This window comes from Neovison vison, chromosome 2 (assembly GCF_020171115.1).
Source record: "Neovison vison isolate M4711 chromosome 2, ASM_NN_V1, whole genome shotgun sequence".
In the NCBI taxonomy this organism is placed as follows: domain Eukaryota; kingdom Metazoa; phylum Chordata; class Mammalia; order Carnivora; family Mustelidae; genus Neogale; species Neogale vison.
In genome coordinates this window covers 226,255,561-226,326,144 of record NC_058092.1, presented here as the reverse complement: position 1 = coordinate 226,326,144, position 70,584 = coordinate 226,255,561, and the positions used below count along the sequence as shown (strand labels likewise).

The 70,584-nt window shown below is 36.2% G+C and overlaps 1 protein-coding gene and 1 long non-coding RNA gene across 2 annotated transcripts; one reads left to right on the top strand and one right to left on the bottom strand.

Annotated features, from left to right (window-relative positions):
* Positions 1-15,188: 15,188 nt before the first annotated feature.
* On the bottom strand, positions 15,189-70,373 carry CCDC172 (coiled-coil domain containing 172). The gene is made up of 8 exons (XM_044240598.1): positions 69,223-70,373; positions 68,950-69,035; positions 44,514-44,630; positions 43,190-43,355; positions 33,029-33,130; positions 32,579-32,681; positions 16,077-16,164; positions 15,189-15,224 (listed from the first exon to the last, which is right to left on the bottom strand). Exons 1-8 carry the CDS (start codon positions 69,299-69,301, stop codon positions 15,189-15,191), a joined length of 777 nt encoding a protein of 258 aa, XP_044096533.1. The 5' UTR covers positions 69,302-70,373.
* Positions 64,420-68,902, top strand: LOC122901143. Its single transcript, XR_006383370.1, has 3 exons — positions 64,420-64,582; positions 67,298-67,399; positions 68,683-68,902. It is a non-coding gene; the product is annotated as an uncharacterized LOC122901143 (long non-coding RNA).
* Positions 70,374-70,584: the final 211 nt, after the last annotated feature.

Below are 70,584 nucleotides of genomic sequence, written 5' to 3'. Positions count from 1 at the left end.
TTTACATATCAACACTATTCTTTTATGCAAGCCAGAGAGGACTTTTATCCTTTAAAAAGAAAAACAAAAACATGTACTTTGGTTGAAGTCATTAAAGGCTGATTTATATTGTCTTGTATGAGTTGATTATTAAATTTTAGGAACTTTGTGAGCAGCTGTTAAACTATTAGCCACGGCAGAAGACCTTACAACACATCACAAGTCAGGGCTCTTCCCACCCCCGCTAGCACCCCACCGCACTTACGATTGATATTAAAATAAAGATCTACTTTGCATGTCATGTTTAGAATTATGGTCAATAAACAAAACAAACTTTCCAAAAATTATTTGTGTTAATGTGGACTATCAATAGCTCCATGCCTGTTCCCCTTTTCTTCCCATCACGTGTGCTCCCGAGTAATAATTTGAACTCTTTTGGCTGGTTATTTATTTTTTTTTTAAAGATTTTATTTATTTATTTGACAGAGAGAAATCACAAGTAGGACAAGTAGGCAGAGAGGCAGGCAGAGAGGGAGGAAGGAAAGCAGGCCCCTTGCTGAGCAGAGAACCCGTTGTGGGGCTCCATCCCAGGACCCTGAGATCATGACCTGAGCCGAAGGCAGCGGCTTAACCCACTGAGCCACCCAGGTGCCCCTTGGCTGGTTATTTTTTAACGTGCCTTCATGTCACTAACATGCTGCTGTCGCCTATTTTTTCAGTTTTGGCACTATCTACTGAGCTCCCACATGAAAGATATGAATTTAGTCTCCTTTCTCACAAAACATCTGCCATTATCACAAACACACTTCTTCCCACTCCTACCCTTCCAACATTGTGTTACACTGTGTTAGATCAATAGTGTTTACACTAATACGATTATCAAAATACCCACAGCGGAGCTATCTAACATTATAATTAGTATTACTTATCCTTCCTTGCCCAACTTTTTGTTTTCTCTGGAGTTAATGATATTCTTGTGGTTTGCTTTATTTGCTTAGTTTTCTATGACTTATCACTGACTGAAACTCTATCCAAATTGTTTTAAAATTCCTCTCAATATTTCCAACATATCAGGTTTTCGTAGCAATTCCATTTGGGGAATACCTCTCTGGAGGCTATTTTCATTTGGATTGGTTACTCTCCAGGCCTGGTGCACAGCTATGATCCTGACTCCTGATCCCTTAGAGGTGACCTATTTTTCACTTTGCTCCTTCATAGGATCTTATCTTTGTCCTTCATATTCTGAAATTCTGTGATGATGTTAGCTGGACGGCAGGTTTAATGATTCCACGACGCCCCTTAATGTGTTCTTTCAACCTAAAAACTCAGGTCCTTTAATTCTTGAAAAATTTCTGTTTTTTCTGCTCTCTTTCCAAACTCCTATTTTTCAGATACTGAGCAAAATGAACTGATTCTTGACTCTTATCTTTCTTTCCTATTTGTCCTCCTTGTGTGTGTGCGTGTGTGTGTGTGTGTGTGTGTGTGTGTATGCTTTAGTTTCTGGAAGACTTCCTCAACTTTATCTTTTCACTCTTAAAAAGAAAAAAAAAAAACCACACCCAAAACGAAAAAACTGCTGCTAACATTTAAAATTTAATTTATTTTGTATCTTATAATGGGAGATATCTTCTCATATCTCCCCAAGGATATCAGTGACTTTTTTAAAGCTTTCATCTCCCTAAATAATCTCTTCCAAGATGTTTTTTCCCTATGTGGATAGGCCCTCTTCTTCTTAAAAGGAATGTCTTATGGATATTGACTGCTTCTATTTAAGAATGAGGCTGTAAAATGTTTTAAAATTTCTTTGGGGTGTCTGGGTGGCTCAGTCAGTTAAGCATATGAGTCTTGATTTCAGCTTAGGTCATGATCTCAGAGTTGTGAGATCTAGGCTGGCTTTGGGCCTTGTGCTGGTCATGGAGCTTGCTTAGAATCTTTCTCTCCTTCTCCCTCTGTTCCTCCCCCACCCCCACTTGCACCCATGCTCCCTCTCCCAAAAAAAAAAAAATTAAAATTAATTAAATTTCTGGACACATGTGTGGTATTTGTCAACTGTGAGTTTCACTCTAGGTCATCTGGCGGGACTGTTGCATTGACAATTTTTTCCTTAAATCTTTTCTGTTGAACTTGTGAAATTCCTCAGAGAAGGGTATTCCAATCTTTTGTTTGGAGTGGTATGGTTCTCAAACTTGAGTATACATCAGAATCATCTGGACATCTTGTTAAAACACAGATTGCTGGGCTCCACCTATAGAGTTTCTGAGATAGAGCCCTAAAATTTGCCTTTCTAACAAGTTCCTAAATGATATGGATGCTGCTGGTTCTGGGACCACACATCGAGAATAGTGGCTGGCCTAGAGGATATAAATTTCTTTGCCCAAATCAAGGTCTAGTTTAAAGTGTTAGGCTTACAACATTTAGAATGTAAGCTTTTCTTAATCCTTCTGTTTTCAGTAATTATACTCTATCCTCAAGAGTGCCTGGTACCTTCTGTCCAGAGACTTTCTGTTTTATAGTTTCCAGAAAATAAGCCTAAAATCTTCTGCCATAGCTGGGAGGGGGCTGTTCCTAGCCTGAGTGAGGAATAGGACCCGAGGATCTCAGTGTTTCCTAAACACACATCCAACGAAACCTTTTATGTTCAATCCCACCTTCACTTCTGCTTCCCAAAGGTACATAGTACTGCCAGGTTCCAAGTGTTTTGGGAATTCTTTAGAGGCAAGTCAAGATGGTTTTCACCATCTTTCCTTTCTGCCAGTTTGGGATCCACTTTCTCAAGTTGGTTAAGTCATCTCCCGATCACCCATCTACTTCCACCTTCCAAAATCACACTACTATCAGCTCTTCTACATCATTTTCTATTTGTCCTTTAGGCTTTCCAAAAAAAAAAAAAAATCATTTTACTATCATATCGGTACGTTTGGGGGAAGAACCAGAGGTAAAAGTTTGTGTCCAATCTGCCGCCCTCAACTGAAAGTTAGAAAAGTTTTCAGTATCTAACAAATGATATTCCCAGACTAACGATATCTCAGAATATAAAACAACAAAAGCAAATTGAACCATCCCCAAAAGTTCTGCTAGACCGGTCAGTGCAGTTATTTCAGATGGGGCAAAAGATGTCAACTGTGTTTGCATAGGACAATCTGTTTCGCAGCTTCAGACTGCACCTCTCCCACAAGTGTGTCATGGGTCTGGGATACAAGCCACCCATATGAAATTCTGGTGACTCAAAGCAAGAAATCCAAGTCTATGAACCAGAAAGTTCATCTTTGCATATAAAGAACAACACTAAAAAACATTCATACCATGTTAAGGTACATTCTCTGTTCCATCCTGTCTTCTGCCCAACAACAATTAAAATGACAAGGATTCATACGCACCATGCTAGTTCCTTTCATACTCTGTCTCATAGGATCTTTACAACAACCCAACACAATGCACATTATTTTACTCTTTTATTACCGGTTAGGCAACTGAATTCCAAAACAGTTACGTAACTCGCCCAAGGCCAAATAGGAAGGGCAGAGCCAGAATGGGATTCTAAAGCCACCGCATGACCATTTTTGAAATTGGGTGAGTTGAAAGCAAATAAAAATATTTATTTTGAACACAAAACCCAAGCTCATTTTGATTTTATAAGGCAACACAGTGTACTTGAATTTAAGTTGGGTTTTTTGGGTTTTTTTTGTTTTTTAGATTTGGACCACATCTTATTTTGTGTGGGTGTGACACATACAGCACCCACCAGAACAAAACTTTAAGAAACAGTCATTAAATTGAAGATGGTTATAATATATTTAATAGCTCTATGAATAATACACAGAACAAGTCCATTCAAGATTACTATAGACATGTCTGGTAAGTCACTAGACAGATTTCTGCCAAGGGAAATCAACAGGACAGAAAACCCTTCAGAGACACACAGACTTTGTTCCTTATCATTACTTGGCAATATTTTCTGTCTTTTTAAATAAAAGCAGATTCTACACATTTGAACCAATAAAGTGGTTTTCCTGAAGGATACTTTGAGGGTGGATATTTTAGCCTCAGTTGGGTCACTGTAAAGTTTTATGCTCTTCGGGGAGTCTTCCAAATGAAGATTTTTATCAGCAAAGAGAGATTCAGCGAGGGGCCTAATGATCACATTTTAAAATCTAAAAAAGGAGATGGAACTTCTTTTATTATCCATAGTGAAAGGATCCCAGTAAAACAGATAAGTAAGAGAACAGTGGGCAACAAGAGTAGAGGTGGAAAATAAGAGGAAAAAATATAAAAATGTGTTTCGAAGAAACTCAGAAAGGAAAGGCAAAGATATTAACATTTAGGATGAGAAGGAGATGAAGAGAAAACATTTAGAACTGCCCAAGGGACATCTTTGGTATAGGACGAGGGAACTCACTCTGCTGGGATGGGGAGAAATCACTCAAGTACATTATGTTTTCACTTTATTGCAGGCCAGGAGATGGGCTACAGATTCATAAAAAGCAAAATGTCACTAACTAATACTAAATTTTTCGTTCAGTTTAGCCAGGAAAGCAAACACACAGTGTGCTGCACGTCTGAGACGAGAGCTGAGCCTGTCTGAGCACAAAGATTCCTTTGATGTGCTGGGCAGAGTCGTAACCCCTTCCAAAGATCTCCAAAACCTGTGAATATGTAAGTTACGTGGCAAAGAGAAACTAAGGGTGTAGACGGAGTGGTCTGTTAATTAGCTGACCTTGAGATAGGGAGATAAGCATGGACGGTCCAGGGGGGCCTCAAAATTACAAGGTCCTTATACGTTGAAGAGGAGGGTGGAAGAGGGAGACCAGAGAGACTCAGCGTGACAGTGACCTGGCTAGATGGGCAGACTGGAGTAAGATGGAGGAAGGGGCCGCAAGCCGAAGAATGGAAGCAGCCCCCGGAAGCTAGAAAAGGCAAGAATCTCCAGATTCTACCCTAGAGCCTCCGAAAGGGAGGCAGCTCTGACGACATTTTGCTTTCAGTCCAGTGAGACCCACATCCCACTTCTGATCTCCAGAACTGTAAGATAACACATGTGTGTTGTTTTAAGCCACCCAGTGTGTGGTAATTTGTCATCGCAGCAATGGGAAACCAAGACGACTGACCCGCCCCTGTATGTAAACTCCTCGTTCGTCCTATCTTACTCTCTGAAGCCAGCCAGTCAACCTTCATTTAACAGTGTGCTTGGCAATGGGGCACCTGGGTGGTTCAGGGGGTTAAAGCCTCTGCCTTTGGCTCAGGTCATGATCCCAGGGTCCTGGGATCGAGCCCCGCATCGGGCTCTCTGCTCAGCGGGGAGCCTGCTTCCTCATCTCTCTCTGCCTGCCTCTCTGCCTACTTGTGATCTCTCTCTGTCAAATAAATAAATAAAATCTTAAAAAAAAAAAAAAACTTTAAAAACAGTGTGCTTGGCAAAAAGGAAACGGTCGCCTTTTTTTGTTAGAACAAAAACTGACTCCGTTTTTCAGTTTCAAATAAGTGCATTCCCAGTTAAGCTTAATTAATGAGGTTTTATGAAAACAGAAATCGGAACTGAATCAAACATGTATAAGTGGCCTGTTTCGCACATCGTCATCATTGCACCATGCTGTTGCAGTGTGGCCAACTCGGCTGCTCTCTCCACTCGCAGGATAGATATTAGCCAAATGTCCTTCCCTAAGATCTTTCTCCACTGGTTTGTATGTATACATTAATTCTTTAATTCTGATCGTCTATCACCAGCTTTTTTTTTTTTTCTAGATGCTTCCTCCATTCCTTTTAAAACATTCCCATGCTATTGAGTATCTCCAACTTCCCTTTTAACAATATCAAGGTGTGACCATGAATGGCAAACAGTAATTGGTTGTACTGAGAGCAAATTTGAATTTTGAGGTGGGGGGGAATCACCAGAACAAGAATTTGAGAAAGAAATCATTGTTAAGTATCTAGTGCTCAAAAGTTAATATTAGGTTGTTTATTTATTTGTTTCACATTTTTATTTAAATCCCAGTTAGTTAACATATAGTGTAATATTAGTTTCAGGAGAAGTAGGTGGTTTAAATCTTAGCAATCACCTTCCCTCACCAAGATTACTGAAGGTGATTGGGCTCCAGGCCAATCTATAAAACTTAATTAACCCATTAAATGTGTGAAGTGGAAGTTAATCATATACATCAAGTTTTCCACATTTATTGGGTACCTGCAACATGCAAGGCTCTTTGATATGAGTTTGAAATGCAAAGAGAAGTGAAAATTCTTGCCCTCGTATAGTTTTCAATCCAGAGGAGGCTAATAATTGCAACACTGCGGGATAATACTCTAATGCACATCTAGTAAAGGTTCCGTGGGGGCACGGATGGCATCCTCAATTTGCCTGGTGGTCCGAGGAGACACATGGCAGAGAAAGAAACCCGTGTGCAGTATCTGAAAGGAAGGAGTATTCTTATTCCAATTACCTCCAAACTTGCTGGGAAGGAGGGGGCCGTGGCCACTGCTGGAGAAGAGGCAGTTTAAGCATCCCTGGTACCTAGTTAACTGCTCTCTCCATCTATGGAAAAAGAAAAATCTCTTTATTGCATCTCTAAACCCATGCAAATTAGCACCCATGTATTCTGAATTGGGAAAGATGGGATTTACTAAAGAGAACTGAATTTAGGTACTCCTGGGTTCAAATCTGCTGGGAAATGGTCACTGCATTATCTTGGTAGTTTGCTTAGGCTTGCAGCCTCGGGTTTCTTAGATATTAAACAATAACCAATACTCCTGTCTTTTAAGATAGTGGTGAAGATTAGAGCTGGTTTATGTAAAGCACCGAGCACGAGAGATCAAAAATGGGAATTCTGAATTCGGACTCTAATGCCAAACCCACACAAGTCAAGTGTTCATGTATCAGGAAAAACAGTGAACTCCTCGAGAATCACTGCCAAGTTTAATGGCTGCCCCTCAGAAAAATCAGCAAAATGCAACAAAATGAAACCCATCTCCTAGTTCATGGAAGAACCAACCCAGCAGCTCAGAGTCTGAATTGTTTTGTCATTCATCACAACCCCTTAACAATCCTAAGAACGAAGTGTAAATTCTGTAGGCAAAAGGACCACATCTTAGTCACCTTTGGTCCCATATCACAATTATGATTTCTTGTTTAGTAGGTGCTCATTTTTCGCTTTAAAATTTAAGATATAGGGCACCTGGGTGGCTCAGTGGGTTAAGCCACTGCCTTCGGCTCAGGTCATGATCTCAGGGTCCTGGGATCGAGTCCCGCATCGAGTTTTCTGCTCAGCAGGGAGCCTGCTTCCTTCTCTCTCTGCCTGCCTCTCTGCCTACTTGTGATCTCTCTCTGTCAAATAAATAAATAAATAAAATCTTTAAAAAAAAATTTAAGATATATAGTCACTCTGCAATGCATGTAAATGACAAAGATTATACCTACTTAGACACTGTAATTTAGAGTTGACAGAAGTACCAAGAATATATCCCTACTAAATAATTTATAAAATATTTTATTTGAGAAAGAGGAAAATTACTCAAGTAAAGCCATTTACTTAAGAAGTAAGCTTAGGGCGCCTGGGTGGCTCAGTGGGTTAAGCCGCTACCTTCAGCTCAGGTCATGATCTCGGGGTCCTGGGATCGAGTCCCGCATCGGGCTCTCTGCTCAGCAGGGAGCCTGCTTCCTCCTCTCTCTGCCTGCCTCTCTGCCTAATTGTGATCTCTCTCTGTCAAATAAATAAATAAAATCTTAAAAAAAAAAAAAAAGAAGAAGTAAGCTGAGTACCCACCACGTGTCAGGCACTGTCCTATGCACCAGGGAGACAGCAGTGAGAGAGATGATTTCATGAAGCTTATATTCTAGCCTGAAAGGTGGTGAGTGTGACTAAATTTATAAAAAAGAAAAATAATAGGATAAGTGCTCAGAGACAAATCAAGCAGAAAAGAAAGGCGGGAAGTATCAGGGACCCTATGCCAGGGTGTAGCCATGCTGTGAGGACAAGAGTTCAGAAAAACAACAAGATCTGGTGACGGGTTGGACACATGAAACACTGTCAAGTATTCGAGTGTTAGGATATTCTTGGAGTCAACAGAGATTCACCCCAATTTCCCTTCAGCAACAGAATTATGCTGGAAAATATTTCAATCACTTAATTCATGAAACAGCATGAATTCTGTAGATGACACATGATAAAGAGACAGGAATTTTAAAATAAAACTTCAAAGAAAACACATATTTGGTGATAAAGGTGCTTGGCAGGTCATTTATCAAAGATCTTAAGTAGAATGACTTCACTTCATTTGATGGACAAACAATTAATGAGTGAACCTTTGAAAACTAAAGACAAACACTAAATAATCGAGGTTAACAAACTCAGAAATTGTATAATCAACAATTTGATTTTACACCAATTTTTCATGCGGTGTCAGAGCATAAGTCTTATTTATCATTTTTACCTCAAAAATAAAGAAAATGTCTTGAACCAATTAAGTTCTTTCAACACTAGCAAAAGCAGAAGCAGTAATGACCAAAACTTCACTTTTACATCCCTTAAATTTTATATTTTCTCTTGGATACATGTGATACTCATTTGAAAACTGGTATCATATTTGAAAACTATATATGGGACGACTGGAAACTATATATAGACATTTAGGATTTATATCTACATAAATGGGGAAGGAGGGGATAAAGGAAGGAAAGAAAGGAGAAAGGAAGGAAGGCTCACTTGTTTATTTTTTATTGGGATTTGTTTATTTTTTATTTGGAAACTTCCTCCATTTTTATCTGATCTTGTTCAAGGTGGTACCAAAGAAATCCAGCAGATGGCACTCACACATTTTTCTAAATATGGTGCTGACTAAAAACAGGATTGCTTAAACTTTGCATTTCAGACCAGAAAGACGGAATAAATCATAGTCAGAAGCAAATGCATTTCAAAATTTTCTATTACCATGGAGAAATAATGCTTTTAAGTTACTCTAAGCACATTCATAGCTTGTAAGCAACTTACAATTTTCACTTCCTTTTCTAGTAGCTGGTGGAAAGTAAGCGTTCAAAGCCATTACCTGCCAATCAACAGCTTGATAATAGAAAGCTGTAAGTAAACACTGAGAGACCCACAAACTTCTTCCACGGTGGGATACGGGATCATTATTTTCTTCTAGTTTCCTTTTAATGCTTTTATTGGTTGTTCTACAAAGATAGGTTCTGAAATTAGCAAACATTATTACTGCCAATTTTTAGCGAAGTAAACACAGTCTCAGAAAGAGTAAAAGGTGAGGGGATACAGTAATTCAACCAAGAAAGAATCAGCAATAAATGAACTCTGTTTCTTTAACCAGAGAATCAATAATTTATACTTAAATTCTCCATTAATTAATATGGGTTAAATGAACAAGTTAATTCAAGTCATATTTCAACATACATTTATTTAACACTTGCTAAATGCCAACACTGTTCCAGGCTTTGAGGAAAAAAATGGTGCATAAGACAAGCAAAACCCCTGCTCTCATGGAATTTGTGTGTCAGCGGTTAGGAATAGAAAAGGAAACAAATAAGACAAATCAGAAATGACAGGTAGGATGAAGAACATTGAACTCGAGTGCGTGATAATGTGACCAAGTGACTACTTTATTATTTTTTTTAAAGATTTTATTTGGAAAGTTGAGTTGAGTTGAGAGAGAGAGAGAGCACAAGGAAGGAGGAAGGGTAAAGGGAGAGAGAGAAGCAGGCTCCCTGCTGAGCAGGGAACCTGATGTGCCACTAGGTCCCAGGAGCCTGGGATCATGCCTGAGCCCAAGGCAGACACTTAACCGACTAAGCCACCCAGGCGACCTCAAGTGACTACTTCAGATCCATGGCTTAAAGGAGGGCTTCTCTGAGGAGGTGATACTTCAGTTGAAGTTTGAATGACAGAGCAGACAGCTGTACAGAGATCACGAGGAGGAGCAGAAGAAACAGTTCCTGAAATGATCCCAAGTCCAGAGTGAGTCTGGACTATGTGGAAAGCAGAAAAACCAGTGCGGCTGGAGAGGAATTTTCAAGGAGGAGAGTGCCGTGATACGAATTCTGAGAGGTAGCCAGGAGCCAGGATGAAAGGATAGACGGCTGGCTGGCTGGAAGAATGGATGGAGGGAAGGGCATGGAATAGAAGAGGATAGAAAGAAATGAGCAGGAGTACTAATTTCAGGTTAATTGGAGATTCTTTTATATGTTGATCTTTCTGGAAGTTTTCTATTAGTTTACAATCCTGCTTTAGCAAGTACTGAAAAATTAATATAACTCTTATTATTTAATATTTTAAGAGGGTGCCATACCTTAGGTTATCACCTTAAATTATCAATGACCTTCAGGGTAACACTGAAAAAAAAAATACATCTATAGAAAGTGTAATAAAGTGGGATGAATAGGTATTAATTTCAAGAGATACCCGGGAGGTGAATTTTCAATAATACTTGAGTTGAGTCAGTTTTGTATGGATTTGCCCTTTCCTCCTCATGGAGAGTAAAAGATGTTCTTAATGATTTACATGTACTGATTCTGATTAATCAATGTTTTCTGGTACCAAAAGGGTGATTCAGATGATTCTCAAATTTCTCTTATCTTCTAATATTTACCAGATGTGTAAGATTTTATTATAAGAAAATTTTCAAAAGCAATATATTTTTACAGTTGTTGGAACTGAAGCCCAAGCAATTAAACTGTAAATAAAGAGACCCATTGCCCTCTGTGACCTCATACACATCAGATCATCAATCAAAATCTCAGTTCTTCCTGCAAACCCTGGGATCTATGCATTGTCTCCAAATGGAAACTCAAAAAAGAGCTTTGGTTTTATTGGACAAAATTGTTTTTATAAACATAACCTTGATATTTTACAAATTTTAATTGACAACAGATTTTAAAGCTGACATTACACTGACCTTAGGATTACTCCCATGTCACCTATTCCCAACCAGAAGCTTCCTTGTCTGAGGTCCACAAAAATATCAACAACCATCCCCCATTTAATGGTGATTTGAATTTGCAAATACTTTCAGCAATCAGAAAGCCATATCCAGAAATATTCATCAGTAATTGTATTTGCATCTATTAAGTGTAGATTAAGAGGATTTTATTTTAACAAGGTTTTATTTACCAACAAATTAGGATGACAATTTATTACAAGTACGAAAATAATTAACTTAGAATTAATAGAGTAGTATAGCTTTTCTGGTTGTAAGAAAGAAAGTAAGTCATTTCTCTCCCCTCTACGGGCCTTGTTCCGCACAGCTACTTATATCAGTCATTGTTATTAATTTCACATTTTTACTTACTCTTTATTTTCCCAGACATTTGAATTCTGGTGCTGTCAATTTCATAAAGGTCTTTTAAAGATAAATGTGCTATGTATCAAAAGCAGTTGTTTAAATAAGCTTTCAGTTCTGACAGCTTTGCTCTTGATACTTTTCATAGCAACAGCTAGGAGAGCATTTTACCATCAGTCATGGCTTTCTTTGTAATGTTTCCTTTTTTTCCCTCCAATCAAAGTAAATATGTTCTTACAACTAGCATTATCCTGCAAAATGTTTCCTCATGTTTAGTGAATGCGACCATCAGTATAATGAACAGCAAATAAACAAATGAAATCCCCATACTCCCTTACAGAACAGGAAGAATGATTACATTATTTCTTTCATATATTAGTCAGTGCTATCTCAATATTGTCTTTTGGCCAAACGTCAGTAAAATAAATTTAAAAATTAAAGCTTCTTCAGGCATGATGATTAGATCACTAGCAGGCCAAGCAAAAACGTACCTAAGTTGAAAATATAATGTTTAGAAAGTATAAATGCAACTAACTATACATTCCTACCTCTAACATTTTCAAAGATAATTTCACCTTCCCCGTTCTTCCATTAAAAAAAAAAAAAATCTGTTGTCTTAAGATAAAAGGGCCACAAAACTCCAAGACTTAATCCCTGCTTCAGGCTAATGACAAAAAATATTTTTCATTTTTTTTAGTTCACATCCTGAAAAAAATTTTCACTTGACAGAAAATGTTCTGAACTTGACTCTGAAAGGCAAATGTATTTGCTTCTCTTCAGTTTTTCTGGATGACAAAGGAGAGAAGAGTCAAGAAGAAACATCAGAGTTGACCTAAAAAAGATTTGTTTCAAATATTAAAATATTTTTTAGAACACTGAACAACTTCAAATTTCAAATGTTATGCTATTAATAAATATTTGAATGACAGAACACCTTACCCTTGTACACCCAGGATTTAAAAAATCATATCATATTTATTTCTAATCATGTCACTGAACTGCTACCGTTTTCTGGACTGCAAATAAGCAACTTATTCATAATAATGTGACACAGTTATGTGTGATTGATTGGTATGAAATAGAAAGGGGCTTTGTTCAGAGTGTATGCTCTGTCCCGTGCAAGCTATCAGCCGGTCCATTTGCAGCCTGCCGGCTGAATTACCCTTCTGGTGACAGACTCAGTAGATTTGTCACAGCTTAGTTTCCACTCCACGATAAATTACCAATCTCAACTGCCTCTCTTTTAAGACATTTCTAGATTCCAATTCATTATAATTCTATGACTTCGACCTTATCTTAGACTTTTAAAAATCTCATCATGGTTTCTCAGGGTTCAAGGAGAAAAAAGGCAGGCAAAGGACTCCTCCATTTTTGTTTCTTTTACAAGAGAAAACACTACTACTGACCAAACAGTGAGTAGTATGTACACATCTTACTGACTGCATTCACCTTAAAGCTTTTCCTTTTCTTTGATTTTTTTCCCTCCATTTCATAATCAAGGCAGGGAAGGAAGAAAGGAATTTCTAGTCCAGTGGTCACACTCCACATCTTATAATTTTGTTGCTGTTTTCCCCCTAACCAAATAGTGCCCTTAATCAGTGGGGGAAAATATGCAGCAAACTATCTCTACATCCTCCTATTATCCCCAACGGAGAGCTGAGAATTAGAAAGTTGCTTCTGGAAGAACTTCTGTCACAGTGAAGGACTGTAATGCTGTGCCCAGAAGCGTGGAGCACTTACTCCCGGTTAGTTTGAGCCTTGGCTATGACTAAGCATAAGGAAATTTAGTGAATTATTTGCTTAATGAATGAGCATTCATTTAAAAACTGTCTTTCTGAATAGCCAAAGTCCTGCTTCCCAAATAATTATAGTCAGTCTGAGACACATTTTTTACCCAGAAATTTTAGTTATTTTTCCTACTTAAGAGGTTTATGAATACTGTCTTAAGAAAACTAAAAATGGACCAAATCTATTGCTGGTTTATTACACTGACAGTGCAGTTTAGTTTAGTACACTGTGATTTCTTTTTTTTTTTTTTAATTTCTTTTTTATTTATTTTCAGCATAACAGTATTCATTATTTTTTCACCACACCCAGTGCTCTCTATTGATTGTTGTACTTCCTTTGTTCAGTGAACCTGTTCCTTTGATTACATTGATTCTGGTGGTCCTAGTTATTCTGACTTGGTATCACATGGGCAGTGCTTTGTATGACTCCACCACATAGCGCAAAAAAAAAAAAAAATCACACATTTGATTGTTTAAAAACTAGTTTAAGTCTTAAAATAGGAATTTTAAAATAACGAAACTTCCATTTTTTTCCCAAACTCAGTTCATACCATTACTGAATATTTAATCCTGATAGCCTACATGATACACATATGAAAAGATAGTTGTATCAGTAAAGAGTTTATTCTGCATATATGTCGTTGCATGTTAGTAATGCAAATATGCGACAGATCTATAGTTCACATTAATATTTAGTTACAAAACCAATAATGAACAAAAATTATTGGTAAGTGAAAAAAGCTTTATCTGTAAACTCAGCATATTAATAATTTAATACACATATAATAAATAGATATTCATGAGATTAAGAATTTAGATAAATGGAATAAAATAAGACAGAACTAAAGTCATGACTAATCGCAATAACCATTTTCTACTCTATATTTGCATATATAAAATAGAATGTAATACCCTGGTACCATTAACTGTTTTCTTCCTAGGCAAAAGTAATTTACTATCAAATATTTAAGAAATCAAAATAAGAAATCACTTCTGAAAATGAAAATTATTTAAACAGATGGCAATTGCAACACATCTCAAAGGAGAGTTTTAACCTTACCGATTTTTAAAAAATAAGAGTATAAAACAACATATACAGAAAGTTATCCCAAAATAAGCCTTGTTCTGAAACTAGATCACCTTATCATCGGTAGAGAGAAGACGTTTGCAAACATTTCATAGTTGATGTTAAACTCATTCAGCTATAACCACAAAAGAAAAAATGATCTAACATTTTTCACTGAGTACTTTGAAATATATCTCCAGATTTTATCTCCCTCCCCCCACCGACCACAATTTAGGACTTTGTTGGACAGTTTCCATACACTTTTTTAGAAACGAGGGAAAATACACTTTTCTTCCTACACAGGATGGCAAATTACAGAAAGCTACACGACGTTGCAAATTTGGTGGAAATACCAAGTCTGATATAAACATGAGTTTTAGTTGCCATGTTTCAGCAAAAATGAATCCTGAGGCCCCTCAGGAGATTATGTACATCCCCAGGTGGATAACTTATTTCATTCTACCAACACCGGCATCAGGAAGAAAACTGCCAGGCACGAAGCTGGCAAAGGCAGCAGGAGCCCCAAACTTAACTCCACAGACACATCTAGAGAAAAGAGCAGAAAACTGGCTTTTGCACATGAAAGGCCACCAAGGACCTTTGTCAACAAACATTTTAAGATGAGAGAAGGATTAAAATGAAAGTGAACATCTTTGTTGGTGGAAATGGCAGGGACAAAATTGAGTCAATAATCTGATCATTTCTCTCTCCCAGTGTCTGACTGGACCCAAGGTAAACTGCAACAAAAAATGAACAACATCAGAAAGTACATATCATCTTAAGGGTCAAGGGAGATAAGAAGCTGGAGAACACAGTATCCACCTGTTCTTTTTTCCTCCCTTTAGAAACAAAATCAAACCCTATAAAGAGCTTTAAAGTTCCAGCAAGTAACAAGACAAAAAAAATTACATTTTTAAAGTGCTAATATACCAATTCTAGATAGCAACAACTTTGAACATTCTGAACCTCACGTTTTCCACAAAAATCTGTTGTAATGGGTATTGTTCGTGTATCTATCACAAAGATTTGATTTTAAGATGCTTTCATCAAACTTTGGATAGCTTTGGTCAGCTCTCCACAAGTTATTTATTTTCCTGAAGATCCTTCTGTGCCAATGTCTGAAAAGAAAAATACAGAAATTATTTATGAGGAAAATTAAATTCCTAATGATGGAATTCCAAAAGTTCATGTAAATTTAACACAACAATAACTGGGCATTTTTAAATCTTCTTCTTGAAAGTTTTTATAAAAAATATAAATAAATCCTGACATAAGCTATTGGAACATTTTTAAACACGAAATGTTTACAGAAAATAAAGAAACAATATGTAATGTACTAAATTAAAATTACATTTTAGCATATTTTAAAGGTAGCTATATATGTCTTCCATTAAAATGGAGCGTGGCAAATACTGCATTCATTTTATAAACAACCAAAGTAAGAGGTTAAAAGCAATTTAAAGTGCTCCCACACAATCCGAAAATAAGTTTCCAATAATTGAATCCAAAGTTCTTGAGATCATAAAAAATTGTAATAAGAAAGTTTTAGGATCAAATATAATAAAAGTATAATTTATGCCTATCAAAAACAAAAAGCTTTTAAGCATTATGATAGTTAAAACTCCTTCAGTGCATTAATCCTCTAATAACGGTTCCAGTCAAGAGAATGTAGAGAGGTCAGGTTTGGGTTTTTTTTTTTCTAACTTAGTTTGAAATTGTACATATTGTCTTTGAATATAATTTGCTTTATGTATCACCTAACTCTCCAGGAACTCAAAACACTTCAGAGATTTATATCCTGACCTTAGTTTTGCTTCTTGTTGCTGTTTTATTTTTTTGGATCTAGTGAAAATCCATGTGAAGGGCAAAGCACTAGTTCAGTGATATGTATCCCAGCAAACCTACTCTTGCCAGCAGGGAAAAGCATGCAGAAGAGAAGTTAAACAATCAGACAATCAGTGGTGGCTTACCAACTCCAAAACTTCTATTTCTGTTTGGAGAGCTTCCCAAGCACTTTGCATGTCATCTTCCTTATAAAGTTCTAATTCTTTTTTAAGTCTGTTTTAAAGGAAAAATTCACCCTATGAGTTCAGCAATAAACTTTTATAATATTTTTTTTATCCTATGGATAGAGGCAGATTTATAGCTGTAGTCAGAATTTTATCATCATCTGGGACGCCTGGGTGGCTCAGTTGGTTAAGCAGCTGCCTTTGGCTCAGGTCATGATCTCAGCGTCCTGGGATTGAGTCCCACATCGGGCTCCTTGCTCCCCGGGGGAACCTGCTCCTTCCTCTGACTCTGCCTGCCATTCTGTCTGCCTGTGCTTGCTCTCTCCTCCTCTTTCTCTCTGATAAATAAATAAAATCTTAAAAAAAAAAAAAAAGAATTTTATCATCATCATTCTATCATCAGAATTTTAACACTAAAGAATTTGGAAAGAAATTTCAATTCTCTATACTTCTAGAAAGACTGTATAATACTGTGAAGAAGTAAAAAAAAAAAAAAATCCATAAAGAAAATAAGGCAGACTAAACAAATAACAGACAATTTTAGGTTAATTAAAAGAGCAACACATTTTGGTGGGGAAAAATATAGTACTGTCTGAAGAGCTCTGTTTGAGTCCTGGCCACTAACAAGCTGAAAAACCGTGGCTAAATCATTTAGCCTCTCTGAACTTCACCTGCAAAATTTTAATTACAGGAAAAAATGACCTCTGAGATTTCTTCTTGAACTAAAATTAAACATTAACTTTATAGTACACGTATGTAATTAAAATATATTTTAATTTTAGAGCGAGAAAGCAATATCAATATGTCTTTCTTTCAATTATGTCTTTAATCCTTTGAATATTTGGAAATTTAAACAAATATTTTATGTCTATATTTAATGTAAAAAAAATAGTGAAAAAACTGTCCTCTATTTCTAGCATTAGGACTAATATTCCTTCCAAAAAGAAAAACTTAAGGAAAAGCCATGGACTGTGACTGGAGAGGCAGAAAGCCAGGGCAGGGGGCAGATGAGGCTGCCCCCAAGGGAGCAACACTGATCTCACAAACCTACACCGGCTGGGCCAGCCACAAGGTGAGGTGAATAGATAGACTGGAACCTCTGCTGAGCTCCAGCCCTTAAGGAAAGTCTGAAAGGGTTTTAGATAAGTAGCATTCCCTGTGTATTCGCAGAAGCAAAAGAAAATCTCTCTAAAGGAAAGTTTAACATATTTAAACCTACCGGATTCCCAGTGATTAAGAGGAAACCATGAGCTCACAATCAAAGATCGCCAACCACTCAAGAAGGCGAGCCACCATAGGTAAAAGTCAGCAGAGACAATTGATTGTGTCCATAATACATGAAGAACTACAAGTCAATAAGAAAAAGACAACACAGGGGCACCTGGGTGGCTCAGTGGGTTAAAGCCTCTGCCTTTGGCTCAGGTCATGATCTCAGGGTCCTGGGATCGAGCCTCACATCGGGCTCTTTGCTCAGCAGGGAGCCTGCTTCCTCCTCTCTCTCTGCCTGCCTCTCTGCCTACTTCTGATCTCTGTCTGTCAAATAAAAAAGTAAAATCTTTAAAAAAAAAAAAAAGACAATGCAATGGAAAAGGGGCATTCCCCCTCCCCCCGCACAAATCTCTACCAGATTATCATTCACAAAAGATCTACAATGGCTAACAAAAACATGAAAAGGTGCTCAACATTGTTAGTTATCAAGGAAATACAAAAGAAAAAACACAATGAAATGCTATTACACACCCACCAGAAGCGCTAAAATGAAAAACAAGGAATTCCAAGTATTGACAAGGATATGACTATATGCCATAGAGGTTGCTCCTTCACACTTGGTTGCAGAATAAAGATGAGAAGTGTGGCTAATGACCAATGAACATGTGAGCGGAAATAAACACTCATTGTAAATCACTAACATTTAAGAGCTGTTTGCTTCTGAAGCATAATTTAGTCTAGGTTACAGAAAAAAATATAAAAAATAATCAGATAGTCACCAGGAACTGAGCACTGATGGCCACTAACACCTCTGAAAGAAGAGGCACTAGGCCTCCTGATGGAAAAACACCACCACCTATGATACGGCTTTGCCAAAAAAGGAAAAAAAAATTTTTTTCAGCCTAAATTTGATCAAGCTTTTAGATCCAATTACCAATTTACAAAAAAATATATAAGTCAAACAGATTTAATCCTACAATGGGAATATCATCAACTGCATCCAAATCAAGGGAAACTCTATAGAATAAAAAAAATTAATTTCCTCAACCAGTAAATTACAAGTTAAAAAAGAAAAAGGAAGGGGGATCTTCAAGATAAAAGAGATTTAAAAGACTTATCAACTGATTATCATGTGTAGACCTAATTTGAACAAAATTCAGACAAACAAAAAAACCCGACACCTATGAGTTGTATGATATATATGATTTGCTTCAAGTAATAAAGCAGAAAAACAAGTAGAGAGAGATAAAACAAGATTGGCCGTAAAGGGAGAACTGTTAAAGTTGAGTGATGAGTACATACAATTCATTATATTTTTCCCTTTTACCCTGTATGTGTTTTAAATCTTCTGTAATAATTATTTTAAGAAACAGAGTTTAGCAAAGATAGTGGCCATAAAGTCAACATACAAAAACCTGTATATATTTTCATGTACCAGCAATAAACAATTAGAACATACCATTTAAAATAAACACACCATTTACAATAGCATCTTAAACTACAAGGTACCTAAAATTAAAACTTACCAAAGATGTGGAAAGATCAATAAACAGAAAATTATAAAGTTTTATTAAAAGATATTTTAAAAAGACAAATTGATATATCCTAAGTTCACAGACAGGAAGTCTCAGTTTCATAAAGACAGAGAGTCTCTTAAAAGTAACTATAATGATAAGTGCAATTATAAAAAATCCCAACAGATTTTCATGGATATGATAAATTGATTCAGAGATGTATATAAAAAGCAAAGAGCCAAATACAAACAATAAACTCTTGAGAAGACAAAAAAAAAAGACAAAGGGAGGCATCTTACCTTGTATCATGACTCATTATAAAGTAAGAGTAATTAAATATTTAAAATGGAATAGTAAGCATTTAGTAGTAATTAAGGCAGTTCTGAGCAGTAAGGAATGAACTGACCAATGAAACAAAATAGAAGATAGAATAAGAATTATATCCATGATCAATTATTATTTTTATTTTTTAATGACAGTATCTTTCTTTTTTAAAATAATTTATTATTATTATTTTTTTAATACAAGATGTCACATTGTAGATCACTAGAGGAAGAGGAAACCATTCAATAAATGTTGCTGGGACAACTGATTATCCATGTGCAAAAAAATGAAAATGGATCTTGTACATATAAACAAAGTCAATGCCGTATTTTTAAAATGTTTTTTATTGTGTTAGGTTAGTCACCATACAGTACATCATTATATTTTTATACTTTACAACTTACACATAGTCAGGGAAGAAAAACATAATAATTGTAGGGATGGAAGGGGAAATAATACCCTATACATGTGAACTTCATTGTGTTCTGAACTTTTTTTTTTTTTTAAAGATTTTATTTATTTATTTGATAGAGATCACAAGTAGGCAGAGAGGCAGGCAGAGAGAGAGAGAGAGAGAGGAGGAAGCAGGCTCCCCGCTGAGCAGAGAGCCCGATGCGGGGCTCGATCCCAGGACCCTGAGATCATGACCTGAGCCGAAGGCAGAGGTGTAAGCCACTGAGCCACCCAGGTGCCCCAGTGTTATGAACTTTTATGAATTTAGTAGTAAATAGGAATTCCGAAGGAATGCTCAAGTAGGTAAGATAGAACAAGTTATTAATTTTGAGCATTAGATGTTTACATAAGCATAAAAAGCCTTGTAATGAATATTTTTAAAGAGTAAGTGGAAAGTTAAATGGAGAATTACAATGTACTGTGGAGAGCTATACAATGTACTTCAGGCTTCATTTGAATATATTTATCTCTTCAAATCAAATGGTGGCCATCTTTCCTCCACTGTCCCATCCACACTCGCTCCTCCCCCTTTTCAGTTTAAATGAACTGCAGGTTCCGTGAGATGTTTCATGCCCTCAGAGCTGGGCGGTGGACCACTTTCCCTTTCAGTTAGCTAACCGTGAGAATGAGAGACTACTGAAATTAAGGAGGGCATTTAGAGCGAATTATAGGAAGTATTTCACTATTCAGCATATAATCAGGCTGTAGAATTTAGACCTGCACTTAAAGAAAAAATTGCTGTTGCTAGCTTTAAAAGAGGCTGGATAATAATTGTATGAATATTAAAACATTTGCAGCTAGCCAAAGCCATATAATGGTAAGCAGATCTCACGCTTCAGTGCATAGACTGATTGCCTACCGGAGTCAAGAAGGACTTCCTTCACCTGCTGCACAATAACTCAGGGCAGTTTGCATTGGTTATTGTCACCTTTCTCTGAATCATCAAATAATGACGAGGATGGGCCAATACTGCTATAGTTAGTTGTGCAAGACTTATGTTTCGTGTATTTTTATGATTTTTTGCCAATTCCAGTTTTTTTTCAGTTACTGCTAAGTATTCTAGAAAAGGCTTTACTAAAAGAACATTCTTTTTAGCTATAGAACTATACACAAGTACTATTTAAGTAGAATGAAGGGAAAATTTCAGCCAAAGTCCTAGTACATAGGCTCAAATGATAATAAAATTTAGGTATATTTTACTAAAAGAACTTACTAAAAGAATACTCATTTTAGCTACAGAACTGTACACAAGTACTCAGTAGAAAGAAGGAAAAATTTCACCCAAAGTCCTAAAACACGAACTCAAATGATATTGAAATTTAGGTATATGTCATCGTGGTCTTCTGTTTCCATATAATGGTGATTATGTAATTTTATTTCTAGCTTTTTTTTTTTTGCCTAATGTTATCACTTATATTTTTCTCAGTTAATTACACATGCCAATTAATACCATATAAGAGAAATATGTAGTAGTCCAAGTGGCGACACTAGAATTAACTTAATTTTTCATTTATGGTATAGCAATTAAGTTGTTCCTGTTTTTTTCTCTACCATAAATAACATTTCTATGAACACCTTTGTGCATAAAGTTTCCTCTGTACTTAGAATTATTTTCCTTTGGATAGAACTCGTAAGTGTAATTTTAGGTTAAATTAGATAAACATTTTTAATTAATCACTTTCAGTGATTTATGGACACCAAATTGCATTTGGAATATATGCAATGTATACTGTTTCAGCAATGTAAGAATTATCTCTGTACCACACCCTTGCCAACTTCGGTATGGTCACTTAAGAATGTCTTTCAAAATTTGATAGAAAAATGATGTTCAGTGGTTCTAATTTGCATCTCACTTATTTGTCTTCGTATCCCTACTAACTTGTACAGTGTTAGACACAAAGTATGCATTCAATGCATGTTTGTTGGATAAATACATGAATGAAAACTTTTGATTTTAATGTTTTCTGACTGTTTCTTTTTCGCAGTTGATTACTTGGCATGCTGTTATTCTTTGTTGTAACTACTATAAATTTCTCCCAGTTCACCATTCCATGATGCTGAACTTCCTCGACACATGGAATTTTAAATCTTATATGTTAAGTGTCTTGATTTTATCCTTTTTGGTTGCCTTAATCACACCAGATGTTTACTAAGTAGTTCTTTTTACTTTTTGCTAGTGTTTCCATGGCTTGATTTCCCTAATAGTCTTTCTCTGTATTAACTCATATGAAAATATTTTAGTGAAATTTAAACACAAACACACTATTTTTGAAGACATACAGGTCATCCTCTTTCATATACAATTTATTTCTGAAAGTAGGTTTAAAAGTTGAATGTGTGAAACCAGAATTTCAGTGTTCTAATTACGCCTTCCCCCAGTCCAGGCCACCAGCAGACAGGTCACAACCTTCACAGCTGTGTCAGGCCAAACCAGAGAGAACTGCTTAGAAGGAGGAAAATGGGGGATAGGTCCCAACAGCATCTCCATTATTTCAAATCCTGGGTGAACTGAATTAGGCAATCTTTTTTAAACCACATACTTCCTCTTATATTCCTACTCCCATACCAAAAGGGGTAGTTCGTAAAGGTAAACATATGAAAATGGAAAAATTTTGTTTTCTATTAAAGACACGAGTGATTTTTGAAAATGATCACTTTAACATTTATACATGGCTTCTGCAATAAACAAAATTATTTCAAAGTTTAGGAACATTTACAAATAGTCACATTTACATCAGAATATAATGTTTAAAATAATCAATTGATTCTGTCATCAAAATTTCCCTTGTATTTACTTAGAAGCTTTAGTAGCTATAGTATGTGCCAAGAATTCACAAAACAGGAGATCTCTATTAGCTTGAAGGCTACATAATCAATGCTGTAGAGACACTTCTGTTAGTGAATAAATGATGAAGTTTTACTAGAAAAGATGCAGAGTCAACAGAAATAGTCAACAAAATACATAGCTAAGAATAATCCTGGAATTAAATGGGGATTTTCATATTTTATAAATGTTAAAAAAAAGAGAGAAATGGATTGGCTACAGGTATATAATTATTTGACTGGTATTTTCCAGAAACTTTAATGCTGAGATCTTACTACACTTACCAACTTGGAGTTCATTCTTGTTGATATTACAAAGCACTGCAAGGTACCTGTGCATTATTTCCTCCGGGCAGCCAGGATTATAATTCTTATTACTCTACTAAATAATGCTTATTCTAATAATGTTACAGAAACACTCCCACAAGTATTTAAAGATACATGTGTAAAAAGTCTTCAATTATGAAAATGTAGAAACTCTTACATATCTGTCAGTGGTAGAAAGGCTATATCAATATGGCATTTCCGTATACTGGCATTAAAGAAGAATGAAGCTGATCAGCACAAACTAATATGGGAAATATCTATAATATTTTGCTAATAATAGAGCAAATTACAGACCAGTAATTCTGATCCCACTCTATGCTAAATGCACACACGGCACATATGTACACATACACACACACACACATAAACACACACACAGAGATATAAACTGAAACGATACATGTCAAACTTTTAACAATGGTTACACAGGGGATTTCTGGAATAAGGTGATAAGAGAGGAGACTTTGATGTTTTACATTTTCATAGTGTTTGAATTTTGGATTCAGTCTACATAGCCTAGTCTCATAATTTAAAAACACCTATATACATCTGGTAAAATAAAAAAAAATAAATGTGTGTAAATATACATATTTATCTGGGTATCTTTTAGAAAAGTTGGGAGTGTTTGAATACCAGCATGTATTTATGGCTTCTTATAAATTGAAGGACCAATCAATGTGACCTCTACAACCAACTTAACTGGATGACTTTTCACTGAAAAGGCAACAGCACTGATTTACTACTTCATATAAATGCATTTAAAGTTTCTCAGTAGGAGGTAAGTATTAACTTTCGTGCAGTTTCCATTGCAAATATCTCTTCACAAAACCACACTATCTTCAAAAGTTCAGAAGGAAAATCCCATGCTGTTGACTTTGCAGCTTCATTTCTGAAATAAACTTCCCAATGTATTAAACAGGCACAAATGCTGGTTACAGAAAATGTAAAAGCATTCTAGAAAAATGTTTCATGGGTAAGGAAAATGCCTGAAATGTTTCAAGTTGTCTGGTATGTCAGTATTTGGAGCAAATGAAAAGTCATGATCAAGAGCTATATTTTGGTGGCCCTGGTGTTGGGCAATAATAGAAAAATAATAGGTGTTGGGAGTTTGAAAGGGCCCAATACATAACATTCTTCTTTCCTGCCCAACTGAGAAATAAGGAAAGCAGAAAATAATCACATTTACTACAAATGTAGCAAATACTGGAGAATGTGGCTTATATCTACAAGCGAAGGGCTTACTAAATAGTGAACCCCAGAATTAGACTAACCTAATGCACATCTTTACAGACACAATTGGATACAACAAGCTCTCTTATGTACTCCTAGCACTGTAAAATTTAAGGGACAGAGGATCAGAGAGGAACATACACTGTCTGAGGCAGGCCAGCTTCCAAAGAAATAGGGAAAGAAAGGGGCAAGGCTCCAGTTCACCCTTCCAAATTCACCAGCCAGATTGAGTCACTCCTCCCCACCTTCCAAAAAGAAAGGAAGGTGTTGGGGAAAGGCTGGGGGGATTACACCTATATAGCTTTTTCCATATGGAGGAAAAAATCAGGAGTGGAAAAAGAACTCCATCAGGCTATCCCAGTGGTGAGAATTTACCACATCTTTGCAAATAACATTGAAAATATGTGAAGGAATTGTATCTTCTTTGTACTGAAAATAAAATTATATGTAGACTCAATCACTGGAGCAAATATTTATTGAACACTATGTGCCCTTGACTGTGCTAGATGTGAGACTGATAGAAAAAGGAAAAGTAAGTAAAGGGAATTCCCCACTGAGTGAGATAGATTGATACAAATACCTATTATAGAATATGATGAATGATATAACAGAATTATAAGCATGCTCTCTATGAACACAGAGAAATGAACAGTAGAGGAAAGCTTTCACTACTTATTACACTCATTTATTTATTTATTTATTTATTTATTTAATGCCTACTATATGCCAAGCTGTGTACCCATATCTGTACCCATGAATACACAATGGTAAACCAAGTAGACAAGATCTCTTTTCTTGTGGAGCACATGGCAGACACAGATACTAACAAAGTAAAGCATGTAAGTACATAATTACAAAATAGAATCTGTGCTATAAAGGAAAAATATACGGTGTTATTAAAAAAAGTAAAAACAAATTTAGATCATAGGGTAAGGGAGAGCTTCTCTGAGGAAAATTTCAATTGAGATCTAAAGGACAGGGTATGTTCCACATAGGTAGGAGATAGGCAGAGGGGCTAAGAGATAATTTGAAGAGAAGGAAAGGCATAAAAAGAGGTCCTTAAGTGGAAAAAAGTTTGGAGTGCTTGAGGGAGCAGAGTGAAGAGGGGACCACAGCTGAAAATAACATCAAGAGAGAGGTGGTCAGAGGCCACATTGTGATAGGACCATACTAAGGATGTTAGGTTTTATTATGTTTGTTATGAAGCCTTTGACTGATTTCAATGACATGATTCAATTTCAATGGATTGGCTGGTGCAAAAATGGAAGAATGGGGAAAAGAAGAAGATTATTACTGTGATCCAGGTGAGAGAGAGTGGTGGCTAGAACCAGGACATTAGCAATGGGAAGAGCGAACTGGAAGGATTCAGGAAACATTTTGTAGGTAAAAGCAACAAAACTTGATAATGGATTAGGGTGGGGTGAGAATGATGAGAATTAGAAATACATCAAAAATGCCTGATACATTTTAGATTTGAGCAAAACTCATAAAAAAATGACATGTGAGCTGGGCCTTAAGGACTAAGTTAGATTTTAGCTCATGGAGAAGGAAAAAAGATAGAGGTATGAGTTCCTGTGTCATATTCAGAATTCCATAAACAGTATTCTGATGCACTAGTAGTTTAGGGTATGTGATAAAAATGCAGGAAGATAGTGGAAGAACTCAGATTATGAAGACCTTTGAATTCTCCCATCCAAGTACTAACCAGGCCCAACCCTGCTTAGCTTTTGAGATTAGGCAGACTGGGCATGTTCAGGGTGGTTTGCCCAAGATAAGACCTTTGAACCTCTGATAAGACTTTTGTTTTTGCTTATTTAACATCACTTCAGATCTATGTTTATATTAAACTGTTGGGAATTCAGGACTGGAATTTAAGAAAGAGGGATTTAGGAAAAATATTTGGAAATAATCTATCTGTGATAACTAAAATCATTAGAGCATATGAGGTAGCCCATAAAGAATATAAAGAAAGAAGATTCAGTGATTAACCTTTTGGGATCTCATGCATTTAAAAGACAGGTGGAAGGAGTCCAAGATGGTGAAGGAATAAGAGACCTTAGATTTGTCTGGTCCCAGGAATTCAGCTAGATAGCTATCAAATCATTCTGAATACCTACAAAATCAACTAGAGATCTAAGAAAAGAATTGCTGCAATTCTACAAATAGATAAGCAACCACTTTCAGCAAGTCTTTTTTTAATTTTCATTTTTACAGGTACAACCTATCATTTTATTTTATTTTATTTTATCTTTGTACATATGTAAGTTTTTCTTTCTTCACAATTTTGGGATCTAGTTTACTAAAAAAACAGACCTAACTACACACAGGATCCAGTGTATTGCTCTATTCTGTTGACCTGATTATACTTTTTTTTAAAATTTGTTTTTAAGTTTTGAGTCTCTTCTGATTTGTTTAGTGTATATTTCCCTGGGATCAATAGTATTTTTTCCCCCTCATTCATATATTCTTCTCTAGACAGAATAAGAAGAGAGAAAAACTCACCTCATAAAAGAGAACAAGAGGCAGTACTATTGGTCAGGGATCTAATCAGTATGGATATAAGTAAGATGTCAGAACTAGAGTTCAGAATAATGAATATAAAGATACTAGCTGGGTTTGAAAAAAGCATGGAAGACCTAGAGAATCCTTTCTGGAGAAATAAAAGAACTAAAATCGTAATCAAGTTGAAATAAGAAAGGGTATTGATGGGATGCAATAAAAAAAAAAGAAGGCTCTAAATGCTAGGATAAATGAGGCAGAAGAGAGAATTAGTGATATAGAAGATAAAATGATGGAGAATAAAGAAGATGAGAGAGAGAGATAAACAACTACTGGATCACAAGGGGAGAATTTGAGAGATAAGTGGTATCATAAACCAAAACAATATTAAAATAATTGGGATCCAAGAAAAAGAGTGAGGAGTAGGCAGAAGGTATACTGGAGTAAATTATAGCAAAGAACTTCCCTAATCTGGGGAAGGAAACAGGCATTCAATTCCAGGAGGCAAAGAGAACCTCACTCAAAATCAATAAAAATAGGTCAACACCTTGACATATAATAGTGAAATTTGCAAATCTCAAAGACAAAGAGAAAATCCTAAAAGCAGCTTGGGACAAGAGGTCCATAACCTACAAGGGTAGAAACAATAGACTGGCAGAAGACCTGTCCACCGAGGCCTGGCAGGCCGGAAAGGACTCACATGATATATTCAGGGTGTTAAATGAGATAAATATGCAGCCAAGAATATTTTATCCAGCAAGGCTGTCATTCAAAATAGAAGGAGAGATATAAACTTCCAGGACAAACAGAAACAAAGAATTTGTGATCATTAAATCACCCCTGCAATATTAAAGAGAATCCTTTAAGCAAAGTGAGAGCCCAAAAGTAACATAGACCAGAAAGGAACAGAGACAATATAAAGAACCAGTGAATTTAGAGGTAATACAATGTCACTAAGTTTCTATCTTTCAACAGTTACTCTGAATGTAAATGGGCTAAGTGCCCCAATCAAAAGACTCAGGGTATGAGGCTGGATAAAAAAGCAAGACCCATTGATATGCTGTCTGCAAGAGACTCCTTTTAGACCCAAAGACACTTCCAGACTGAAGTGATGGGGGTAGAAAACAATTTATCATGCTCATAGACATTAAAAGAAAGCTGGAATTAGATTTCAAACCAAACACTGAAATAAGAGATGAGAAAGGATACTGTATCATAACTAAAGGGGTTATATCATAATCCAACAAGAAGATCTAAGCACTGTAAATATTTATGTCCCTAACATGGGAGCAGCCAATTACATAAACCAATTAATAACAAAATTAAACAAATACATTGATTATAATACAATAATATTAGGGGACTTTAACATCCCACTCACTGCAATGAACAGATCAGCTAAGCAGAAGATCAACAAGGAAACAAGGTCTTTGAATGACACACCGGACTACAAGGACTTCACAGATATATTCAGAACATTCCATCCTAAGGCAACAGAATACACACTCTTCTCAAGGGTACATGGAACATTCTCTAGATTAGATCACATACTGATCACAAATCAGGTCTCAACTGGTATCAAAAGTTTGGGATAAAAAAAAAACACACACAAAAAGTTTGGGATCATTCCCTGCACATTTTCAGACCACAATGCTTTCAAATTTGAACTCAATCACAAAAGGAAATTTGGAAAGACGTCAAATACATGGAGGTTAAAGAGAATCCTACTAAGAATAAATGGTCAACCAGGAAATTAAAGAAGAATTAAAATAATTCATGGAAACAAAGGAAAATAAAAACACAACGGTACAAAACCTTTCGGATGTAGCAAAGGCACTCCTAAGAGGGAAGTATATAGTAATAAAAGACTTTTTCAAGAAACAAGAAAGGTCTCAAATATACAACCTAAATTTATACCTAAAGGAGCTAGAAAAAGAATACCAAATAAAGCCTAAATCCAGCATGAGAAGAGAATTAATAAAAAGAGCAGAAGTCAATGAAATAGAAACCAAAAGAACAGTAGAAGAGATCAGTGAAACTAGGAGCTCATTCTTTGAAAGAATTAATAAGATCATTAAACCCCTGAACAGACTTATCAAAAAGAAAAGAGAAAGGAACCAGATAAACAAAATTATGAATGAAAGAGGAGAGATCACAACAAACATTGAAGAAAAACAAACAATTTAAAAAACATATTATGCATAACTATAGGCCAGCAAATGGGTCAATCTGGAAGAAATGGATGCATTCCTAGAGACATAGAAATTATCAAAACTGAAACAAGAAGAAATAGTAAACCTGAACAGACCCATAACCAGCAAGGAAATTGAAGCAGCAATAAAAAATCTCCCAATAACCAAGAGTCCATGGCCAGATGGCTTCCCAGAGGAATTCTATCAAACAATAAAGAACAATTAATACATATTCTTCTGAAGTTGTTTCAAAAAAAAAAGAAGGAAAACTTCCAAACTCTTTCTACGAGGTTAGCATTACCTTGAACCCAAAACCAGACAAAGATCCCACCAAAAAGGAGAATTTCAGATCAATATCCCTGATGAACACAAATGCAAAAATTCTCACCAGGATACTAACTAATAGGAACAAACAGTACATTAAAAGAATTATTCACCATGTCCAAGTAGGATTTATTCCAGGGCTGCAAGGGTGGTTCAACATCAGCAAATCACTCAATGTGATATGCCACATTAATAAAAGAAAGGACAAGAACCACGTGATCCTCCTAATTAATGCAAAAAAGCATTTGACAAAGTACACATCCCAATTCTTGATTAAAACTCTTCACAGTGTACGGATAAAGGGGACACACCTCAATATCATAAAAGCTATTGACAAAAAGCCCACAGTATCATTCTTAATGGGGAGAAATTGAGAGAAAAAAAATGAGAAAAAAGCTTGAAAGTAATGAAATCCTCATGGATAATATGAAATAAAAATGTAATTATAAGTAATTATATAATTATAATTGTATCTAATTTTAGAGCATTTACTATGTTCTAAGCACTGTTCTAAGGGTTTTTAAGTCATTTAATTTTTACTATAATCTTGTGAGGTAGGTGCTATAATGAACCTCATTTTATAGATGTGGAGACTGAGGACAGACAAGTTAAATTATTTGTCCAAGGTTACTAACCTAGCAAATAGCAGATCTGGGATTTTAACGGGGTTGTAATCTTAAGCTCTATGCTTACTGCCTCTCTAGAACCAAGGTTTATCTTTTCTATCCTCTCTGAACTATATGAAAGAACTAGATCAGTCATAGTTATACAGTCTTCCAGGAGCTTCTTATGAATTTAACCCAACCTTCGACTTAAGTGTTAATCACAGCAATATTCTACAAGTTAGCTGCCTTAACATATTTAATTAATGATCCCACACTCTTCAGAATAGAATCTTTTAAATAAATAAGCATCTTGGTATTTATAAATGGGAAATGATTACCTAAAGGAGAGACCATGAAACCACTGTGAATTAGAGTACTAGTTCTTTATGCTAAAGGATGGCATCAAGACAGAGTCCGACAAATAATCTGAACATGGCAGATTAATTTAAAAAAATAATCATTATGAAAGAATTCCAATGATATAGACAGTATAAAAGATGTGTAAAATTTTCTAATTACTAAAAGTAGAAACAATAAATGCATATACATAAGCTAATATTAATTTTATAATTGCTTTCTTAACTGGTTAAAGTTTAATAAAAGTAGAAGTACAACTATAATAACCTTAAAATAAAACTGGTTCTCAGCTGGGGACAATTTTTCCCACCCCCCTCTGTCCAGGGGACATTTGGCAATGTCTGGAGACAGTTTTGGTTGTCAAAGCTGAGGGTGGGAGATGCTGTTGGCATCCAGTGGGTCGAGGCCAGAGATGCTGCTAAACGTCTTAAATTGCACAGGGCTGTCCTCTTGCAACCAAGAGTAACCCGGCCCCAAATGTCAACACTGCCAAGTTTGAGAAACCCTGTTATAAAAATGGTGTCTATACCAATAGTAATTAAACCTGAAAATTTGGGCGCCTGGGTGGCTCAGTGGGTTAAGCCGCTGCCTTCGGCTCAGGTCATGATCTCGGGGTCCTGGGATCAAGGCCCGCATTGGGCTCTCTGCTCAGCAGGGAGCCTGCTTCCTCCTCCTTCTCTCTCTACCTGCCTCTCTGCCTACTTGTAATCTCTCTCTGTCAAATAAATAAATAAAATCTTTAAAAAAAAAAAACCTGAAAATTTAAGAAAAAGGCAACAGAATTCAGTATACATTTGAAAACACAGATGGAAAAGAATATTCCAAAATTTAGGGATAAAACCAACTTAATTTTGGCCTTCATGATATTGAATAAATGTCTTGCCATTATTAGCTTCTTGTTTTTGCACTAATTATAAGGTTTATGGCCCTATTTCCTAAAATCTTTATATTCAATACTTTGACTTGTTCTTTTTTTTTTTTTTTAAAGAATTTATGTATTTATTTGACAGAGAGAAATCACAAGTAGATGGAGAGGCAGGCAGAGAGAGAGGGAAGCAGGCTCCCCGCTGAGCAGAGAGCCTGATGCGGGACTCGATCCCAGGACCCCGAGATCATGACCTGAGCCAAAGGCAGTGGCTTAACCCACTGAGCCACCCAGGCGCCCCTGACTTGTTCTTTATACTTGAAATTACTTGTATGGAACATACCAGTAAGCAAACTGAACTACACATATTAAGTAATTTAAAATGGGAACTGGTGAATATTGCCATTTCATTTGATAAGTGCTAAAATGCAAAAAATGGACAATGCATAAAGACTAATGCTTCTTTTTATTCAAATTTCTTCTGTCACCATCTGTGAAGGAAAAAACACTCTCTAACAGACTCTGTGTGTTTAATTTTAACCCAGGGCAAATTTTTATGATTGATAAACCCACAAAACTGGAGTTCATGTCAGAAGCCCTTATAATACTAACTATCATGTCACCAGTGGGCCCTATCATTTTTGAAAATGTAAAAAAATCAATGAGCAGATTGTCATTACAGGAACTCATTCTGCATCACACATATCACCCAAGAGATTGATATTTCATGCTTATAAAACTTAACATAAAATTAAATTGCAAATATTTTCTCACAATCTACTAAAATTATGGCCTAAGGCAATACACAGCTAATATGAAGCATTTGTTCAGCTCTAGTGGACATATTTCTATATGATTTATGTAAAAGAAGGCTTCATTTGCTTCTCATAGATTCAGTAATGAGGTTTCCTTCCTTCTATTTAGCCCAGAAAGTAGATGAACTTCTTTGAAATTAGGCTGGCAAATATAACATTGAATTATTAATAAACAATAGTAAAATTAACAAACTGAAGGTTTTCTCCTTGTGTGTATGACTACGCTGTTTCAAACACCAGCCATTCTTTCATTATCCAAATACATAAAAAGTAGCTCAATATTCCATACAGAAAATATATTTCATTCTTTCACCATAAAACAAATAGTAATAAATTTCAAGTAAAATAGTAGGTTTGATTTTTCCCCCTCAAATTTAAAATGATAAAAAATAATTTCAATCATTTAAAAAAAAATTAAGGGTTGCCTGGGTGGCTCAGTCAGTTAAGTGTCTGTCTTTGGCTCAGGTCATGATCCCAGGGTCCTGAGATCCAGCCCCACATCAGGCTCACTGGTCTGCAGGCAGTCTGCTTCTCCCTCTCCCTTTCCCTCTGTGTGCTCTCTCTTGTTCTCTTTAATCAATCAATCAATCAATCTTCAAAAAAAAAAGTTAGGAATAACAGAAAGGAGAGTTTTGGAACTAATACTTTGTTTTAATCTGCTGGGATGTGAGTAACACTAAGTCCATGAGGTAAAAGAAAAAATTGATTTTAGTATTATCAACCCAATACACTGTGAAACTTACACGTACCACTTTTTAGCCAGTGAAGCCTTTTCTCATTAGCATATTTCACAATACACATAAAAGGAATTAATATCTTTATCTGGAACTTTAAAAAAAGCTTACACATTTAGCTTTATGCTGAAATCTCTTTGACAACTTGAAAAATTACCAGATTTTATATCAAAATGTAATAGGAATTCTTACCTTAAGCACTCAGCATCATTTTGAGGCTTTTCATTGATCTTTGCTTTTTCTGCCTCTAGGTATTTGGTAGTACAAATGGCTTCAATCTTTTTATCTTCAAAAACTAAACAATTAAGAAAACGCTTACAATCTTTAAAAAAATAAACAGAAGAGTTCATTCATAAGAACAATACTCTAATTTTTGGTGCTTTATATAAAACGTATGCACTCATGATTCTTAGTTTTCTACTTTAATATAGCAATTACAGGCATAAAAAAAGATCTTGACAAAATTTATGACATTAAAAATATCAGATCTAACAATTTTTTTAATGTTTTACCTGTTTCATCTTTATACCAATAATAACACTGTAACTCAATAGGTGAGTATATTTGGAAAGAATAATATGACCCATTATGCATATGTAACTATATTCATCCGCAAAATAAACTAGCTCATAAAGATAATACCTTTAAGTTTTCTCTGCACAGTAAGTAATTCTTGTACTACTTCACTCTTTTGTTTTTGAAGTTCACATAACTGGCCACTATCATGGTCCATCGATTTTATTTCTAGAAACAAATAGACAAATAAAAGCCATATTTTAGCCACTTAGGCTTTGCCTTGAATATGTCAACAAGTATTAACTTGTGTGTGTGTGTGTGTGTGTGTGTGTGTGTGTGTGTACTAAAAATTTAAGTAGTATATGGTCAATTTTTAAACTGATAAGAACAGATACTGTATTTGATCTTAGTCAAAAGATCAATTTTAAGCCCCAACAAGCTTTCTTTGGCCGTCTAGAAACTGTTTCTAATGAACTGACCAGAATTAATTAAGCAACAATGAGGTACAAAAGAATTAGTTAATTGAGGGTTAGACTACCTAGAGAAAATTCAAAATAATGTAACAAAGTAAAACAAGCTTCCCGATGAGATAATAAGAAAACTCTATCCTTCATGAGTAAAGCATATTTAAAATGACATTGCATAGTACTCACTATATGGCTACAAAGTTCTACAATACTGCTAATATTGCTTCTTCTACCTAGAATAGCTTTCCTCTTTTTCTCCCACAATAAACTCCAATTCATCCTTTAAGATTCATCTCCTAATTTTTCAAAAGGTAAACAATAAATTAAGACACAGAATTTAAAACATGACACCACACAACTAGCTAACTTCCTTAATTTACAAAGAGCTCATATAAATCAGTAAGAACAAAAATGTAGAAAGATGAAGAGTATGAACAGTTCGTTCACAGGAAAATAAAAAGAAATTTAAGTGACTAATAAATTCAGAGAGCAAAATCATGCAAAATCAAAGAAATGTGAATTAAAGCAACAATAAAAATAATATTTTTGCTTGTCAGATTGGCAAAGATTAAAGTCAGTGATAATGCCCACATTGGTAATGGTATAGGATAATAATACAAGAAAACAGGCATTCTCCTAAACAGTTGGTGGGAAAATTAATTAATTTGGTGATTTAAGGAATCTGATTTGACATTAAGTCTCTTAATATTTTTCTCTGACCTAGCGGTTCCATTAGTAGATTCTACGACACAAATTTAGTGACAAAAGTATAAGGAGATATATACTCAGATAATTAGAGGCCCTTACTGATGGTCATGTAGGTTGTTTACTGATTTTGTTTTTATTTTGTTTTCTTCTAAAATCGCCACCAATCCCTCCACCTGTGCACCATTTCCTATCTTCTCTGGGAACTTTACTTCTCTCTTGAATTTTCAACTCTACTTCTCCATGGGCTCTGATCCATCATCATTTAATATGTTCAAATACCTCCTGTCTCAAACAACAGAAATGAAAAATGGACAACACATAACCCACTAGAAGCCCTTCCCTGACCTCATAACCCCCTGGGTTACTGGACTCTCTCGTCCAGAGAAACTTTGCTTCAAGGGCTTGTGGGCGCTTATGACCACCATCTCCTCTGTTCTCACTGCTCAACCCATTACAACTTGGCCTCTACCCTTCCTCTCTTCCTACCCCCATCTGTTGCTTTCCCTAAAGATTACAAGGGCCCTTCCATGGCTGCTTCTTAGTCTTCATGGTTGACAATTTGGCAATATTTAACATGGGCGGATCGCTCCCTCACACACTCTCTCTCCCTGAGGTGATCTCCCATTTCACACAGTAACGTGTCCTGCCTACCTTTCACACTCATCACTGGCCTTTTTCTTCTTGCTTTGAAAATCCTGGTGTTCCTCAGTTTTCTATTACTTACTTTCAACACATTTTTCCTGGATGACTCCTGAATTAATTATTAATTAATTTTTATGTTATGTTATCTTAGTCACCATAAGAACATCATTAGTTTTTTGCTCTAGCATCCCATGATTCATTGTTTGCATATAACAGTTTCAGCTCAAATCTCCCTCGGAGCTCTTGACTTACATATCCAACTTTCTGATATTGACTCAGATCTGCCATTTGGCTAATTCCTATCACCCTTCAGACCTCAGTCTGAAGGTCACTTGCTCCGGGAGATCTTCCTTCACTCCTAGTCCAGGGTAACTTCCCTTACTATACATTCACACCTCATTTTATACTTCTTTTGAAAAAGTTATCAATTCATAATTATCTCTTTCATACTATTAGAGACAGAGCATTAAACAAAGTCCTGCCATTACAGAGTTTAAAGTTTCATATAAAAATGTTAAAATATACATAGAGACGGATGTGTTTTGTGCAAGTACAAAGACCAACAGTACCAGGTACTATGGAAGCAAATCTATTAAAATAAACCCATGCTTCTGGAAGAAAGGACACAAAAGAGAGGGCTCCCACAGTATTTGTGGTATCAAGGACTTTTTTCTTTATCAATTTTTGGAGGAATAATTAACATGAGGTATATCCACCTAACAGCATAAATTCTCTGAGTTTTGGCTCTCACATACACTCGTGCAAACACCACCACAATCAAGAAATTGTGTTTCTATCAATCCCAAAATCTTCCTCTGCCCTTTTGCAATTTATTCATTCTGACACTGGCAACCACTGATCAGCTTGTTGTCCCACACAGTTTGCCTCGTATTTAGTATGTATTCTTCTGTGCCCAGCTTCCTTCCGTCACCATATCCTTTTGAGAGCCATCCGTGTTGTCTGTGAGCAGATCTGTTCTTATCTCTGAGTATTCCACGGCATGGGTACAGCAATTTTGTTTATCCATTTACCTCTTAATGGACATTTAACTTATGTTCAGTTTTTGGCTACAGTGAATAAATCTACTAAAAACTTAGTGTGGACCTAAGTTTTACTTCTCTGGTGTATCTAGTTGTAGAATGGCGGGGTCATATGGCAAATGTTTGTTTAATGGTTTAAGAAACGTTTATCCATTTTGAGTTTATCTTTGTGTACGGTGTAAGAGAATGGTCGAGTTTCGTTCTTCTACATATAGCTGTCCAGTTTTCCCAGCACCATTTATTGAAGAGACTGTCTTTTTTCCACTGTATATTTTTTCCTGTTTTGTCGAAGATTATTTGGCCATAGAGTTGAGGGTCCATATCTGGGCTCTCTACTCTGTTCCACTGGTCTATGTGTCTGTTTTTATGCCAGTACCATGCTGTCTTGGTGATCACAGCTTTGTAGTAAAGCTTGAAATCAGGTAACGTGATGCTCCCAGTTTTATTTTTGTTTTTCAACATTTCCTTAGCAATTCGGGGTCTCTTCTGATTCCATACAAATTTTAGGATTATTTGCTCCAGCTCTTTGAAGAATACCGGTGGAATTTTGATCAGAATAGCATTAGAAGTATAGATTCCTCTAGGCAATATAGACATTTTAACAATGTTTATTCTTCCAATTCAAGAGCATGGAATGGTCTTCCATCTTTTTGTGTCTTCTTCAATTTCTTTCATTAGTGTTCTGTAGTTCCTTGAGTACAGATCCTTTACCTCTTTGGTTAGGTTTATTTCCAGGTATCTTACGGTTCTTGGTGCTATAGTAAATGGAATCGATTCTCTAATTTCCCTTTCTGTATTTTCATTGTTAGTGTATAAGAAAACCACTGATTTCTGTACATTGACTTTGTATCCTGCCATGTTGCTGAATTGTTGTATGAGTTCTAGTAGTTTGGGGGTGGAGTCTTTTGGGTTTTCCATATAAAGAATCATGTCATCTGCAAAGAGAGAGAGTTTGACTTCTTCATTACCAATTTGGATACCTTTTATTTTCCTTTGTTGTCTGATTGCTGCTGCTAGGACTTCTAATACTATGTTGAACAAGAGTGGTGAGAGTGGGCATCCTCGTCGTGTTCCTCATCTCAACGGGAAGGACGCAAGCTTTTTCCATTGAGGATGATATTTGCTGGGGGTCTTTCATAGACAGATTTGATAAGAAACTGAAAAACAATTTCCAAAGTGGTTGTACCATTTATTTTGCATTCTCATCAGTACCATATGAATTTCAGATGCTCCCCATACTTGCCAACACTTGATATGACCAGCCTTTCGAATTTTAACTAAATGTAGGTACAGTGATATACACTGTGGTTTTAATTTGTATTTTCCTGATAGCTAAAGATATTGAGTATCTTTTCATGTGTTCATTGGTCATCCGTATATGCCCTTTTGTGAAGTTCAATCCTTTTCCCCTTTTAGAATCAGTTTTGTTGCCTTCTTATTATTAAGTTGTAAGAGTTCATTATATTCTAGGTAACAGTACACAAGCAGATATATGTATTGCAAATATTTTCTTCAAGTTTTTGGTTTGTCTTTTTCTTAATAGTATTTTTTTTAATTTATTTGAAATCCAGTGTATTTTTTTTCATGTTTCTGTGTCCCATCTAAGAATTCTTCTAGGAGTTTCATGATGTTAGCTTTTATGTTTAGATGTATGGTTCATTCTGAGTTAATGTTTAATATGGTATGAAGTAAAATTTAAGAATCATTGTTTTGCAATTGATGTCCAATTGTTCCAGCACCATTTACTGAAAAGATTTTCCTTTCCCCCACTGAACTGCCTTGCTGCTTTTGTTGACAATCAATTGACCCTATCTGCATTAGGCTATTTCTCTTTCCTTCCGTGGTACCAATATGCCTATTTTTAAGGCAGTGACACATTATCTTGATTACTATAGCTTTTTAGCAAAACTTGAAATCAGGGAGTATAAATCCTCAAATTTTGTTCTTTTAAAAAATTTTGGCTGTTCTAAGTGATTTACATTTAGAATTAGCTTGTCAAGGCTTACTAAAACTTAATGGGATTTTTACCGAAATTCTGTTGAACCTATGATCAATTGGAAGAGAATGGACCTATTAACAAAATTGAATTTTCTAATCCATGAACATGATAAATCTATCTACTTAGGTCTTCCTTAACTTCTCTCAGCAATGCTCTGTCGTTTATAGTATAGAAGTCCCTCATATCTCTTGTTAAATTTGTTTCTATTTTGTTTTTAGATGCTGTTTAAATGGTATTTTTATTCCATTTTCTATTGTTTGCTGTTAGTATATAAGAATTCAACTGATTTTTTTTTTTTTTCTTTAGAGAAAGAGAGAGTGGTGGAGGGAGGGAAATAGGGAGAGGGAAAGAGAGAATCTTAAGCAAGCTCCATGCTGGGCAGACCTGAGATCATGACCTGATCCCAAATCAAGAGTCTGACACTTAAAAACTAGACCACTCAGGTGCCCCTCAACTGATTTTTAAATATATACCTAATATCCTATAACCTTACCATATTGACTTATTAATTTTAGTAATTGTTTTATAAATTCCTTATAATTTTCTATGTAAACAATCATGTAATCTATAAATAGAGACAACTTTGTCTCATTGAAATGGTTAAAATGGCTAGGACATCCACAGCCATATTGAGTGGAAGTGATAAGAATGGACATTCTTGCCTTATTGTCAATCTTTGTGGGGAAAGTATTTAATATGTCACCATTTCAAATGATATTGGTATTTGCTATTTCATCATTAAGTGTAATATTAGTTGTAGGCTTTTCAAAGAGGTTCTTTATCTGGTTGAGGAAGTTTCCTTCTATTCCTGGTTTTCTGGGAGTTATGTAGGGCTATATAGATCCCTTTACCAGTTCTCTTTTCCAGTCCTTTATGAGATAGCTGTCATAGATGCATATGGTATGCATGTATACAATCTGCCTCTGCATACATAATAAATTCCATAAGACAATATATTATTTGCTTTAAACAATCATATGTATCTTTTCAAGTTAAGAGGGAAAAAACTGAGATTTTTAATTGTCCATATATTTGCCATTTCTGTTTATTTTAATTCATTAAACATGATCCAAGTTTCTCTCTGGTATTATTTTTGCTTCTACTTGGAAGCCTTCCTTTAGCATTAGAGTTATTGTTCCCTGTTTTCAAGATTTTTTCTTTCTCTTTGACTTGTTAACAGTTTGACTATTATTAAATGGCGAGGCATGGATTTCTTTGAGTTTATCATATTTGGATTTGCTGAACTTCTTGAATCTGCAAATTAATGTCTTTTAGAAAATTTAGGAAATTTCCTGCTGTGATCTCTTCAAATATATTTTCTGCCAATTCTCTTTCCTTTCCTTCAGAGACTTCAATTACTTGAATGTTAGACCTTTTAAAATTGTCCTACATGTCCCTAAATTTCTAATTTTTTTGTTTCATTTTATTTTGTTTTAATTTTTCCCCTCTTTTTCAGATTGGACAATTTCTATTGATCTATCTTCATGTTCACTGGCTCTTCTATGAGTTCCATTCTGTTATTAAACTTATTCAGTGACATTATTATTTCAGATAATGTATTTTTCAGTTCTAATTTTTTTTCACATTTTCTATTTCTCCACTGAGTTACCTATCATATATTACAAGTGCAACTTCCTTAACTCACTGAGCATAGCTCAATAATAAATGCTATAAAGTATTTCATAATTCCAGTACCTAGATCACTGTGGGTTTGGCATCTTAGGGTTTTCTTTTGATACTAGGTCACATTTCACTGATTCTTCAGAGGTCAAGTAATTTTGGATTGCATCCTAAACATTGTGAGTATCATGCTGTGTAAACTTTGGACTTTTTTCATAATAGCCACTCTAATGGGTATGAAGTCGGGTCTCTTTGTGGTTTTGATTTACATTTCTCTAAAGGCTAGTGATGTACAGCAGCTTTTTGTGTGCTTATTGGTCATATCTTTGGAGAAATGTTTATTCAAATCCTTTACCCATTTTTTAAATTGAGTTGCTTATTTTTTTGATGTTGAATTATAGTTCTTCTATATTCTGGCCATTAGAAGCACTTGACTGTCTGAGTCAGTAGAGCATATGACTCTTGACTTTGGGGCTGTGAGTTCAAGCCCTAAACTGGGTGCAGAAACTACTTAAAAACTATCCTGGATATTAATCCCTTATCAAAGAAATGATTTGCAAATATTTTCTTCCATAAAAAAACACAACTCATTCTTTCTGAGAGTTCCGCTTTTACTCTCTTGATAGTGTCCTCTGACATACAAAAGATCTTAATCTTAATGAAATACAATTTATCTATTTTTTCTTTTGTTGCCTGTTTTTGATATCCAAGAAATCATCTCTAAATCCAATATGATGAAGTGCGAAGTGTTTCCTATATGATTTCTTCTAATAGCTTTCTTGTTTTACTTCTTAAGTTTAAGACTTTTATCCATTTTTAGCTAATTTTTGTATATTGTGTAAGGTAAGGGTGGTATCCAGTTTTCCCAGATCCATTTTTTCAAAAGACTATCCTTTCCCATTGAATAGTCTTGGCACTGTTATAAAAAATCATTTGACCACATACATGAGAGTTTATATTTCAGCTCTCTATTATATCCTGATTTTCTATATGTCTATCCTTATTCTAGTACCACACAGTTTTGATTACTGTGGCATTTTAGTAAGTTTTGGAATCAGAAGTATGAGTCTTCCAACTTTTTCTTTTTTTCCAGAATAGTTTTGGCTCTCTGGGATCTTTTGGGATTTTATATGAATTTTAGGATGGTTTTTCAATTCATGAAAAAAACACTGTTGGGGGCACCTGGGTGGCTCGGTGGGTTAAAGCCTCTGCCTTCGGCTCAGGTCATGATCCCAAGGTCCTGGGATCGAGGCCCACATCGGGCTCTCTGCTCAGTGGGGAGCCTGCTTCTCCCTCTCTCTGCCTGCCTCTCTGCCTGCTTGTGATCTCTGTCAAATAAATAAATAAAATCTTAAAAAAAAAAACACTGTTGGGATTTTGATAGAGATTACTTTGAATCTATACATCATTTTGGGTAATAATGTCATCTTAACAACACTAAGTTTTCCAATCCATGAACATGGGATGTCTTTCCACTTATTTGGGTCTTCTTTAATTTCTTTAAGCAATATTTTATATAGTTTTCCATGTACAAGTCTTTTACCACCTTGGTTAAATTTATTTTAAAGTATTTTATTCTTTTTGACACTATTATAAATGGAATTTAAATTTTTGTTCCTTTTTAGGTCACTTATTGCTCATACACAGAAATGCAACTTACTTTTGTGTGTTGATTTTGTATATTGCAACTTTGCTGTATTTATTTATTAGTTCCAGCAGATTTTTGTTTTTTTGTTTTTTGTGGTATCCTTAGGTGTTTTATATGTAAGAGCATTATCATTTGGGCACAGAGACTACTTTTTCCTTTCCAATGTAGATGTGTTTTATTTCTTTTTCTTGCCTGATTGATTTGGCTAAAATTTCTAACATATGTTCGAAAGAAATGGTGATACCCATGACTTTTTGTGGAAAGTTAGTTTTAAAGTATGCATCTATAGACTTTTGTATTCTGACTTGTTATTGAAAATACACATCAATATCACCTCACGGATTTAAAAAATGTTATGTTCCCTATCCTTTCCCACAGATTCTGATTCAATAGGTCTTGAATGAGACTCAAGCATTTAATATTTTTTAAAGCTTTCCAGATGTGTGCCTCTGTCCTACACTCTCTACCCAAAATAATTTCTCTCTCAGAATTATATTTCCTTCATCTATAAAATCAGATTAAAAAGTATAATCCTCACATTTTTTTGCGGGTTTAATTATGTGGCAGGCAGAATCCTATGTGTTTCAGTATAATTTCATTGCATTCTCACAACAACCTTTGTTAAGGTCATGACTACTAACCCCCATCTTTACAAATGGGGAAACCGAACCAAAGAGAAGTTTGGCATCTTGCCCCAAATCACACAGCTATCAAATGGTAAAATTAAGATTTAAATGAAATCAACATGATATTAGCATTTATAGTCTTTAGGATGGCGGTTGCTTTATAGTATAAGCTTGATGAATATTACTTAAAATAGTAGTTGTCATATGTAAAGCAAATCAATACATTATTCATACTGAGAGCTCCAAGTCAGTAAAAGAGTTAAATGTGTTTATTATTCTCCATTTACTAAAGGCGTCAAAGCAACAACATATTTTAGAAAGGCTTCCATTAAAAACTAATTTTGCACTTAATATCATTTATATTTTCATCCTCTATTTCCTCAACTCCCATTGACTCCAATCTATTTCCACCAGTCTTTTTCTACTGCTCTACTTTGTGCCACTGCACTTGACATCTTCTGATTGTCAAATTAATATCCTATTTTGTTTTCCACTAATTTGAGAAATACATACCTTGCTTTTAGCTTCTAAAATATTACTCTCTGCTGGGTCTCCTCTTGCCGTCTTTGACTACTCTGTCCCATTCTTTTTCTTTCTTTCCATAAATGTAATCCTTTCCCAGTTTCTGGCTTCAGTCTTCACTCCTCATCTATGTTCCCTCTATATGTTTTCTCTGAATGATGTCACCAACTCCTCTGGATTCAGTCCCAAACCTAATGGTCTACCTCTAATCTTTATTACCAGCTTCACAACCAAATTTTCCCCTGCCACCTGGGAATCTTCCCCGGTATATTCCATATACATCTCTAACTAAAAAGACCTGAAACAAAACTCAGTCATTTTGTCCAGAATAGGCTATAGTTCCAACATGCTTCTCTACCTCTGTTCTTCCTCCTGGTACCCTATTCTACCCAATCTCTGACATATGAAAACTATAATTCATCCCTGTCTATTTTTGTTCACCTCAATCAGTGATAAAGTCCTATCATTATGCCTATATATCTCTTTAATTTACCCTCTCTTCTCTGTGGCAATGTCTTTAGTTCAGGAGCTTATCACAGATTGCAATAACCTACATGCTAGGGTTTCTGAAATGAAATTCTCCCCATGCCACTGTGTAACCTTGTTTCCTAATTTAAATTGTACTGATGGTAAAATGAGGATCATCATATCAGTCCTATCCCTATTATAGCTTCTATAACATTGTACTATAAATATCTGCTTCATATTTGATTCTTCCACATTTTAGTTTTATATCACCATAACCCACAACAATGCCCATCACATAACAGAGAGTAATAGATAATTGCTTATTGAGTGAATGACTAAAAGCTCATGTCACATCTACTTCTAAAGAACTTGAGACCACTCACAATGTAAGATACATTTCCATTAGGATAAATAAGATAAAGATAAAAGAATAGCTATGCAATAACCAATTTACTTATGAAAAAGTTAATTTCTGGAAAATTCACTGGCTCAAAATAAGTTATTTTCATTAATGACAGATAAAAGAGGTGGCACTATATACTCATACCCCTCTTCAAAATGTTTGCCTGGTTTTCTAAGGCAGATATTTCAATCTTGACATTTTCTTTCATCAAAAGCTTTCTTTTCTTTGTTACTTCATACTCATTATTGAAGTCTGCAATTTCCTTAATAAATTTTTCTTCTTCCTCGGTCACTTTTTTCTTTGTAGCCCCCTGAAAAACAGAAACAAAAGATCAACTATAGATGTTAATTGTAATACTATTTTTCTATAGTGATTTAAAATGCAATCATTTGGAATTACTAACAACAAAAATATAAGATTATACTTCCTGGTGTTATCAGAAAAATGCTTTATTCCTCAAGCAATATTAATAAAAAAGTGAAGCTACTGCATACTAATAACCAACAATTTCCACATGAAAGTTTTATCCTTAATGTTTTGGGAGTATTACTGAGATAGAAATCCTATAACTTGTCATTATATCTGTGTTTATGTATTAAACTTAGCAGCATAGGTGCCATTTTGTCACTGCAATATAAAATTAGGTAAAATAATCAAATGTCCAAACGGGAAAATGAAAATCTACACTCAAAGGAATTGCTGCTATAGAAAAACAACAAATAAGGAAATCCAAGGAAACCTTTTAAGATAGAGACAAAAAAAGTAAAATTATATATTTATTTCCAATTCAGTTCTACAAAGTAGTTTACGCTTTATGAAACATCAACATGAAGAGGAAATAAGAATGTCCAAATACTCTGCGCCATGACAGAATCTAAATATTACTGTATTTTTCTAAGAAATGTCAACCAATTGTGAACTACACTGGGGAACTAGCCATGTTATGCATAAGCTCAAACTCTGTTGGTTCTGACTTCATATAAATATTCTTAGTATTTTTAAATGTATTTTCTTTGAACTGTCAATTAATTGTAAGTCACATTCTTAAACTGGCCCTGTCATTTAAAACTGAGTCTGCTGGTTCTGAGTTAAGATTAAAAAAAAAATAAAGAAAATCTATCTCTTCACCAAGATCCATAAATATGCCTAAAGTGTGAACCTCTCTGCCTTTCAAAAGCATTAAACCCAAGGTCTGAAAGCCTGAGCAATTCAAGTCAGTTTCACTGGGTTTTTCTATGCTTATTACAATTGCAAATAATTTCTATATTGCATATCTGCTAATAGAATTCTTTCAAACTATATTACTCTACCAACTAGTTTTCAGTAGCATTTAATACTTTTCCATATCTGAAGAGGACTATCTGCCAATATGCATACGTATAATTTTCCAAAAGTACACCTAAGTATATTTAAATACTTTTCAATACAGTTAGTGGAAAAAGATATTTCTAAGGAGCTGGAGACTTACAAAGGTTTGGAGAAGCATATTCCTCTGGTTTGTAATTTCACTACACTGTCTTTCTAAGGCATTTTCATGAATTTTCCAAAGCTGTAAGAGGAAGGCTTTTTCAGAAAACTGTTGAACCTTTAAAGTGAAAAAACAGAAATCAGAATGAAATAATTGTTAAACATTTTAGGGTGCCTTAGCTAACAGAATAATCTGCATAGTATAAGGTATTTTCTGTATTAATCTTAAATGCAAAATAAAATTTACATTAAACACCTTATTTTAGGGGTGCCTGGGTGGCTCAGTGGGTTAAAGCCTCTGCCTTCGGCTCAGGTCATGATCCCAGGGTCCTGGGATCGAGCCCCACATTGGGCTGTCTGCTCAGCAGGGAGCCTGCTTCCTCCTCTCTCTGCCTGCCTCTCTGCCTACCTATGATCTCTGTCTGCCAAATAAATAAATAAATAGTCTTAAAAAAAAAAACCACAAAACCTTATTTTATATACACCACCATATATTATTTTATAACGGTTCTATCATTGCAAGTTTTATCATATTTCCTCCCAGTAAGAATATAGGTCCCTCGATGGCAGAAAATGTGTTTCTTTTTTCTTTACAATACCTCACACAATTCTTAGCCTAGATATCAAAAGCTTTTTGACTACACATATTAAACTCTGCTTCAAGACAGCCCACGTTAAAGAACAAATTTCTATTCTCATCACTTATGAGGAAGATATGGATGAATTAAACATGTATACAGTAAGACTAATAAAATGAGATAAAATCTATAAACCATAGGCAAAAACCCAGTCCCACGACTATAGTTATACCAAGAAAAACACAAATCTGCTAAAGTCCTCCATGCTTTTGAGAACTCATTTCTTATTTTAGTACCTCATTTGGGTTCTAGTTAGCAAAAGACATAATAAACATTAATATTGGATATGTAACTATTATTTCATTTGGGCTATAAAGAATAGCATCTCCTGAGACCATGAATATTGAAATGAAAGTCAGGATGCTTTAATATATAAAAGCTAAAATTGATGCCAGACTGGGAATAATCTTTCCTCTATATTCAGCACTGGCCCTCATAAGAAAGCATCACTTTTAGTTTGGGGCTGTTCCCATCTCCACAGTGAAAAGAAAAAGGAAATAAATTCAATTTAAATTGCAGAAAGCAAGATTTATGTTAGCCACCAGAACTTCCTGAAGGTGAGAGACAGGGTGTGAAATCTCTGTCCCAGAAGATACTGAATAGTAAAGAGCTTAAGAATAGTCTAGTCCAGAGGCAAAGGGTTGGCCTGAAAGATATTTTGAAACGATATGGCTAAAAAGTCCAGGAAATACTGGCATTAAAAAAGTAACAGAAAAAAAAGTAATGGAAATAAAACAGAAAATATGGTCTTGCATATATATAATATCCTGACACATCTGCTCACACCTTCAATACTTGTTGCTGTTCTCATCAATTCTATCTTAAGAAAGACATCAATAGAGAACGATTAAAGAGATGCAATTTTCATGACCAAAGAAACTCAGAAAATACCTTTAAAGTTGGCGGAAGGAAGAATGTGGCAGTTAGTTATTTTACTATCTAAGAAGACAGAAATTAGGAAACATATGGCCAGATCTATGAAATGGTTGGGTTCCCCCAATAATGGGTCCGTGATTAAAGGAGCGAGACTGATACAAAGTAAAGGTCAAGCAAAGCTTTCTTTCGCACCAAGCATCAAGAATCAAACCCAACGTTTGAGGCCGCGCCTTTTACAGAGAGGGTGACCCCTCTCTGTTTCACAGACTAGCTTTTATAGAGCAAAGGCCATGTGCTTGGGCCTGGCCATGAACATGTGGCCAATGAAGTTTTAACACACAGAGAAAGCTGCACAGTCATGCTAGGTGACCAATTGAATTACAATTTACCCTAGTAGACATTTAAACCAGCCTATCACTTTGGTCAGAATTGGCGCCCAAAAGGCAGGGCCCATACTCCTTGGTAACTAAGGAGACAGTATGCGGGCCCCCCCACTGATTGGATGTCTCCACCTGGCCTGACCCACCCTTGTATTTGGGCTTTGTTACTTAGGGCTGGTTTCTGGGACTTGTTTTTAAGTAAGTTCCCCGGGCTGGGGGTGGGGGTGGGGCGTGAGCAGAGTCAGTTTAACTTTTACAACAAAATGGCAGTTCAACCAGGGTGGGGCTGCTCTGGCTAAATAGGCCCTTACAAAATCATATAGAAGATGGAAGCAGCAAACAAAAGGAGGATCATGAATTCTATCACATTCTTTTAGAATAAGAAAATACTTCAGAGCTATTTACTATTTACTTATTATATGAGAATAAAATGAGTTTCAAGAATGTGAAATTTCTTAACATAGGTAATATAATTAATTATGGGCAAACCCAGAACTAAAACCCAGCTCTTCTGATTTCCTTTCTCCTAAATTAGGACTAGAACTATTTCAAAGTAATAGAGACACTTCTGCAACTAAGATGGACTTGAGTCTCTGATAAAAGCAGAAGATGAAAGTATGTAAGTTTAAGAAACAGTAAAACCACCAGAACTTAATGAGAGAAGGTTGCTTGTAGTATATACCTAACTCTCAGAGCTGCTATTTTGGACAGTAACCATGAATGTCTGCAAAATTGCTTTGAGACCAGATATTGGGCTGGAAAAATTCTGGTTTAATCCAATAAGGTATGTCATGTATGAATCAAAATTCCGGAATTCTTATTGTTTCCATCACTGATCGGTTGTGAAAGACCTTTGTCGAAACCCAAAAATGAAGAAAATAGTACTTATCAGGCTAAGAAATTTTTAAGTAAGTCATAACCAAATTTATTATTCGGGTTCATAAAAGCCTATGGTAAGAAATAAAAAATTAAGGTGTACCATTCCAGCTATCACCAACTAAGACCTAAAATTACCACTGTCCTCTTTCCTAAAAAAAGAAAATAAATATTAAAGAGAGCTATTAGACAAGTTGTCATTTAATTGGAATATTTTACCATAATCTGAAAAATGAAACCTATATACCCCAAATGAAAAGTAGAGAACTATTCAAAAGCTTTATAAGAAAAGCATATCTATAAATTTCCTCTTCCCCCAAACTTCTATGGGAATTATCATTTTGAGGTCTTTTCAGCTTCTTTGTTGTTTTTTTTATTATTATTGGTCTGCTTCTCCTCATCATTCCCACTTTCCCTCTTATATTCTGTCTTTATCTTTTAATTCTACATTTTCCTCTTTAAATCAACCTAAAAGTTCCAGAGTCAATAAGTACAAAAAAATTATAGTAACACTAATTTTTAAATTCACTTAGCGTCTGTGATGAAAACATTTAATACAAAATGGAATTGGCAAGTAAAGGAAAAAGCGTAATAGAAAAAGAGGCAGGAGTTAGGGAAAGCTCAAGTCAGTAACAGCAGATGCCCACAGTATGATGATTCACATGGTGAAGACAACAGTAAGTTAAGGTTCCAGAAGCTACATGGGTCTATTATTAATAGAGTTCTTTCATATTTTAATGAAACTGAAAGGACAAAGACTCATGGATCTTCCCAGTTCCTCTCTGCCAAGCCTAAACTGTTACTCTTAAAAACAGAAATAGCTTTTCATGGCCACCTATTAGCAGAATGTGTTTCTCATTATCCCTTTTGTTCTTTCTGTTATCATGATCAACTCCTTAAACTATTTTTCACACTCTTGTGTTTGAAAACCAGACCTACTGATATGTAAAATCTAGGTAAACAATTCCAGATATTATCCGGAACACATTGCTATGATCACAAGACAAGGTCATTTCACAGAATAAAGTATCATCAGAAACATCTCTTTTACTGTAAAAATGATGGGTGCAGATGAGAATTGGAAAGATACTAGAAGAAATGTAAAACAGACTTAAAAATAATTTTAACTAAGGTATAATTGATTTACAGCATTATAGTAGTTTTGAGTGTACAACAAAATGATTTGATATTTATATACATTGCCAAATGATCACTACAGCACGTATAGTTACCATTTGTGTCCAAAGGTATAAAATCTTTTTTTTTTCTTTTGAGGACAACTTTTTAAGATTTATTCTCTTAGCAACTTTCAGTATCACTGACTATGGTCACGATGCATTATGACCTTGTATTATGACCTGAGCACTTATTTAATTTATAACTGGAAGATTGTACCCTTTGACCTTCTTCACCTATTTTGCCCCCCGCCCCCACCAAATTCCTCCCCACTGGTAACTACCAATCTATTCTCTGTATCTATTAGTTTGGTTTTCCTTTGTTTGTTAGTATGTTTTGTTTTTTAAGATTCCACATATAAGTGAAATTATATGGTATTTGTCTTTCTCGATCTGATTTATTTCACTTAGCATAATACCCTCAATTCCATTAATGTTGTTGCAAATGGCAAGATTTCATTCTTTTTCTTTATGGCTGAGTGGTATTCCATTATATATTTAGCTACATCTTCTTTATCCATTCATCAATTGATGGATACTTAGGTTGTTTCCATATCTTGGCTATCATAAACAGTGCTGCAGTGAACATAGGGGTACACATATCATTTCCAATTAGTGTTCCTGTTTTCTTTGGGTAACTACCCAGAAGTGGAATTGCTAGATCATACAGTAGTTCTGTTTTTAATTTTTTGAGGAACCTCCATACCATTTTCCATAGTAGTTGTACCATTTATATTCATACCAACAGTGCAAGAGGGTTCCCCTTTCACCACATTCTTGCCAACATTTGTTATTTCTTGTCTTTTTGATTATAACGACCTTAACAGATATGAGGTGATATCTCATTGTGGTATTGATTTGCATTTCCCTGATGATTAGTAATGTTGAGTACATTTCCATGTGCCTGTTGGCCATCTGTATGTCTTCTTTGGAAAAATATTTATGCAGATCCTCTACCCATTTTTATTTTGTGTGTGTGTGTGTGTGCATGTCCACCAGCTTTAATAAGGCAGTGGGAGAATGCAGGGGTGGGGCACATCCACTGGCATTAGCAAGGCAGCTGGAGAGTGCTGTGACTGTGTGCATGCGCCAGCAGTAGCAGGATAAAGGGAGAGGGCAAAATGGTGCTAGCAAATCAGCAAGATGGCACGAGGTGGAGGAAGAGCAGGAAAATGGCGCCCACCTGTGCCTCCATCTTTACAGAGTCCCAGTAGGTCCCTGTCCCTCTGACAGATGCTTTACGATTAGGAAATAAATTTCTCCTTCACATATGTATAGTCTAGGTGCTTTTCAAACTGCTGCTTTTGCTTTTGCAGTTCTGGGACAAATGATTCTACACATGAGCTCTTTAAGAGCAGAACCTTCATTTCCTACACCCTTTGGATCTCCCGGATGTAATAAGCACCACTGATTTTCAAAGCCAGATGTTTTGAGGGTTCATTTCTCCCATCTAAGTCCCAAGCGCTAGTATGCCTGATGCTGATGTGCTTCTCAGGCATAAGCTCCATATTTGTGATTTCCCTCCTGATAACGGGTTGGTGTGCCAAGGTAGAAGAGGGTTCTGGTGAGACCATGTGTCTGCCTCTCCCACCCGTCTCAGTGTGGCCCCATCTATTATCCTTTGTTGCGGAGAAATTTTTCAGCTAGTTTTCAGGTCTTTTTCAAAGGGAATTTTTCCTTACGTAGCTGTAGATTTGGTGTGTATGTGGGAGATGAATTCAGATATACCTGTTCTACCATCTTGAACCACTTCGCAAAATATTTTTGTACATATCTTTCCCAGTGAGGGAAAGATTTGAGTTGAGGCACTATCTTCTATCCATGGTAGCTTGGACATCTTTCATAAATCAGCACCTCAGAGACTACTAACACTATATCCTAAGTTACCCAGGAATGTCAAGGGGTTATAACAACAGAAGAAAAGGGTAGAAGGTTCCTAGTAGCAGTAATACAAATTTCTTTTTCTCATCTCTCTTCTTTCTCTGACTACAAATGAAAAGAAATATTTGCATGCAGCCTTAAAGTTAGATTCTAGAATCAAATAGCCAAGCTTTGTCAGAAAGTATTGCTGTTTTGGAAAATTTTAATTTATAGCAGTGCCAACACTCAGGTTAATTCTGCTTCCCTCAGCAATAAAGGCTTTTTTTCTTTCCCTGTTTTATTCCTCTTGGGATATTTGATTTTTCAACAGAGCTTATAGTTTTCCCAGTAAGCTGACTTATCTGGTCAACTAGGTCAGTTTTCAGCATAGCCATGATTTGTGACTCTTCACTACTCTTGCTGCCTGGGTGCCTTTAGGTATTTTTCTACCAGAAGAACTCGAAAACTGAAAATGACTGAGAATTCTAAATTAATGTTTAGGTTCAAGTAAGCAAAGTACAAAGCTACTCTTTGTGTGGCTGCTGTTGTTTAAAATATTCTCAGACTTTAGGAACTGACATTTTGCTGATTAAATGATCTACCCCACAGTGTAAGGCAACTTTGCCTAAGAGAGTTATGTAGATTTCACATTTGTAAGCTCATAGTAATTGGGGGGAAGAATGTGTTATGACTATAATAAAAGACATTTTAAATGCTAGAGGTACATCAGTGAATATTGTATCAATAACAGATATGAAGGTTTTGTAAAAGAAAAATATCTATTTTTTATAAATCTGTTTTTTAAAATTTAAATTCAATTAGCCAACATATATCATTAGTCTCAAATGTAGTGTTCAACAATTTATCAGTTGCATATAACACCCAGATGCAGTACTTAAAGGAAAACTCACTATGACACAGGAATCCTAATGTAGGAAGTTTCAATATCAGGAAATATTAATCCTTACATGGCTCATAAGACTTTTCATGATCTGCACTCCTTTATTTACTGTCCAACCTTATCGTCTACTACTCTCTTCTTCATTCACTTTCTCCAGCCACACTGGCCTTCTTGTCATTCCTCAGATTTACCAGGTGCACTCCCTCATTATGACCTTTGTACTAACTGTTCTCTGCCTGAAAATCTCCTTTCCAGATTCCTTCTGGTTCATTTCTTTACCTCAGTCAAGACTTCGCTCATCTTTCATCTTTCTATTGGCGGTTATTAGGATGCCAGACAAGACTACTGCTACTTAAGTTTGTTCTGGAAGTTCTCATTAATGCAATATGGCAAGAAAAAGGAATAAGAGATACAATTATCAATAAGCTGGTACACAGCTCTCTTTCATTTGTTTAGGTAAATGTTATTGTTACATACCCAATAAATCTAAATAAATCTATTGAAAACTGTTAGAAATAAAAAAGAATCCAGTAAAAAAGTTAGTAACAAATAAATATAAAAAACAAAGTATCTTTTCTAGTTACCAACAATAAATAGGAAAAAAGCATGGACAAGATTTCATTCATAACAGTAACCACATAAAGAAAACACAAATAAGCTTAAAAAATACGAGACCTATATGGGAAAAAAAAACCCTCTACTCAAGAACATAAAAGATCCAAATAAATAAAAGATAGGCTTTGTCCTTGAATGCAAAGATCCAAAAATGGAAATACACCAATTCTTCCTGAATTATCACATAACTGTAGTAGAGTCTTAATTAAAACCCCATACTTTTGTTAGATTTTGACAAAATGATTTTAATTTTATCTAGAATAACAAAAAACCTGAAAAGAATCAGGAAACTTCTAAATAAGAAACTATCCTTCCAGAGAAACAAAGATACTTAGAAGCAAATGTAATTAAGTAAATATGTTACTGGCACTGAAACAAACAGATTAATAGAAGGGTATAGGCTATCTAAAAACAAATATATATGCATTACTGTATCATAAGGATGGTGCTTTTGGTCAGTGGAGATCATGTGATATTTACCCAGGGAAAAATGGAGGAAGAGTCATTTTTATTTATTAGAGAAAAAAAAAACCTGGAAAAGTACTGGAAAAACATACTGTTTAAAAATCTTGGAGTGGGGTAGGCTTTCCCAAACCTGAGATGGATTTCAGATTTAATCTTTTAATTTAATCTTTTAAAAGATTAAAAATTCTAGCAACACAAACATTCTAAACTTTGACTAGATAAAATATGTCATAAAAAGCCAAGCTACAAATAATAAAATTTGCAATGGATGACAAAGAAAGGGCAATAACTGTAACTTATAAAAAGCTAGATGTCAATAAGAAAAAGACAAGGAAAGGATTTGAATAAGCAAAACACATAGTAAACATTAGCAATCAATGAAAAAATATATAATTAAACAAAAAGTTCAAATTAAAACTATAAAAAGATGCCACTTTTTCTTATATTTGCCAAAACAACTGACAATTTCAATTATACCAGTAGTGAAATTCTGGGAAAATAAACTGGAACAACTTTTTTGGATGACAGTTTGGAAATTCTCAAAAGCCTTAACCGTATATAACTATTGATAGAGCAATTTGATTTCTAGGACTTTATCCTAAAAAAACCAAGTGCACCTAGATGCATGTGCAAGATTGTCATCACAGTGATAGTAATAATAGTAATTTATTATTAATAATAGTATTTATCAGTATGAAAGCAGTTACCTAAAATATGATACAGCCATTGAGTGGAATACTATGCAATCATTAAAAACTGCTTATTTAGATATATATTTACTGAGACACGTGGGATACAGTAAATGGAAAAAAAGCAAATCATTTCAGAAAAAAAATACATGCACTTATAAATAATTCTGAAAGAAGATCTATGAAAATATTAACTATAGAGTGGAACTATGAATAGTTTTCACTCTGTGTTTGACCTATTTATATTTTTGGAATAATTTGCAATAAATACATACTACTTTTATGAAGAATTAAAACAATTAAACTAGTCCAATTCAGAAAACAAAAATGTCTGCTGCGTGTTCATCAAAAATGATAGGAGGTCCTCATATTTCCTGAGACTATAAGCCACTCTTCCAGTAGCAACATAACCAAGTGCTCCTAATAAAGATGGAGACAAAAAGGAGCTCATAATAAAGAAAAAAAGATCATTTTAGAGACCATTTAATCCATTTTTTCTACAGTGGCAATTACATATCTCCCATTCCTTCCTCTTTTCTCTCTTCTCTTGGGAGGAATTAATTAGAATTTTAACCAGGAAAAACTGGACTATATTTAAAGTCATGAAACTAGACTGAATCAAAGAAGCTGAGGTAGGCAACCTTTCAACTTATCTTGAGCTATTAATTCAGGCAATAACAATTCATAAAACCACATAAGTACCAAAGGCTGTATGAGATACTCTTCTCAGCAACATCAAGATCACAGGCACAGCTGCAAGTAGCCAGTTTGCTTTTGACCTCTTTCATTCACCTTTTTTGAACCCGTCTAGTGTTACAAAATCCATAGCCAACCCAAATCTAACCTTCTCAAAATAACCCCCATACCCAAAATTACTCTTTCCCTTCTCCTCAAATAAAACTCCCATTTCCAAAGAACTGCTGATACAGCTAGATACTAATATGATTAGGGAAAGAGCAGTAATGCACAAATACTGATAGGCCAAGAACATTTGTAATGATACTTCTTAATCTGAAAGACTCACTGGGGAGATACTTTGAAATAAGGTGAGTTCTGTGTTATTTGACAACGCAGGAGGCAGTACCTTATCTTACCTATCACTACATCTTCCTATTCTGTCAGGATATAAAACAATGGAATACTGCAGGCAGTGATTTTTCACGTACTGCTTTTAACAGAAGAACTATAAAATGTCACAGATTCTTTAAAACAGACATTTTCCTCCTCATAATAAGAAAACTTGGCACATGAGCATGAAAAGATCCTACCTCAGTCAAGTACACTACAAGAAATGGTGGGGGGATGGGGGAAGGGAGACACATATTCACATCAACTTGTTAACCAGCAGCTTTAGCTTTAGGAAGACAGTTCATTCTTTAAGAACTGGAGCAAACAAGAATGGGACAAAGAACAATGTGTATATTGTACCTGTTGGCAAGCTGTAAGTCTGGACAGTTCTCACATAAAAACAGCAGAACCCCCCTCCCCCCCCAAAAAAATACTGTAATGAAAGATTAAAAAATAAAATAAAAGTATCCAAAAGCTTACCCCAAAAAAGTACTATAAATCTCTGTAAGATATTACTGTTACATGGTGCAAAAAGATAAATTTTGTTAATCAATTATGTCAATACCAAGACAATGCAAAGGTATGTCCCCCAAAAAACAAGAGTAAAAGAGCAAGTAAGGACATAAGAGAGTAATATAAAATAAAATAAAATAAAAAGCTGAGATAATAAGGAAGACAGGAAATGAAAGAAATATAAAAAAGAAAAGAGCCCAACAGAACTTCTAAATGTAGAGTATTAAATAGCAGAACCAACACTGCAAAAGATAGAATCAGTAATGTAAAGTATAAAGAGTTCTCTAAGGCTGCTGAGAAAATCACAGGTTCAGAGAACAGAGAACAAAGATCTAATCTTATAAGGAATAGGGGAACACAAAAAAGAAATCACAAGTAATAGTTGAGGTTAAAATGAGAGTTGAGGTTAAAATGGGAGGTTACAATTGGGTTAAAATAGTTGAGGTTAAAAAGTAATAGTTGAGGTTAAAATGGGGGACACCCGTAGTCTAGAAAAAACTAACAGGTACATCTGTGAATAGATTTGGAATTATAAGAATAAAAAAACTGCACAATCAACCAGGGAAGAAAAAATGGAAACAGTTTACCTGAAAAGGATTTTAATAAGCAGCCTGAGGTGCCCCTAGGTGGCTCAGTCGGTTAAGCATCTGCCTTTGGCTCAGGTCATGATCTCGGGATCCTGGGATCAAGAACTAAATCTGGCTCCCTGCTCAGCGGGGAGTCGGCTTCTCCCTCTCCATCTGCCTCTTCTACCCTCCCACCCCACCCCTGCTCTTGTCGGCACATGTACATACACACTCTTATCTCAAATAAATAAAACCTTAAAAAAAAAAAAAGGCTGATTTCAGTATTTCTCTTCTGCATTAATAAATTTCAAAAATCAGTAATGCCACTGATTTGATTGATGAACAATCCCTGGATGTTGTATGTAAGTACCAAATCACTAAACTGTACTCCTGAAACTAGTATTACACTGTATGTTAACTGGAATTTAAATAAAAACTTTTAGAAAATCAGTAGTGTTAGATCTACGTAATTTTCTATAAACAGGCATGAGCCAGGAATGCTGTATACAGACAAATTTTCATTCAAGTGTGAAAACAATAGAAAGAAATTTAAGATCTTAATGGCTTAGAAAATTCATCATGCATAATAGTTCCTGAAAAATTACTTGAACAGTTATACAGACTGACCAGAAGATGAAAAAGAAATAAAAATCCAAGAATGAGGGAGTTGAGGCATTAAAAAATTTTAAAGTTAAAGAATTAAAGTTAAGAATTCTGGTTAATATGGCAGTCTAAGCAAATGTGGGAAGGACCCACTTTCTGCTCAAATATAGAGGAATGCTATATAAAATAGAACTACATTTTAAAATAAGATATCATTTACATAGTCAAATTGAAAGCAAGAATGGGAAATTGTCATTCCAAACACAAAGAGGTGACTCAGGTTAAAAACAGTGTGCTAGAATTTAAGTCCAAGGGGTATCCTTGAGATTGGGTACAGGTGTTAGGGGCTAGAGTTTTAAATGCCCACATAAGACCAAAAGTCAAGACCAGAGGGAGCTGGAACTGGGCTCACTGAGTAGTCAGGAATTGAGCAGTGTCTACGCCAGCTGTGCAAGTGGAATAACAAAACTCCATTCATTGGTTTAGAGAAGCAGCATATAAATGAGCTGCCCCCATTGAGCCATGAGTGGAAGGTGTCATCCCCAAGAAGCTCCAACCCCAAGCTTGAATGGTTCATGGATATGAGATTTATGTATCTCTCACTCATGTACTGCAGAAATTTTAAGCTCAGAAATTAACATAAAAACTGGTTCTGAACAAGTGATATTTGTACACGCCTCGCAGCCGGGGTGATACTGTTCCATAGGGATGTCTTTTTTATCAAGGGAATATTTGGTACCCTAGGAAACATAAGCCCTGCTAAAGATAAGTTCACAACAGAAGAATCTGAAGCTCATAAGAATATACACCATTATATAAGAAAGCCACCAGCTAAAACAAGGAGAATTCACAGAAGAGAAAACAGAATCCTATGAGAAAAGTTTTAATTTATTCACTCAGTAATATTTATTTAACACCCTCTACAATTGAAGCCAGCACGTGTACACTGTTCTAGATACTGGGAATAACAGTAGCGAACAAACTGGATAAATTTGTATTCCTTGTGGAGCTTACATTCCTTTGGGGGGAGACAAGTAATAAACAGATCGATACAAAATATGTCATGATGCAGTAAGTGTTACAAAATAAAGGATTGTGAACAAGGAGAGATGGGACTGGGTGATACCATTTGATATCCTGGAGGTCAGAGAGGATCCTCTCCAGCAGTCCTTACCAAACTTTTTGGTCTCATGACTTTTCTGTGTTAAGGACTTTATAGTCTTAAAAAATTACTGAAGACATTGTTAGATTGTTTTCATAAGCTAGACCTATCAATATTTTCTGTATCAGATATTAAAACAGAAATTTTAAGAAACATTTAATTCATTAATTAATTTAATAAATTAATTTAATTCATTAATTCATTAAGAACTAATGTAACAGTAAATTTACTACATGTTTAAAAATATATACCTAAGAAAAAATAGTACTTCCCCCCAAAAAAAAGTAGTAAGAAGAGCTGGATTTACATTTTTTTGTGAATCTTTTTAATGTCTGCCTTAATAGAAGACAACTGAATTCTCACACCTACTTCTTTATTCAATCTTTTGCAATACATTTTTTGGTTGAAGTACATGCAGGAAATCTGGCCTCACACAATGTATTTTAATACCCTTTTCAAATGATTGTGGGTATGCTTGACACTGTACCCGAACTAAACCAGTGAAAGTTCCTTAAAGGTTAGTTGCAGTGTGGAATCATTTCAGAGAACTTTCCACCTACCATTACAATAAAACCTGTTGGTCTATCCTGTGCTTTCAGAGGATATTTTATTCATGTATGGTTTTGTGACATGTGCTGGTCATTTGGGAAATACTGCTTCACTGAACTGTTATTCCGATTCTCCAAATGTTAATACATTTAATTATATGATACTAAAAAATAACATTCATTAATATCATTAACAAACTCATCAGAAAAATCTTTAAGTATTGGGAAAAATACTGTGAAGTTTATAGTGACAGATAAGAGTCTTTGAAAATTCAGACTTTTGTTTGAAAGGTTGAATATTATCATTGGCAAGATACTATTACTACTATCAGTTGTTTGCCTCGAAATGTCAGGCTCACTCCATTTTTGAGAAAATTTAGCCAAGTACCCAAGTTTAAATAACTATAGCCTGCCAGTTATTCAAGTAAAAATGGTGTTCCAGGGGAGGGGCAAAGAAAAAATAAGGTTAGTTCATTTTGTAACTCAAACATGTAAGTACTCTCCCTTGAGACAGTCATTGTACTTTGGAATATAGGTACTTTATGTGAACTTCCATTTCATCACACACGGTATTAAAAACTCATAGACCGGGGCACCTGGGTGGCTCAGTGGGTTAAAGCCTCTGCCTTCGGCTCAGGTCATGATCCCAGGGTCCTGGGATCGAGCCCCACTTCGGGCTCTCTGCTCCGTGGGGAGCCTGCTTCCTCCTCTCTCTCTCTCTGCCTGCCCCTCTGCCTACTTGTGATCTCTGTCTGTCAAATAAATAAATAAAATCTTAAAAAAAAACAAAAACAAAAACAAAAAAAACCTCATAGACCCAATGGTCAACTTCAAAACAATCAAGCTGTGTAGTGAAACTGGTGGGTTCTGTTCTTTACTGTGAGCTGACAGCAGTGAAGAAGACAATGACTACTAGAGCAGTTGGGTGCCACTGCCTTGATTTGTGCTAAGCACCAGCGGTTTTACCCATCATCGCCTTTACTTACCATCAATGTGTGCGCAATCACAGTGAAAATGGCAAATAATGCCTTCCCATCATTAAGAAAATAGTTTGACCTCACAGACCTCCTGAGGGAGTCTTGGGGATGCCTAGGTTGCAGGTCACACTTTAAAAACCATAGCTCTTGGGGCGCCTGGGTGGCTCAGTGGGTTAAAGCCTCTGCCTTCCGCTCAGGTCATGATCCCGGGGTCCTGGGATCCAGCCCCTCACTGGGCTCTCTGCTCAGCAGGGAGCCTGCTTCCACCACTCTCTCTCTCTCTCTCTCTGCCTACTTGTGATCTCTGCCTGTCAAATAAATAATAAATATAAATCTAAAAAAAAAAATGCTTTTTTTAAAAAAAAGGGGAGTTTCCTTTAAAAACCATAGCTCTCAAGTGGCAACTGTAACCTCAGGTAAAGAGCCATCAAAATTTGCATGTCTTGACGTAAAGTCTCACATTCCAAAGTGGAATTGTTGGCCACCCTGCTGAAAGAGACCTAAAAGAAGCGAGTAGACACAAGACACCCCTAGCTGCGGGAAGAAGCATTGCAGGCAGAGGAGACAACAGTGCAAAATCCCTGAAGTCAAAGAATGGTTTACAGATTCCAGAACAAAAGAACCCATTGCAAAGGCAAACACCCTTAGAAAAACAGACTAACACCACAAAAATGCCCAGTGCTGTTCTCTAAGGACATCTTGTGCCCTCATCTATTTTTATGCTTCAATAACTTGTGACAAATATGAAGAGGTTTTCTTTACAGAACCACACAGAAAACATCAAAAGTTATTACAAACTTTTTTTTTTAGAAAGGAGAACATCAAGAATTTTGAGTTTACAGTTAAGTTTATACATGGAAGCTGTTTGATGCCAACTCTCAAATTCAGGTAGAGAATCATTATGTAATTTATTTCCAGTTATTCATGGTGTGATGCAGAAGTTGCTTAATGAATGTTTGTTGAATGAATAATTACCCAATGTGTGATTGGAGATATTCAGAAATGAGGAACACAGTTAATTGATTTTCTAAGAAATCACAAAACGCAAAAAGGCCAACTTTTGAAAGGGCAATCTTTTGTGCTGTGTAGTTTTAGGAGGTTAGCAAACTAAATGTACTCTCATGCCTTCTGCACACTGAGCCACTAACTTATTACTGTTCTTTAATTAGAGAACCCTTCTCTCAGTTCCTGGAAAGGAAGTTGTTTTTTTGTTTTTTGCTTTTTGTTTTTTCCTGTTGAGAACACTTCTAACATTTCAGGCTAAACAATTTACTTAGAGTAGCTCTTTGAAGGGAAAGGAAAGGAAGGTGAAAAGAAAAGAGAAACGAGAAGAAAGAAATACAAGAGAAGAGAAGAAAGAAACAGGCACCCTAGTGGAGATTTTATACAATTAGAAACAGTGCAGTAGATTTTCCACTTTGTGGACCCAAGCCAGGAAGTGTGCAAGTTTTGTGATTTATTTTATAGGAACTTCCAAATAGAAAGGCTATCTGGCATACTGTTACAGAGTTTGCTCTAAACTGCTATTACCATGAAATATTCTCCAGATTTTCTTAAGATCATGAAAACAAAGTTGAGAAAAAGGAGTTCAATAAATGCTACATGTAATATTTTTCACTTCAATTAGAAATGTAATCATTTCAGTTCTATCGGTATGAAGAGCGATCACTACTCAGAGACCAGTGCCCCCCAATAAAAGAACTAGAACCATGGACACACCCATTTATCAAACAGCTCATCCTACGACTAGATGTGCCAAATGGCCAATAAGCACCTGAAAAGACGTCAAGCATTATGTCATTAGGGAACTTGAAATATAAACCAAAACCAAAGTGTAAACCAGATACTGTCTCACACCTGCTAAGATGGCTTTAACACAAAAACAAAACAAATAAAACCCCAGAAAATCCCAAGGGTTCATGAGGCTATAGAGAAACTGGAGCCCTGGGATGCTGCTGGCGGCAAGTAGGATTGGAGCTGCTGCCATGCAGTCTGGCATTTCCGTACAAAGTTAAACCTATCCTAACCACAAGACTCAGAAATTCCACTCCTGGATGGAATACCCAGAACTGAAAATGCATGTTCATACAAAAACTTGCAGGCAAATATTCATAGTGACATTATTCATAATAGCTAAAAAGTGCAAACAATCCCATGTCTATGAACTGAGGAATGGGCAGACAAATCTGGTATATCCATTCAATAGAATATTATTCGGCCATAGAAAGGAATGAAGTAGCGATACATGCTACAATATGGATGAACCTTGAAAACATGCTCAGTGAAAGAAGCCAGTCAGAAGAGGCCAGCTGTCCTAGAATCCCACTTACAGGCCACGTGTGGAGACAGGAGTAGACAGACTAGTGGTGACTTAGGGCTGGTGGGGTTTGACGGGGATGGAAAGGAACTGCTAAGGGCACAGAGCTCCTTTTGGGCTGATGAAAATGTTCTGTAATTAGTGATGACTGTATAGCTTTTTGAATAGACTATATTGAATAGACTATAAATACTGCTTTGTAACTTATAAAATGTGTCTTTATTTTTTAAAGTCACATAATAGCTATGTCCCCGCTCCCAGCTTAAGAAATTAAACATTATGTGTACGGCTCAAGTGACCTGTATACCCTTCCCTGATTACATTTATCTTTCAACCCCCATCAGAGATAATCACTACTGATGGTGCTACTTATCATCCCATGCATGTCATTAAACTTCACTAGAAATTTATAATCCCGCATAGATGTTTTGTGTGTTTTTAAATGGTATCATACTTATGTGCCTTCTATAGGTTGCTTTTTTATCATAATATTATGTTTTCAAGATTTGTGGATTTTGGGGGGGTCATTATTAAGTGGCTTTTTCACAATGACATTTAGCACTTAGAATTCTGAGATCATACTCCCAGGAATAATAACTGAATCTGTTAAATGTCTTTGTCTACTTTTTAAAAATCAATCAGGTGATTCCTTCAAACATCTCAAACTCTCATTGAGCTCTTGTTCAAAATAAAGGCATTTTAAGTGCATGTAATAACGTAACGGCTTTTTTGGGACTCCAACATCAAACAACTCTTGCTTGACTGAGGAGTAACTTACAAGGGAAAATCCTGCACTGTATCCTTGCATACATGACAAATCATACTAAGATTAAACGATAAACATAATTAACCTTACATATTCCAACCAACGACAGGGCTTCTCTACATGGTCATTCTGGCTTTGACCACTAAAATATTTCTTGTAGTCAATGTGGTTGCCTCCCAAACATGCATTCCTCCTTTCCTTGGTTAACTATTGGTTTTTGGAAACCTGTACTATCCCTAGACAGCCCACTGAATTTGGGAGAATTTACTACCTTTGATCACAGCTATTGTTATAATTTGTGTATATGAGAAGGTATAGAGAAGGTATCTGATGAGGATAATTCCTTTGCAATTTAGAGAAAGCTTCAAACAAACTTTCTTTTCTCTCTCCCTGATTTAGAAGGTAAAATCATGTGGCTCTGGGAGTTGTTAGTTACTTTTAGGGGAACATAAGGACAACAAGCATTCTGCCATTCTTCTTTATTAATAAAACTCCAATTTTAAGATTTTTTTAAAAAATTTATTTGACAGACAGAGATCACAAGTAGGCAGAGAGGCAGACAGAGAGAGAGAGAGGAAGGGGAAGCAGGCTCCCACTGAGCAGAAAGCCCAATGTGGGCTCGATCCCAGGACCCTGGGATCATGACCTGAGCCCAAGGCAGAGGCTAACCCACTGAGTCACCCAGGTGCCCCCAAACTCCAATTTTATTCAGTGCAGTAACGCATCCAGTTAAAAGTATTTATATTCCTAGGCTCCATTTTCCAAGGTTGGCCATGTGACAAAATTCTAATCCTTAGGATGCAGGACTAAGTCCTTAGAGAGGGCTCTCCTTCTACCAAAACAATGATAAAACCACATGAGAAGTTTTTTGATTTTCATGCTCTCCTCTTCTTCCACCTGGATTCAGATACGATGCCTGCAGACGGAGCAGGGCTGTGACCGTAAGGATGAAAGCCACATGCTCAGCATAGCGAAATGGAAAGAATATACCGCGGTCTTTCACGACTTTCTTGAGCAATTTTAATAAATGGCCATGGATCTCCTACCTCCAGACTTTCTGTAACACAGAAAAAAATAACCCCTTATTCGGTAAAGCCACCGTGGTTACATTTTTGTTAACAAGCAACCGATGCAATTCCAAAGGATATAACGGTAGAATCAAAGGTTGGGTTTTCAAATATTTAAGCCAATCGTTTCTCAATATGTTTAAGCCATTTTGAACTGAATTTCTATTATTTGCAGCCAAAACCACCCAAACTGAGAGGGCCTTCTAAGGAAGGGGTGGTGCTTCTGACTGGCCTTTTAACCCTCAGGGGCTAACCTGCTGCCTGACTAAAGTAGAACTTTACTAATGAGAAGCCCCTGTGATGACAGGGAAACTTCTGCTAACTCGAGGTGCTACCTTGCTTGCATAAGGCCACCTAACAGTAAAAGCAGACGAACAAAGAAATAAAACATTCTTATTAATAATTTCATTAAACACACAGGACACATACGCGTCAAAATTGTTGAACTAGTAAAGCTAGGGTGGCTTTTAGAGAACCACGCTTTTAGTTTCCTGTCACTGTCTCCAAACTTTCCTATAACCTCACCCTTCCCTTATTCTGCTCTGTTTGTTACACTACAGCAGCTAAGAGTGAGGGTTCTCGGGGTTGTCTTATTGGCTGAGTCAGTTAAGCGTCTGCCATCAGCTCAGGTCAGGATCCCAGGGTTCTGGGATCCAGCCTGGCATCAGGCTCCCTGCCCAGCAGGGAGTCCGCTTCTCCCTCCGCCCTCCCCCTGCTTGTGTTCTCTCTCTCAAATAAATAAATAAAATCTTTAAAAAAAAAAAAAAAAAGGAGACTCATTTAGTTAACCCTATTATTACTATGATGATGATGTGACCTCGTGCAAGGTACTAAATTTCTCTGGATCTCAATTTTCTCAAACGAATAATGGAGTAATTCTATCTCACAGGGTGCTTGAGAGAGTTAATTGAGCTAAGGTTTGTAAATACTTCGCATAAAGTCTGATTTACAGTAATGACATGCTCAATACCTACTACTTTCAGGGGTTTTTTTTGTTTTTTGTTTTAGATTATTTATTTGAGAGAGCAGGAGCAGCGAGCAGGGGGAGGGGCAGAAGAGGAGGAAGAAGCAGACTCCCCGCAGAGCAGGGAGCTCAATGCCGAGCTGGATCCTATGATCCTGGGATCTTGACCTGTGCCAAAGGCAGCTTCTTAACTGACTCAATCACCCAAGTGCCCCTTATTTTGTTTTCACAACAGAAATATCACTCCTCGGGACACCTGGGTGGCTCAGTGGGTTAAGCCCACTTCGGCTCAGGTCATGATCCCAGGGTTCTGGGATCAAGTCCCACCTGGGCTCCTTCCTCGGCAGGGAGCCTGCTACTCTCTCTGCCTCTGCCTGCCTCTCTGCCTGCTTGTGTGCTCTCTCTCTCCTTCTCTCTGACAAATAAATAAATGAAATATTTTAAAAAAAGAAGAAATATTATTAAAAAATAAGAAAAAAAAAGAAATCTCACTCCTCTCGTCTAAGGTGAATTCTTACCGTATGCTCTAGATCCCACCCATCCTCCTTCCACCTCCTCAGGGGCTTTTAACTACGGACTGTATTTTCTCTCTAGTCTATGTTCAACCTCTGTCTATAGGCCCCGTCCCACTAATATGCGTAACAATGGCCATGAGAATGATAATGAAGATGATGGGGCTTGACGCATAGATAGAATTGTCCTTTGTTGAGGAAGCACAGCTCCTTGATAAAAGGAAGAAAATGGGAGAAGATGGGTTTTCACTTAGGCAGGGCTGGAGATCAGCAGGGGGGGAAATAAAATATTTCTTGGTGGAAGGTTTCTATTTTCTCTGAAACAAAAGGCAAAGTTATCTCCTGAGAGTTAAGTAGTTCCGAAGACAGGATCAAATATAGGTGCAGACTGAAATAGTCCTTAGAGAGAGTGAGAAAGGAATGCAGTAGCCTTTCCAGACCCTGTGCAAGTCTCCGAGGAAGCCGAGGCTCACATTCGTGACTACTAGATCCAGTCTCTGCCGGAACTGCCTGAGGGCCAACACTGTAGCAGGTAATTGGGTCACTTGGAGTTGCACTGTTGTCCGCGGATTTAAAAAAAAAAAGGACAGAGGTCAGGAGGAAGAGTGGAATGACCAGTTCGAAGGGCAAAGGTGAGCACCCAGCGAGTTAGCGGGCTAACATAAAAGAGAAGTGGTGACAAGATGGTAGAACATAGCACAAGCCACCATAAACCCGTAGAGAAATGGCCTGGAATTAGCACTGGGGAGTAAAGAAAACATCCACCAAACCTCTAGGAAGTACTTTGAGTGTAAAAGAAAAGTCCTCTATAGAATGGACTCCAACCTCAGAAATACACTGACTGACTATGGAACTGTACATATGACCAAAGTGAATGTAAAAGAGACAATAAGCCAAAGTCCTATACTACCATTTTCCAGAAATCAGCTGTACATGTTTAGGACAGGAGGGATGTTCCTTAAAAGACTTCAATGTGAAAAAGTCAGAGAAAGTGCAAACAACTAAGTGAAGTGTCCTGGTCAGAATTAATGAATCTATACATAGGAATGTGTTAAATTGTGATAAGCAGAATTTCATATTATTTTCTAAAATTGGGATTAAATAAATCACATGTACTGCTATTTAAACAATGTTACAGGGAAGAAATAATGTTCTTTTATTTATGTTTTTAAGTAACTTTTAATTAATTAAATTATAGAAGGATATAAATTTTTCTTGATGCAACTTTTACAAAAAGAAAAATCTCTGTAACAAAACTCTATTTCAGTATTATAAATGATAACAACTTGTGATTTTGTTCTCTCCCTAATTAGGTAATAGAGTACTAACCGATACGACTTTGCCTGCTGGTCTCCGAGGGCTCCTAAGTAGGAGGGTCCCTAACTGGCAGGGGTTTTATCATCTTAAAAAAAAAAAAAGGACTGGGCACAGTTTGAAGTAAAAGAAGTCACCTTAAGTTACTTGTTTATTTCAATATAATGAATTAAAAAAAAATTCATGCCATATTATTTTATTATTGTTATAATTTTTTAAAAGATTTTATTTATTTATTTGACAGAGAGATCATAAGCAGGCAGAGAGGCAGGCAGAGAGAGAGGGGGAAGCAGGCTTCCCGCTGAGCAGAGAGCCGGATGTGGGGCTTGATCCCAGGACCCTGAGATCATGACCTGAGCTGAAGGCAGAGGCTTAACCCACTGAGCCACCTGGGGAGCCATCCCTATTACTGTTATAATGTTTATATAAGTTAAAAGTGAGAGGAAAAATGAAACAAAATAGCTTTCCACCATTTACTTTCTTTTGAGACAGTATTGCGTTACATTAGGTTTTATATAACATGTTTATACAGATTAAATAGTCAAATTTTAACTATATACTATTTTTAAAATAGAAAAAAAAATAAACTTTTAGATGCTTAGAAGAAACTACAAATGTTCTGGGAGCCCTTAATTTTGATTTGCTCTGTCATCCATACCTCAAAACCTTTATCAGAGGCTTTAGGTATATTGGTAAGCATTAATGCAAATCCAGGGCATATTCTCGTCTTTCTGTTTTCATATTACCAAACCTAACCAGCCATACTGCGGCTCTCCAACTCACAAAGTACGCATACTACATAATCTGAGATTTTGCAACCACATATTCTAAAGGACTCATCGAGCCCTGAAAGGCAAATGCTATCATTCAAGTTCTAATTACATGCTACCTGGGTTTTACAGAACAGAAAAAAAATGAGTATTGCACCTCCTAAATACATTTTTTGACCAAAAGCAACTTCCAAAATAAGTGCCCCAAATATTGTCTGAATGTATCACTGTACAAACAGCACAAAGCACTGGCCTATTCAAATTATGTTCAAGTTTCTCCCAATGCTGCTTCCACTTGATAAATTGGGTCAATAAATGCCAAGTCAAATATCCAAGTAAATATATTTTCATTGTTATTGGCAGACATATAATTAACTCTGAGAATAAAAGATACAAGAAATCAATTTATGATTACTTCTTCAGTTCCTCCCATTAGTCATCTATATTATAATTGTGGTTCCACTTTTAAAATCTTTATCCATACATACTCACACACACCATTTTGACTATATTATAAATCAAATTATTTCAATTACAAATTAGTATTGTAGAAACGGTGAGCCTTATATGTTAATTTTATTAGTAAGATACAATCATACTATTACCCATGTATATGAGCTGATTAAAAAACAATCCACATTTAAGAGCTTATATTAATTAGAAATTACAGCAGATGTTTCTAAACAATGTTAAGGACTTGCTCTGTCTTTTCTCAAGCATAAATATTTGAGTCAACATTTTTATGTATGTGTATTTTAGCAACAAATTACATTTCCATTTTCAACAAAACAGGCTGCTAAAAAAGAGAAATAGTATAAAGAGTAAACCTATATTTTTTTCAAAGAAGACATATAAAGAGCAAACTTTTTAATATTTGTTATCTGTCAGGTCAGCATCTTCACCAATCCGGGAAAAATACATTTTGTAGAAAAACTTACATAAGTGACCTTTTAAAAGCTGCCCTAAACTAACTGCAAAAGCTTCAGACACATTATTACATGTGGATTTTATGAAGAAAAAAAGTCTAAGAAGAGCTCAAGAAATCCGTTTTAGTAAAATATTCTGTCATTACTCAGTTGTTACTTTCATTATGGTAGCTTAATTGTTTTTAATTATATATCATGGGCAAGTCCTCTAACCTCTGTGTTTCCTCACCCATAAAGGGAGATTAATAATGGTGCCTCATCATAGGATTCCTGGCAGGGTTAAAGGAGTTAACATGGGTGAAGCATTTAGAAGAGTGCCCAGCATACAGTAAGTGCTCAGTAAGTATCAGCTAAGCATTACCAATTTGTATGTTTTGCCTATTACTTCCAAGTTTCCAGTTACCAATGCTTAAGTATCTGAATTCTTTTTAAACAAAAAGAAAGCTACGTCATGACATTCTTAAAGCTCTGCCCTTCCCATCAGCTTACAGTGTTCCCAGCTACTTGATCTGCTACTCACAAGCAAAACAGGACCTAGGGTCTCACTTGAGTAACAGTCCGAACTTCTATTTTAAAGGACAGCACTCTCCCTGTTATCTTACTATTAGTAATCGTTAATTCATTCAAACACCAAAGTAAAGTAGGGGCGAGGCCCTGGACATAAGCTATGGAAACATAAGATGGTTAAGAAAAAAATTCCAAATACATTGCTTCCAAAACAGTAAGGGGGTACAAACACAAATTCAAGTAAGTACTCTTGTTTAATTTTAACATGGTACCCTGAACTGTAATTTAAAAAATTTCCAAGCTGCCCAAGGGTGGGCTTCACAGGTGACATTTGAGTAAGACCTGGCAGAAGAGCCGAAACTCACCAGGTAGAAAAGCGATCGATGACTACTTTGTTCACAAAGAAAACTAGAAATTCCTCACCCTGGTAAGTTAAAATAGACATTTTTTAAGCAAACAGTCTTCCTCAAAACAGATTTCCCACTGCACAGGGCTCGCTTAGTTTATCTCTAGGTGTTGAATAAATATTTTTGAGTGACTGTCGTCCCGTATTCCCCCATAGGCAAGGTTATCATTCGGGCATGCTTGGATGATGTTCTTAGCTCCCCTCCTCCCAGGGCTCAGAGAAATCTTCCTAAAACCACTTTTATCACACCGCTCCCTGATCAAAAGCCTGGAATGCTTTCGTCCTATTCCCAGATAGCCGCTCTCTGCTTTGACTAGATTTCTCTCCCAATATGCCTTGGGCATGTCTCCCTTTCATTCATATCCTCTCTCTGTCCCCAATACTTTTCTCCTATTACTTATTTCTGCCTTTCCAGAATTCTACCCACCCTTCAAAATCTTCCTTCAGGAAGCCATTGGATTGCCTTGCTTCTACTTAAATAACATAACTTTCCAAATGATGCAGAAAAGAGAGACGCTAGTGAAAAAATTACACTTTAGGATGAAAGAAATGTCCCAAATGTGGTAGAGAATTGAAAAATACAAAAGGCAGAGACTGGCTGGAAAGTCACATTCCTACTGTTACATCAACAGGGCACACTTCTTCAATTATTTACTATTTAAAACGTATACGCTGCACCAACTACTTATTGAGCAATTATTTTTTCCAGTGACATCGGGCTCTTTTAAAAAGTCAACCATCCCACACCATGGACCATCAAGTCTCCATTCCTTAAGCTGGTTTCCTTGGGATAAGGGCCTTGTTGGAATGAGTATCCCTGGACCTGGAGTTTGGAATATTATCCAGCAAGAAGGCACTGCACTAACCAGCCCAGGGGTACGCTTCCTACTTGAAGCACAACTAGTTAAATAATAAAATATCTTCAAAAAGGCAATTTCGAATAGATTTTTTTTTCAAGCTCTCCATGTCAAGCTACCTTAGATTCCAACTTGGCTTTCTCCTCGTTCAGCAGCTCGGCTGCTCTCTTCACTTCTTCACGACATCTGTTTATCTCGGACCTTACTGGAATACAAAGGAAATCCTTAAACACCTCTTCTAGCTTTCTGGAGTCCCCAGGCCTGTGCACGTGGGCAGCCGAGCCCCCTCCCTTCTCCGCCCGCGCCCTGGGGGCTGCCTTTCGCTCCGAGCCCCCACCTGGAGGAGACAAGGGCGCCCCCCACCCCCCGCAGCGGGCGGCCGAAGCACCCACCTTCTCGGATCACGCGGCGACCCTCCTCGGCCTGATGCTCCGAGAAGATGATGTGCCGAAACAGGGACTCTAAACTCATCTCGGGCCTGGCTCCCGCGGATCCGTCGACGCCTTTCGGTCCCTCGGGCGAGGAGTGCGAGGGGCACTGCGGAGTGAGGAAGGAGGGCGGTTCGGGGCTATCCCCGGGCTGGCCTGGACTCTGGATGGGCGAGGCTAACAAAGGACAGCCGTTCACCCCCCTCGCACCCTGCACCCTCGCCCTGCCTGGGGCAGAAGCCCGGCTTTCGTTCCCGACTGAACGCAGCTCCCCCCAGTCGAGGCCCCGGGCCTTCGCGGGTTTCCTGTCTGTGCTGGTGGCAAATAAAAATGGAGGCGCCCAGGTATGGCGTCTGAGCCGGCCTAGGTAGCACCCCTCGGTGTTGCTGGCCTTTCCCCTCCACCCCCTCCCTTTTTTGGGCGAACGTCCTCACAGGGTTCTGTCTCACGGTAATCCGTGTACTTGCTAACAACAGCGTGGGCTGGAGCCCTTCCTGCAGGCCGCAGCAGGGACCTCCGGTTGGCCTCGCCGGGTGGGGACTGAACTACGGCGTCTCGTTGGGTCCAGTCTGCGTCAGGGGCTTCGCTTTGGCCAGGTGGCCCCAAAAGTCTTAAGGCCGTACTTGGACTTGTGGTGATCTTTCTCCGAGGCGCAAACACCCGGCATTATGAAGAACTAAGTACCCGTGATTCTAAATATAAACTGCAACGTCTTATCCTTTGACTGTGGCAAAGACTGCTATAAATGTGCAACGTCTGACATTCCGCCTTAATCATTCCTTTGTAATCAGGGCATATCTTTTTAGTCTGCTTTAAAATTAATCATTGCCTTTTGTAATCAAGCTTCAGTAATATTAACACTTCAATATCTGCACAATATGTGTCAGAGACCAAAGTGGTTGCTAATTAAAGCTTAAACATGAAAGGCACCTTTGGGATTTTTGCATGGGATTTTCAAATTAAAAAATAAAGCATTTTTAGTTTTAGTAGGCCAAAATTGTAAGATCGTAATAAACATTTGACTTTTTTTTCTGAATGTAGAACTGACATTGGCTAAACTTCAAAAAACAATGTATAGTTAGATTGTGTTAGAATTGAAAGAAGATAAATGTGAATTCTATCGCATCACCTGTATAAAATTCTTAATATTTCATTAATGCTGTAGCATAGTGTGCTGTAAATTTTAACCTATTCCATATTTCCACCTCAATTTCCATCAAGCCATGTAGGCATAAAACTTAATTTTTAAACTGTATTACAAAAGAATACTTACAGAAAAGTGTAATGCTGTAGAAAAGAAATATCCATAAACATACCATTCAGAAG

What these genes read in the sequence shown, in the direction of transcription:
- CCDC172 (XM_044240598.1), bottom strand. Translation starts at nt 69,301, where the DNA reads ATGAGTTTAGAGTCCCTGTTTCGGCACATCATCTTCTCGGAGCATCAG. An exon ending in TGTGCAGAGAAAACTTAAAG is followed by an intron (nt 32,682 to 33,028) that starts GTATTATCTTTA and finishes TTAATTGTTTAG; the next exon opens with TTTTTGAAGATAAAAAGATT. An exon ending in AATGATGCTGAGTGCTTAAG is followed by an intron (nt 16,165 to 32,578) that starts GTAAGAATTCCT and finishes CCTTTAAAACAG; the next exon opens with ACTTAAAAAAGAATTAGAAC.